This window comes from Alnus glutinosa, chromosome 4, assembly GCF_958979055.1.
Source record: "Alnus glutinosa chromosome 4, dhAlnGlut1.1, whole genome shotgun sequence".
Lineage (NCBI taxonomy): Eukaryota > Viridiplantae > Streptophyta > Magnoliopsida > Fagales > Betulaceae > Alnus > Alnus glutinosa.
The window spans coordinates 2,029,273-2,100,484 of record NC_084889.1 but is presented as its reverse complement, the minus strand read 5'-3'; the positions used below and the strand labels follow the sequence as shown (position 1 = coordinate 2,100,484).

General features: G+C 36.0%; 6 protein-coding genes across 10 annotated transcripts in view; 4 read left to right on the top strand and 2 right to left on the bottom strand.

Moving 5' to 3' along the window:
* LOC133865612 (pentatricopeptide repeat-containing protein At1g08070, chloroplastic) overlaps positions 1-3,084 on the bottom strand; it is a gene marked incomplete at its 5' end in the record, with an annotated part of 3,736 nt that extends 652 nt beyond the window's left edge. The window contains 2 exons of the mRNA XM_062302029.1: positions 1-304; positions 487-3,084. The exon at positions 1-304 is cut by the window's left edge and continues 652 nt beyond it. Of these exons, the coding sequence (XP_062158013.1) occupies positions 1,210-3,084 (1,875 nt within the window). The remainder of the gene's footprint in view (positions 305-486) is intronic.
* A 584-nt stretch (positions 3,085-3,668) lies between these two features.
* Positions 3,669-8,382, top strand: LOC133867130 (caffeoylshikimate esterase). Its single transcript, XM_062303821.1, has 8 exons — positions 3,669-4,147; positions 4,288-4,317; positions 4,559-4,688; positions 4,826-4,972; positions 5,097-5,227; positions 6,762-6,899; positions 7,689-7,787; positions 7,902-8,382. The coding sequence occupies exons 1-8, from the start codon at positions 3,833-3,835 to the stop codon at positions 8,118-8,120; spliced, it is 1,209 nt and encodes a 402-aa protein (XP_062159805.1). The 5' UTR covers positions 3,669-3,832; the 3' UTR covers positions 8,121-8,382.
* Positions 8,383-9,824: 1,442 nt separating this feature from the next.
* LOC133867204 (uncharacterized) lies at positions 9,825-17,014 on the top strand. Of its 2 annotated transcripts, none has more exons than XM_062303914.1 (6): positions 9,825-10,073; positions 10,659-10,791; positions 10,891-10,994; positions 14,364-14,535; positions 14,643-14,783; positions 16,418-17,014. In XM_062303914.1, exons 1-6 carry the CDS (start codon positions 10,024-10,026, stop codon positions 16,811-16,813), a joined length of 996 nt encoding a protein of 331 aa, XP_062159898.1. In that variant the 5' UTR covers positions 9,825-10,023; the 3' UTR covers positions 16,814-17,014. The 2 variants fall into 2 exon arrangements, with proteins under 2 accessions (XP_062159898.1, XP_062159899.1); XM_062303915.1 differs by having other exon boundaries at positions 10,646-10,791.
* Positions 17,015-34,096: 17,082 nt separating this feature from the next.
* Positions 34,097-36,401, bottom strand: LOC133867483 (zinc finger protein JAGGED-like). The gene is made up of 5 exons (XM_062304261.1): positions 36,217-36,401; positions 36,011-36,102; positions 35,625-35,756; positions 35,317-35,401; positions 34,097-35,052 (listed from the first exon to the last, which is right to left on the bottom strand). Coding segments are annotated over exons 1-5 (831 nt in total). The 5' UTR covers positions 36,219-36,401; the 3' UTR covers positions 34,097-34,532.
* Positions 36,402-53,186: 16,785 nt separating this feature from the next.
* Positions 53,187-58,183, top strand: LOC133867494 (large ribosomal subunit protein uL15c). Of its 4 annotated transcripts, none has more exons than XM_062304292.1 (5): positions 53,187-53,325; positions 53,414-53,765; positions 54,794-54,945; positions 56,891-57,128; positions 58,046-58,183. In XM_062304292.1, exons 1-4 carry the CDS (start codon positions 53,275-53,277, stop codon positions 57,119-57,121), a joined length of 786 nt encoding a protein of 261 aa, XP_062160276.1. In that variant the 5' UTR covers positions 53,187-53,274; the 3' UTR covers positions 57,122-57,128; positions 58,046-58,183. The 4 variants fall into 4 exon arrangements, with proteins under 4 accessions (XP_062160276.1, XP_062160277.1, XP_062160275.1 ...); XM_062304293.1 differs by lacking the exon at positions 58,046-58,183 and adding an exon at positions 57,439-57,604; XM_062304291.1 differs by lacking the exon at positions 58,046-58,183 and adding an exon at positions 57,363-57,604.
* A 5,650-nt stretch (positions 58,184-63,833) lies between these two features.
* Positions 63,834-66,197, top strand: LOC133866937 (uncharacterized). Its single transcript, XM_062303603.1, has 4 exons — positions 63,834-64,036; positions 64,586-64,749; positions 64,836-64,899; positions 65,366-66,197. Exons 2-4 carry the CDS (start codon positions 64,601-64,603, stop codon positions 65,675-65,677), a joined length of 525 nt encoding a protein of 174 aa, XP_062159587.1. The 5' UTR covers positions 63,834-64,036; positions 64,586-64,600; the 3' UTR covers positions 65,678-66,197.
* Positions 66,198-71,212: the final 5,015 nt, after the last annotated feature.

Here is a 71,212-nt window from a genome sequence, read left to right as displayed (position 1 = left end):
ATTCATGGGAGTGGGAGCCAAGGACACGGCCGGTACTGCAGGAGGCTTTCTTCGGATCTCTTTCTCATAGCGATCCACAGGTTCAGGAACTGCGGGCCGATTCTGAACTGGAGGGGGTACTGGGTCTACAAGTCTAGCATCTGCTACTCTTGGTTGGCTTTGTGGTTGTGGATCTGTGTCCCCTAAGCAGGGGTGGTAGATGGATGGAGGGTTTGTTCCTTGAGCAGCAGGTGCAGCCAGGGTATTTCCGATGGCTACCTGCGAGGTCAATTGTGCTAGCATCCGGGCAATCTCAGCTAGAAAACTGAAGACGTTGAAAGTGAATAATTGGTAAAGGTAGAAAACTGAATGTAATAAGCTTCAGTCATCCCAGGAGGGCATAGAAAACTAACGCACACAAATCAATAAATTGGTATTCATATCAAAGAAAATACAACTAGTGACAAGAACATCTGGTCCTATACTACTGAGGCATGGAAGTATTACCTGGTGCAACTATCTCCTACCATGGGCTTTAAGTCACAAGAACATTGTAGCCTCCAACAATACCCAGCTAGAAACTTTTAACATATTGCTGTGCAAATCACACAGAAGCAACCATGACCACAATATAGAAATTGTTTAACTATCAATGTTAATTATAATCCTTGAACAACAAGCTCCAAAGATAAAATAAACAGAATTTTTGCTAATACCTGCCTCACCCTAGGCTAGTACCCAGAACCCCAATTCAGGTTCCACATCCCAATTTTTCCCATCCATATCCATTCCAAAGAAAGAACAGAATGGTGAGACGTCGGGGGCAAAAGTGTTACCTCCCGTGGTTTGCTAGTAATGTGCATTGCCTAATTATTCAAAAAAACAGCCCGAATCATCAAATTCAGCTAACTAAACCTACCCAATAAGGCCTTTGAACATAGCTTGAATCTTGTGACTACAGAAGAGATTTGGTGTAATCAATATGCTTTCCAAAACTGAGGAGTCGTTGCTGCAGCTTTCTTTATGAAGCAACCATTGTCCAATCACTATCCCAAAGAGAAAATGTATATCCAGATGAAAATGTTTGAGCGATGCCATTTCAGCTGAGAGGAGGAAGCATATGTTTGGCAAGCAGATTGAAATAATTTTGTGGCAAATCAGTCTATTTGTTTCAAGTTACAGGATGATATAAGATAAGTTCGTAGTGCTTGTCTTATCCCTCCTTTATCTTTAAGTTCCCTGCCCAAGCTCGAACAGGTCTGATACATATCCAGATGACCTTAACAGCTTTGTCAACCCCCTCAAAGCTCCGTATATTTCCTCTCTCTCAGGATGCCTCTCATCTAAGGAATAGAACTCAACAACAGACTCATTGACCTCAATCAAGCTACATCCTGGCAATTTTCTGAACCCAGTATCCCTCATTGAAACTTTTAAACGTGCAACATCTTTCCATCTCCCAAGATCCCCATATATATTTGAAAGCATGACGAAATTTGCAGGGTTCTTCGGTTCAAGTTCGATAAGCCGTTCAAGAGCCAGTTCAGCCAACTCAATGTTTTTGTAAATCCTACATGCCCCAAGTAAGGCAGCCCATATAATGGCATCTGCTTCCATGGGCATCTTCCTCACAAACTCTACAGCCTGGTCTAAAAGACCAGCTCGTGCAAGCAGATCAACCATACAACCATAATGTTCAATTTGAGGCACAATTGAGTAATCATCAACCATTGATTGGAAATAGGAAAAGCCATCTTCAACTAATCCCATGTGCGTACAAGCGCACAAAATTCCTATGAAGGTGATTCCATCTGGTATTTCTCCAGCATTCTTCATCTGGCAAAACAAAGTTAAGGCATCACTCCCACGTCCATGAGTTGCTAAACCATTGATTATGGTGTTCCATGTAATCAAATCCTTTGTACCCATGCTCTTGAACACATCAACTGCATTTTCTACAGTTCCACATTTTGCATACATGTCAATCAAAGCATTCCCAACGTAAAGATTTCCCTTATATCCATTACTTTCAGCGTATAAATGAACCCACTTACCCAAATCAATAGCTCCTAATCTTGCACATGCAGACAACACGGTCACGAGTGTGGCATCACTAGGACGCACATTACCCTCAATTAGCATCCTTTTGAAAGTCTCCATAACTTCAAAAAAATGATCATTACGGGCATACCCTCCAATTAATCCGTTCCAAGAAAAAATGTTCCTCTCAGGCATCTCTTCAAACAGCTTCTCACATGCCTCGACATCCCCATTATTAGCATAACCATTCAACATAGTATTCCAAGACATCACATCCCGGTTCGGCATCTCATCAAAAAGATTGCGTGCAGCTAACATATCACCCAATTCAATATAACCCGAAACCATGGTGTTCCACAACACAACATCTCGCTCGGGAGCCAAATCAAAAAGGCGCCGTGCAGAAACCATCTTGCGACACAAAATATACCCACTAATCATCGAAGTCCATGCAACGACATTCCTCTCAGCCATCTCACCAAACACCTTGTAAGCAGCTCCAATCGCTCCCCCACCGGCATACATATCAATCAACGTAGTTCCCACAAATGGGTTTGCTCTAAAACCACCCTTTATTGCTACACCATGCACTTCTTGGCCTTCTACGCATGCCTTAACTTTCCCACAAGATTTCAAAACAATAGGGAAGGTAAAGCAATTGGGTATTACGTCTGAGCTCTTCATTTGACTAAACAAAACCAAAACTTCCCTATAAGACTCATTTTGAGCATACCCTCTGAACATTGCATTCCATAGCGCAATGCCCCGGTCTGGAATTCGATCGAACAAATGGCGGGCATAAGCTAGTTTCTTCAGCTTCACACATACTGTGATAAATCTTGAGGTAATGTAGTCGTTGTGTTTGAATCCGTGGGTGATTATCTGGGTTTGGATTTGGTGGAGGTGTTTTGGAGTCTTACATGACTGCAAGAGCGAGATGAATTTGTCTTCGAGAAGTCTTTGTGGTGGCTTTTGGGCTAAATTTATTAGGGCAATTTTCTCTATCTTGGCAGTAAGCTCGATATTGTAGTGTGGTAATGGTATGGTCCTAATTGTTGAAAGGTTTTAGGTTGAGCTCAATTTCCACGTGTTTGACAAACTTTCCTTGCCATTCCTTAACACTTCACAAGAAAATGACGCAGAAGACCATCCAGCACTGCAAAATTGTGGACAACCTTATTACGCAAGAGCATTACTAGCAGCTTCCTACAAAGATACAAGGAATCTGTTCCTTAAATTTTAGGAAAAATTTTAAAAAAAGTCAAAAAAACCATCTCACAACAACTTTTCTACAATTATCTGTTTCCTAGGAAGTGAACAGTGCTTCCCAATGCATTGGGAAGCACTGTTCACATCCCATTCAATTGTTTATTCTAAAAATATAATCTCTCTCTTACTTTATTGCTTTCTTTTTTTACTTTTAATTAAAGTAAAAGTAACAAAATAATATTTTAATGATATAAGAAAAAATGTTAGGAAGTTGTTATGGGGTGTTTTTTTGATAGGAAAGCAAAGAGTAATTTTATTCCCTACATTTAAGAAAAATAAAAGAAAAAAGAAGAGAAACAGCTAGGAATAGGTTTTGACTCATGCGATAAAACCCTCTCGTAAGTCATTTCTCGGAGAACACACACATAGGACAATTTCTTTCATTTTTCTTTTTCCATTTCCCAATTTTTCCCACGTGATCCATGTGGACGCTCCAGCTAGTGCTAGCGTGCTACGTTGGAAAAAGGAACAGTGCAACACTGCAACTTGGTGGCGAGGTTTCTGAAAGTTGACTGTTTTTCACGAGTGTCCGTACTCCGTACCCATGGACCTCTCGCTCACCCTGAGATTCCAATCACCGGAGCTCTGTCTTTTGCCCAGGAAATCCATCTCTCCGATCAACTTTCCTGGAAGGCAATACCAACCCATTATTCCCCGTTACAAAACCAACCCAGAGACCGCACTTTCAGCCCCAAAGCTTCCCCTTATAGTCACGGCTAAGAAAAGGTCACCAATCGAAGGCGTGAGCGAGGAGCTGAATGCGATAGCTTCTCAGAACCTGGACAGGGCTTCCGCTCGCAGACGGGTCCGTTTGGCCTTCGTGGAGGTCCAGCAACAGCTTGATCATTGCTTGTTCAAGGTTGGTTTGGTTCCATCATGATCGTGGTTTCTTTGCGTTTGGATTGTAATATTATATCAGTTTCTAATTATTTGGTTTTGTTCTTTTTTTCTTTTTTGGTATTTTCTTGTGAATGTCAATGGGTTTTGATTGGTGGGTAGATGGCTCCTACTGGGATCATAACAGAGGAGGTAAGCTATGCTTCCTGTCTGGAACTGTGACAAAATCTTCTTTTGCGTTAATGCGGACCCAAAAATTAAATTAAAGAAAGATCCACTCAAAATAAGCTGAATACGTGTGGTTCAAATGCTTGCTTTCTGTTTGATTTCTCAATTTTCTTGGCAAATGGCAACTAAGTGGAGGCTAAGTTTAAAGGCTAATGAGGTTCAAAATTGTAATTAGAGAATTTGATGACTATTAATGGTATTATAGTGGTACGAGAGGAACTCGAAGGGATTGGAAATTTTCTGTAAAAGCTGGATGCCACAACCAGGTGTTCGCATCAAAGGTGCTGTGTGTTTCTGCCATGGTTATGGTGATACTTGCACATTCTTTTTTGAAGGTTTGTGATTATATTCGTGTAAGAACGTGGACTAGAACTATATCTTATGTTTCCTTCTTTTTGTTTACTCTACTATGGTATATGCCAGCCGAATTTGAAGGCTTTTTCTTTTATATATGTCGAGTTTGGAATTTCAGGTATTGCCAAGCATATTGCTGCATCTGGATATGCTATTTATGCTTTGGACCATCCTGGTTTTGGCCTTTCTGATGGGTTGCATGGTTACATCCCAAGCTTTGATGAACTGGCTGATAATGTTATAGAAAATTATACAAAAATCAAAGGTGCGACATTCAAAACTACTCTCAGAATCAGCATCACCATCAGTGAAATTGCATCCTTATTAGATTTGGTGAATTCAATTGACAAAACTGTGTTCCTCATTGTGTTTTATGTTTCAATTGGAAGGAAGACCTGAATTGAGAGGGTTGCGCCGGTTTTTATTTGGACAGTCCATGGGTGGAGCCGTTGCTCTTAAAGTTCATCTAAAGGAACCACATGGATGGGATGGAGTCATCCTTGTGGCGCCAATGTGTAAAGTAAGCCCATCCCTACTCCCTACTGTTCATGCCAGTAGTTCAGGAAATCCATGGTACTGGTTTCTGAACTTTTTGACAATCTATGAGCCTTTTGAAAAGTTATAAAAGTGTGAAGGTCTGTATCATTCCTTGGTTTAAATTTCGTTATTTCATTAGAATATGTAGAAATTCTTTATTCTGGAAACGAGCCTGCTAATTTTGTACCTAATTAATCTGTGCAAACCTGGTTGATCTGGGAAAGCGCATTTAAGGTGGCCTGTTCATTCTTGTGTGAATTACCGTGTAAGTTCCTCTTTTGGGTGTCATAACCTTTTAGCGTATTATGGGAAGTTTATGTAATGCCTAGTGACTTCATATAAGCAATTAGGAATGTGCAGAAGCCTACAATATGCAGTCTGCAAGTATGATTCCTGCGGGTTTTCAGGTTGTGGTTGCCAGGTGAGAGCTATCTTTGGAGAAGAAGGACCATAGTTGTCTATTTTGGGTGTGGAGAGACAGGTAGAGGGCATGTCTCAAAAGGCCTCTGTCCTAGCCACCAAGTTAGGACTCCTGAGTCAGTCTGTAGACAGTGGCTGTATCGATTGCACTTGTATTATGGTGCACTGTGTTCATGTAGGTCTCCTTACCTCTGCATGTTAATTTACTGCCTTTTCTCTTAGTGTACCTGGTTTTAGTAGTCTTAGAGACGTGATATCAACGTATTGATATTCCACCTTGGGGGGATGAGCTGCCCCCTGTGGATCAACACTGGCAATGTATACTCATGGTGACTACATGTAGATATTTTATGTAGTTAGATAAATTTTCTACTCAATGGGATGAAATGCCTCTTCTATACTGGTACATACACTGAACATGCCCGTGTTAGCAACTTACTTCACAAAAATGATGTCGACAATTTGTTAAAATTTGTATAGAAGAAATATGACTTGTTTTCTGAATTTTATCACTCATTAGAAGATGCATTCTGATACTGGAAAGATGAAGTAGCCAGAAAATTTTCATCTTTTAAACAAGACTAAGCAATTCAGGGGCGGAGCCGGCTTTTAGACTTTGGGGAGCCAAATTAAAAAAAAAAAAAAAAAATTTGAGGGGTAAAACTTAATTTTTTTTTTTTTGGGAAAAGCTTGGGGCTTGGGGGGGCCATGGACCCCCCAAGCCTTCACCTACCTACACCCCTGCTAAGCATTACATGTCTGCATGCACGCTAACATATGAGAGTATGTATATCTTGGGCAATTACCCAAACTATTACAAAACATTTGATTCAATAAGAAAACATCGTTTCTTTACTCATGGCTGGGGGGCATATTATGTGTTCTTTATTATTCATAGTGAATGATGATTATATAGTGATTTATGCGTGCATTTTCTTTCTTTCTTTTTTGTTTGAGAGGGGAAGGGGGACTATTTCGTGTGCTTATACTGACTTATAGGGATTTTCAGGAAGTTACATGGTCAAATCTTGTACCTGGACTAATATACTCTATCACTCACCTAATGAAAAATCTGCTGACTATAAGTTGCTGCTAAGATTGCAGAGGACGTGAAACCTCCAGCTCCAGTTCTGAAAGTATTAACCCTCATGGCCAATGTCATGCCAAAAGCAAAGCTCTTCCCACAGAAAGATCTAGCTGCGCTAGCCTTCAGAGACCTGAGGAAAAGGAAAATGGTTTGTCCTTTTTTACTCTCGGATATAAATGCATTTGTACAATATGTAATTTGAACAGGCTTTTGTGTTGTACCACACTGTGGTCCAACAACTGATTGAACATTCAGAAGTATACAGGCCTATGCGCCAGATCCCAAAAGACACTGAGCATGTTAGCACTGAAATGTAGATGAATTGAACCTTTTATATGCCGGTAAATACAAGTCTAAAGGATATTGCTAACTATAATAGCATTTAAGCCCGGATGAAGAGGTGGAATTGATATGGAAGATAATCAGCTAGATTGAGGGCCGCTGGAGTGTCCTACATATTTATCAATTTTCAGTAAAGAAACAAGAAGCACTGAATTTCAATGTATTTCTCTTTTTCTTCTTTCTTTTTGGCACATGAACTTGTTATAATTGACAATATGTAGCACGCTGATGAACAGTGCCTGTCTCAGGATGCTAACTTCTCCATACCTGATAAACCCTGGAAAATTCATTTTCACCGTGCTTGTTACATCACTAAAGAAGCCATATTTCCTCTTCCCAAACCTGATATAAATTGATGTCTCCTAACTTTTGATCATTAGAAGAAAAAAAAAATGATTGTTCCTTTAAATCATCTGCCTCATACATAACTGACTTTCTTCCACAATTACCATCAACATTTTATTAACTAGCATTTCAGTCAATTTAAACCATTCTTGTAACTATTTTTCTTGTCTGCTTTTCTAGATTCTAATAGCTTATTTATTGTTACCTGCAAAGATTATTGAATAATAAATTTTGCATTTTTGTATTGTAGGCTGTCTATAATGTGATTTCTTACAATGATCAAACGCGGTTGAAAACTGCTGTGGAACTTTTGAAGGTGACAAATGAAATTGAGAAGCAAGCGGAGAGGGTCAGTTTTTTTTTAGTGTTTTCTTCTTTGTCATCATCTAGAAGAGGATATTATCATCCCATTGTTATTACATGCTATATCTACAACATTTAAACAAATATGGAGGTGTTGCAGGTTTCATCTCCATTGCTGATTCTTCATGGAGCGGCAGATAAGCTGACAGATCCGTTAGTAAGCCAGTTTCTTTATGAGAAGGCCTCTACGAATGACAAAACCATAAAACTTTATGAAGATGGTTATCACTGCATTCTGGAAGGGGAACCTGATGACAGGATATCTGCAGTACTTAATGATATTGTTGCATGGCTTGATTCCCGATGTTCCCTTAACTAGAAGCTCCCTTTGATTTCGCGTTCAATCATTGTTACTTCTTCTGCTGTATGCTGTTATGCGACATAGAAGATCCTCTTGTTGGAAGATGGTGGGCTTACACAAACACACACTCACAAACACCCAGAAAGGAAGACAGAGTGGAGAGGGAAGTAGACTAGAATAACTTTTTGTGGATCAATAACAGAGTTACAGAGACCACATAATTTTTTTTGTCACAATGGCTGTGTACAAACAATTGATATGTGATGTGCCATGACTGAAATTGCTACTGGGTCAACGTCTAAAATTTAAAAGGAAAATTTGTTTAAAAAACCAAAGTTGACAGAATTTGTTAATATATTACTTTAGTATCAATTATAGTGTAACACGACTTATATAAAAATTCAAAAAAATAAAATAAAATTATAGTGTAACACGTGTTATTTGCAAATATATATATATAAAAAGAAAATCTGTATATATATATATATATATATATATATATATATAACGTAGCTGATAATTCAGTCGCCATCTTCGAGTCAAGTGCTGCTTTTTCATTGCAGAAGACGATATTCAAAGTTTCAATAACCTACCATTTTACCTCTAGGTAGCCTCTAAGGATCAAGAGCACAGATGACACATTGAAACTAAGACTTGTGTCCACAACAAAGGAAACAAAATTGATATGGCTAGTTAAGATAAATCGCCACTGCAACTATATCTTTGGCTTACATATAAGAATGTTTGTGATTGAAAAAAAAAACAAGAGAAAAGGCCAAGTTTGAGAAACTATGTTGCAACGCTTGGATTCAAGAGAGAATACTAAAGGGTGGCCGAAGCACCCAATGGCTTTGGATATTGTCATCAATCCAAGGATAGATGACATAGGGGCGATCTAAGGGCAGATAGTTATTACCACATTAATCCAATAAAATAATGGTGGAATAAAAGTATAATATGTAGCATTACTCATAACGTGTGTCTAACACAACCATTACAATTAATAATAAGACTAAACTAGAGCTGTAAAGATGACGCTCTTTGGCTCCACAACAGCTTGAAGTAATGCACCACTGTTTCCATAAATAACTAAATATGGTAGAAACTGCATTTAACTCCTCTAATTACTATCATTTTTGTAACGTCTTAATAATTTTTCAATTTTTGCAAAGTCTCTCCCAATTTACCATTTGGAGTTGCAATGTTTCCATTCTGCAATTTAAAATGACAAAAATACCATCCATAAGTATTTTTTTTTTAATCTTATGGAAAGCATTTTTGTCATTTGAGTCATAAAAGACGGACATTGCAACCCCAATAATATATTTGGGGGACATTACGAAAATGATAGTGGTTAGATATGGCAAATATCGTTAGCCCTTAAATATGAAAAATTTGTAACAAGTTGTCGAGTTAGAGGAAATTCCTCTAACCCAGTCTAATAAATTAGTATTTGTTTTTAGAGCATGTGATATAAATTACATTTTTAATACGATTAACAAAATATGTGACATATGTCCTAAGAGCAGGTGATTAAAATGCATATAAGAATAACATGCTCTAAGGACATGTCAACTTAATATGGTATATTAGAAAAATTTATTTCCACCCAATTAGGAGTTTTTTTTTTTTTGTTAATAAAATTAAAGCCCAATTTGGAGAATTACTTGTGTCCTTTTTTGCCTTATTTTTCAGAACTTGCTCTAGCACTAAAACGAGTTTTGATGAAACAAAAAAACGAAGCCAAACAGCACTTAACCCCCGAGACCATTTTGGTTGGATCGATCTTGTAGAAACAGAGACTCAGAAAAGCACTTTCAGACTTGACCCTTCCCTACGATTGAATCGTAGAGAAAGAGAAAGAGAAATCCTCCTTGGATCATACATTTGGCGGAGGCTTACCTTTGCCGTTTATTCACCCATGTCACTCTTAAACCAGCTCTTCAATAGAGGTGTTTTTGGCACAAAATGGTCAGTTATAGCATTATTCTTTATCTCTAAAACCTCAGATTTGATCAATTTCTGATTTTTATTTATCATCTGTAGTTAATTTATTGATCTCTGTATATTTGTTTGCTAATTGTAGTTTAACTTCTTATTGCTTTTATAATCTGGGTTGGCCAACTTGTACTCTGGCACCTAAGGTTTATGTTATGTGAAATTGTAGATTTAGAGAGGGTTGTGTCTTGCTGCGATTCTCAGTTCTATGAGATACCCAATATCCATTAATGGATTTTGGCATATGGGTTCCGTTCAGTTGAGAGTTTTAGTTAGCAATATATATAAGAAAAAAAGTTTTAATTAGAAGTACTTGAACAGTTTTCTTTTTCCTTTTTTATATTAATTAAGGGAGCTTGTTGCTTCTGGAAAGTGAGCTGTTTCTAGGAAAAGTCTTGATCCAAAGTTCATTGATTTCGTTGCCCCTTCCAAGTGTGATTTTAGAAATTCCCATTAAAGTTGACTTTTATGCTTTACAATTGAATGACTGCATTCTTTTCTTTCTTTTTAAATTTTTATGGGTTGCACATATCTAATGTTGTTAGGGTGGTTTTGTAGCAAAACATGCGTGAGCTTGGCAATCTCACGCATCAAATTGCTGCAAAACAAGAGGGATATGCAGCTCAAACATATGCGTAAGGAGATAGCCCAGTTTTTGCAGGCTGGCCAGGAAGCGATAGCTCGAATTCGGGTACCACTTCAAACATATGATTAGTGGCTGCTGATTAATTTGAATTTGTTCTTTATAAAACTGGCTATAGATTTAATTTGTGCTCTTTAATTTGGTTAGGTGGAGCATGTTATAAGGGAACAGAACATATGGGCTGCATATGAGATATTAGAGCTGTTCTGTGAATTTGTTCTTGCACGGGTTCCTATAATTGAAAGCCAGAGGTAAATCCATTAATCACTACCATATATGTCCTATATACTTGCACATTTTTTTTCCAAGACAGCATTAAAACCACGTGTCCTTTCTTGTAACTTAAAATGGCAAAGCACTAGAGCACTATGTTATATGAAACTCTTCCACAGACGGTTGCCTAATCAGACTTTACAAACATGAGTAGCGCCAGATGTCTCCTCAATGTTCCTGATAAGATGATGAAATACTTAAGAGGAATCTTTAAAGATAAACAAAGATCACCAATGATCTTGGGGTTTTTTTTCTTCTTTTTCATTCCATTCAGAAGACCTTGAAAACCCCCCTGCAATTTTTGTTACTAATTATTTGATATAGAATGATAGAGTTGAAGTTCTGAAGAGTCTTGGAATACCATGAAACTAGATTATGCTCATATTTGTTCGTTTGAGATTCTCAGATTCACATTTGACGCATTTAGACTTCCATACATTTGTGATTAACTAGTCAGTTAACTTTCTTACAAGCATTGATTGCCATATGATAATCAATACATAAGCTATATTTTGTTGTTCTGTTCAATTAAACACCCTCCACATCAGTCTCCTGGCTGTGCAACTTCTGACCTATTAATCTGGGGTACACCTTTTTTGAAGATTTGTGGAACCTTTTTCTAATGGTTTGTTGTCTGTCATCTCGCTGCCAGAGATTTCAACAAAGTATTTATGGGGATAATTTAAGACTTGCAAGGATCAACAAACAGATGAAATGCAAAATATTCTTGGGCTAGTAGGAGCATAACTTTCTGACCAACTAATCATGATTGAGGTCTGATGCAGATGATATTGACTGAAATCACATGAGAGAGTAACTGGAAGACCATGATACATGATTAACAATTTAAACAGTTTCATACTCAACAACAACAACAAAAAATCCGCTTTTTCGCGCTTGTGTATTAATCTTTAACTCCATTGACTCTTTTGTCCATTGGTTGAGTTATACCCTATCTTTATCATTTAAATATTAAAAACTTTACTATTCAATATCTTCTTCTTTCGAATAGAAGGTTTATTAAGAATAGGACTTCTTGGGTTAATGTAATTATTTTCCACTCTTTAAACTAGTTCGTGGATGATTAATAAATAAATAATATATATATATATATATATATATATATATATATATATATATATATATATATATATAAACAAACTCGTTCTTACATGTATAATGACTATATAGGTCTTGAGTTAGCCGGTAAATAGTAATTTAGTTTTGAAAGATTTCTAAATCTTTAGTTTGTGTCAGAAAAAATATTTTCCTTCTAATCGGGAGTTAAGAGTTGTGGTTCAATGATTTAGTCTAACAAAATTTTTAATTGGTTTAAGCACTCAAGCTTGATTGTGGAGTGTGATTTACTATTTGTCTAATTGGTTGGCTTCTCTATCTATGTTTTTTCTTTTTTTTTAAAGTTATGTTTCTTTCTTGATTCTTTGAATCTGTCCAAACACTTGAGTATATGTCCACAAATCAGAGGATTTAAGATGCCAGGCTAAGCTATAAGGCAAACTAATGTCTATCTGGTAAGTCTGTTTTAAACATTCTAGCATATACCTCAAAACATTAATTTTTAGTTCGTAGATACTCGGTTCTAGGTCCATGTTGTTTAGTGATTATGTGGTTAAACGTAACCCTCCAGTATCTGCACGGGATTGATGAAGTAGAGAGGTGCTTGTAAATTGTTATATAGTTGCTGAACTCATTGAAGGGAAGCAGATGAGACTGCTACAAGGCTTCCCATATAAGGTAAAGAAACAGTATCTATGTAAAATGAGTATGACTGAACTGAGAATGTTAATGGTTGTGGCAATGTAATGAAAGATAAAGCGTTGTAACCTTGGGATTGCACTAATTGTGCTGAAGTTGATGAATAGTTACATGAGTTGGTTTGGCAATGTACAGTGAAGGCTAATGACTGCAAGAGTGTGGACTAAATTGGTAGAAGTTGGAGACTACATAAAGACTAGAGGAAAGCTAGAGCCTTGAAGAAAAACAAAGTTTTCCTCTATTAAACTGACGTGTTATTTCTCTGCTTGCTTATAAAAAAAAAATGATTCCAAAATGCATGTTGAGAAATAAAAATGCATGTGAACATTTTGGACACATTTCAGTTTAATAGACTGCATTGGAGAAAAATTGTCTATCAAAGAATGTGGGTGAAGTTGAGAAGCAAAGACAAAAGACAGCATCACCTGATATATATCTGAATGGTTGAGTTTATTAATTAATAATATATTCACGTGCCCTTCAAATTTATTGTTGAACTAATGATCTACCAAAAGAGATTAATTGAAGAAGAGGAAAAAAATAGAAAGATCTACTGAAGGGGCCCATCAAATAGGGGCCATGTTCTCTTTTCCTATGTTGAGTCGGCTATTTGTGTTGTATTATGACTTAAAATTGAGTGGTACAGCCATTGTGTCTATCCCATATTTTTTCTTCTTCACTTGTTTTTTGAAACTTCTTTGCTTGTTTTTTGAAAAATAATGATTGTTTCAACATGGAAATTTTTTATTTCCTTGAAGTGAGACAAGGATTAATTGTCTACCATAGTCAATATCTCTCATGATAGAATCATTGTTGACATCGCTAACTTCTATAGACAAGGTAATAGTAATGGGAGTATAGACTAACGTATAAATAATCTTAAAGGTTATGTTACTTCTGCGGTACATGATTATTAAGTGTTCTTCATTTGGGGTTCTAGATAATTTTTTTTCTTTATAAGTAATCGAAATTTCACTAAAAAGCAAAAAAGACGCAACTCAAGTACACTGGAAGTATACAAGAGAAACATCTAACTAGAAAAGGAAAAAAGATCAAGAAGAAAAGCATGAAAATCAAACACATTAGGAAAGTGTAAAGCAATTGTCCAGAGGTAAAGAGTATTGAAGAAGAAAGACTTTAGTTCCACCATTATCTTCTCGCTGTCTTCAAAACTTCTATCATTTCTTTCCCTCCAAAGACACCACATAAGGCAATCAATTGCCGCTTCTAAGAGAATCAATTTGTTTGACAAATTTTAATATCCTAATTTAGTGCTGTCCATTGGTGGAAGCAAACATGGGCACATAGAAATGCTTTTGTAGTACTTTCTGGAGTGTTAAAACAATGTGGGGGTATAATTGCATTTTTCCTGCTGAAATGTTCTATTTCCTCATCAATACCCTAGGTAGGCCCAGCTGTTCTTCTAGCTTAACCAATATTAAGGGACTTCGGTATTTGAAGCACTTTTGTTTGCTTTAAGTAGGAGATTTATTGATATCTGTGAAACAAGTACACTTAAACAATTTCTGTATGTGAGCCAATTTTGTAACCAATCCTTTTTTGTATGGCAGGGAATGTCCACCAGAATTGCGAGAAGCTATCTCGAGTATAATATTTGCAGCTCCCAGATGTTCAGATGTGCCAGATTTGCTACAGATCAAGAATTTATTTACTACAAAATATGGCAAGGAATTTGTCATGGCTGTGTCAGAACTTCGTCCTGACTCTAGTGTCAACCGTACAGTTTAGTGGCTAGCACATTTTGCAAGTGTGATATTTCTGCAGGAGCAGCCATTTGTGACTTGAATATATTGATATACCCTTTTTGTTTTGAATTTTTTTTTTTTTAGATAATTGAAAAGCTTTCAATTAGTGCTCCTGCTGCAGAGGTAAAGCTCAAGATATTGAACGACATTGCAAAAGAGTACAATCTGGAATGGAATTCTTCAAACACAGAAGCAGAATTCAGTAAGAAACATGAAGATCTGCTGGTACTTATACCAATTTGTGCTTCAGTTTCTCTTCATATATAGCTAGGCATAACTTTATCTTTTGATGCTAGTAATCGGTTCCTGACAAGATATCTTGATGTCATAGTTTTGTATCATTACGGAGAAACTACTTGATTTCTATGATCTTGCATATTAGTGGATCCTGCTTCCTGTGTTTCCTGCACTAAGATTTTATGGGAAATGGCTTCGAAATTTTAGGGAACTAGCTTCCCGAAGCAATACTTCCTTCATAGAGAACTGTAAATTATGTGTTCCCCAAATCTCCAATTTATTTTGGCATAGTTTTTTTTACGATGTTCCCATAACACTGAAGTGAAATTTCAAGATATCTAATACAATTTTCGAGATTTGGTGCATTTTCAAATAGTTGTCTATATAGGAATTCTGAATGGCTCTCAATTAATTAGCATTTTGTCTCCCTCATTCCCACGATTTTGCATACCTTGACATTTCCTGTGTCAATTCCTTCCTGCTCCTTAATGTTGTAATTATTGGTTCTTGTTTACAGTTGCCCCTACCATAAAATTTATAGGTCTAGCTCAGATATTCTTCTCAGTTTCACTCAAGAAAGCCTTATACATTGGCTTCGTGAAACCCTTTCCATCATGGAGCCTTGTCTAAATCCCCATTTGCTTAGGGTATTGTCAACCAAAATTATCACCATCAAGGATGTATCAGTTGGTCTGATTTTTAACTTCCTCTGACATTCCAAATAAACTTTCCATTATCTGTAATAAAAGGTGTGGATTCAGAGTTTCTCTTGGTAAATTTTTTGCCATGGCATAAGTAAATAGATATTTAATCAGTTATTTAATCCTCATAACTACTGAGGGAAAATGATTTATGTTGTTAGCATGCACATTATTAAGATTGGTTCATCAAGAATGCACATTATGAAGATTGAACATCAAAACTTCTGCAATAGGACTCCGAGATATACCAAGATACTAGGCTCGATTCAGTTAGGGAAGAGATTGTTAAAGGTATTAATGAAATAGATTAGCCAAGCTCAATCTTATCTTAGAGCCCTCTGATTCTTCAAGCATGCTCAAGCAAATTATTACTTGGCTTGCTAGGTTTGTTAGTAGTTAAAATATTCAAGCAATTTGAGCTTGGGTGCTTTGAGCCTTGTTCGAGATTGTTTGCATGAGGCTCAATCTTGATTTGGAGATTATAGACTTTCAAGGTAATCTTGAACGGCCAACTCCATGACTCCTCATGGCTTGGCCCTCCTTGCAAGACTCCCTCATCAATTAAATGAGATGAATTAGTAATACATTCTTCTGTAAATGTTATTGATTACTTTGAGATTGATGAAGTAGTTTCATGTTTTTTTTTTGCTGTCTGTCATTGACAGAATTTCTCTGTGCGCGCGCGCACGCATGATTGCACGTAAACTGTGAACTTCTTGGTTGCCATTTAGCCTGTAACCAATTGTACCCCCCTTTCATTACTTAGCATGGATTTATTGACTTAGATGTGAATTACTTTGTGCATTTGAATTAAATGATTGTGAACTAACTTTAAACCAACCAACTCTCTTGTAATCTATTTGTAGCCTTTTGATGTTATTTATTGTACAGTTCAATTAATTCTGGCCTCTTGACCTTTAGGGTGGATCAAAGCAAGCATGTGCTGGAGTTGGACTCCCCCAGGCTCCCAACAAACGAGACTCTTTTAAATCTTCTCCTTCTAATGGGGCACAATCTATTATACCTACGAATACTAAACAAGAATCTCATCAGCCTCAAGCTCCTAGTGCTTCAAGCAATGCTCCTTTTTTGGGTACTAATGAAATAGAACCATCAATAAAAAATTATGATGCAGGACTAGTTAGCGATGTCAAAAGGGAGACAAGACCCCAATCGACTGAGATCCTGGAGAAAGCTCGAGCTGCCATTGCCTCTGCAGAGCGTGCATCTGCTGCTGCTCGTGCCGCTGCCGAGTTGGTAAATGTTAAGTTTGGGTCCTTCAAGCTGGAAGAAAGCAAGTCTTCTTCACAGCTGTGATGAAATGGATATGTGAGCTTTGTGTGCATTCTTGTGAATCTATGGCAGCAGGCTTTTCCAAGATCCATGGAAGAAAAGTGGCTGAAAAAAAACAAAAACAAAAACAAGAGGAGGAGAACGTGTATATTAAAAATAATGCACTTCTTGTTAAGGAATATTACAAACCGAGTCAGTGAATATAACTGCATGTCCGTTGTATTACAGAGATGGCTGAAAATTGATTTGTGTATCCACATAGTCACATAGAACTTGGGAAGGCACATGCAGTAGCTTTCCAAGTTCTGTATATTTGCTATGAGACACCAAAAGATATGCATGGCCCAAAAGATTTATTTATATTTTTCCTTGAGCGACACCAAGGAAAAATCACGTCTGTAGGGAAAAATTATGTGAAAGAAGAAGAATCATTAACGAAAATTGGCTTTGAGGTGGGTTACGTTGAATCGCTTCTTTAAAACAATTTTTGACCCCACTCGATCAGAGTTTGCTACTAGCTCACTGGCAACTCGATCGTCTCCAAATACAATAAAGCCCATGAATTCTACCGAATTTTACTTCTGAACTCCAATTAAAATTGAGAGGAAAGAGTTAAGTGAGAAATTTATAGGAACACAATTTTTTATTTATAGATTTTGAAACGACCATTATGAAAGGTCACAGCTTTTCAAGTTTAATTTAATTAAAAGAGTCGTTGTCTGAAAAGTTTTTACTTTTCATAAATTAATATATTTTCAGTGATGAGACACCATAAACAATGGTAGAGCCACATGGAGACCAGCGAGGGCCATGACCTCCACAAAAGGTTTTAAAAAAATAAAACGTTAAATGCATTCTTGTCTCCTATGGTTTGCAAACTTTATTTTTTGTCCTTTAAATTTTACTTTTTTATCATAGGTGTACCTGTGCTATGAGAAAAGATGCAAATAATATCTTCATCTATTTTTCCATTCAAAACTAACAGAAATCGACGTCAGCGCCACGTGGTACTGTTCAAAATACAACACGTGGCCATAATTTTTTTTTTTAATTTTTTTTTTTTAAAAAAATAATAATAATAATAATTTTTAGGGTAGCCGAACCACCCCTTTTGGGCCACATGGGGGTGGCCGACCACCCCCATTTGGCTTGGGGGTGGTTCGGCCACCCTCAAGGGCAAAACGGGAAGCCAAAAAATGTGAGGGTTTTGCCTTGGGGTGGCCAAACCACCCTCGTGGCCCATGGGGGTGGTTGGGCCACCCCAAGGGCAAAACAGGAAGCAAAAAAATGTGAGGGTTTTGCCTTGGGGGTGGCCACCCCCTTGTGGCCCAAAAAAGCCACCCCTACAATTTTTAAAATTTTTTTTTTAAAAAAAAAGAAAGCATCAAATTTTTTTTTTTTTTTTTGGCCATGTGTCGCATTTTGAATGGTGTCACGTGGCACTGACGTGACTTTCTGTTAGTTTTAGATGAAAAAATAGACGGATGTACCATTTGCAAAAAAAAAAAAAAAAAAAAAAAAAAAAACGGTCAGTCTTAAAGCAATGGGTTAATGGCACTCCCTCTCGGATTGGGATCCCAAGCTCTTTTTTTTTTTTTTTTTCTTTTTTTTCTTTTTTTTCTTTCTGTGAGACAGTCTTTTAATTTTATGTAGAACAAAAGCTAGAGGACACAATCTTGCTTTCAAGTCTTTTTAACTTATATATACGAAGGGTGATTGTATTAGCAGTTTATAAGGTAGTATAAGCGATAACGTATGCTTGCTTTCAAGTCTTATTTTGGTAGGTACAACTGTACAATGTTACAGCTAGTAGGTAGAGAGCTCACATTTTCGAACCAAAAAAAAAAAAGCTCATAGCACAAGTTTGCTTTGTTTATATTTTTTTTTTTTAAAAAAAAAAGAAGAAAAAAAAAATCTAGCAAACTTTGTTTATTCTTATACTACGTACTCTAATTTCTTTTTACGCACTGCAATCACAAAATTGAAAGTTTAAAACGCTAAATCACTCTAATTTCTTGTTTGAACCGGAGTTCGATCATCTCCACACCACATAAAATTAATTAGTAAAGTTTTTTTTTCTTCTTATTTTCTTTTTTTTTTTTATCATCAGTGTCTTTCTCTACAAACTCTTTATTTCTTTTTATTTCCTAGCCTCTTTGTTTCTAAAGCCGTTTGAATCACTCCAATTTCTTGTTTGGCTGTTCATCTCCACACCACACATGAAATTAGTGAAGGTATGAACTTAATTTTTACTTTTTTGCTACTCTTGATTGTATTAGAAATAATAATATAACTTTTTGTTGAAGAGGTACACAGTATTAAAAAGTAACAACTTTAATTTTCTCTGAAGGGACACCTATTTGTTAATAACTATAATTAATTTAAACAGAAACCTCTTATATCATACGACCTACACTCTTACAGCATTATTATATATGTATAGAGAATGTGATTCTCACGTGAACATTATTTGAAAATGGACAAATGAGAGTTTAATAAACTAAAAATTAAAAGATGCTACTGTGACTACACCAAAAATCGCGCTAGTAACACAGGGCTGTGTAACTTGAAGTGGCAAACAATGATTGATTATAAGGCATGAGTATGGATTAGCAGTGAAGCCAGAACCACAAAGTTTCAAATCAGGACAGAACGACCAAAACATTCTTGTTTGTATTAACAGACACCTCGACCTACATACACTCTAGATCTCCACTGAGGAAAGGCTGAGCCCCTCCCAAGTAGGGTTCCATTTAAGAGCTCTAGTGCCTAGCTAGGTTAAGTACTATTTTATTGAATGGAAACCCTTTGCGCAGGCAGAGACAAGTTTGTATTACCTGAATGAATGCATATATTTATAATATATAATCACACTTCTCAACGACATCCCTCTCTCATGCAACACAAAGCCCACGTCTCTGTTTCACAAAAGACACAGCACAGTCAGCCCTACGTACCTATGGTCGTGCTTGAAACTTCAGCAAACAGTTCTGTAAGGCACACTAGCCGTACAAATATATATATCTCATATATATATGTTCATTCACACAGAGAGAGAGAGAGAGAGAGAAAGAGATGTCTGTTGGGTGTGTGTGAGTGACAAAGATGTAACGTAGGGTTAGCTGGAACAAGACCGATAAACAAAATCTGGTTTTAAAATGATAGCATCCCAAAAGAGAGGCTCAAGCGCGTGATCTAGACCGAGGGCCCGCGTTGATTTTGATGAAATGAGGAGTCGTTTTCGTCCTGATCGAATTTCGTTTTGACATGGAGATGCTTTCATTAATTGGTCGGTTTAACATCTGCTCCTTTACTTATTTTAGTTTGTGTTTTTCACTAAACCATCCAAATAATTAAGCTTTCCCCTTTTTTTCATTTTGCCTTGATGTTTTTGGTTAAACATTTTTTTCTTTTATTTCAATCAACCAAATATATACGAGTACAAAAGTACATATGGTGATCAAAATTGGCAAAAACATACAGACGACAGATAAAATCTAGGAGAAATGCTAGAATTATAACAAGTGCATTACGAATGCACAACTCTAAAGTACATTAAGGTTGTATTCACACATATGAGTCTCCCCAATATGTTTTAGAGTTGTGCACTTGTAATCCATACATCACTACCCTAAATCCAGTAACGATTGGAGTCTAGTTCAATATATCAAAAGGAATTAAGTAAATTATAAAAAAGAGCACGTAACATATGCTACAGATTACTTTCTCATCCCAACTTCATCCCAACTTCATCCCTTTAACAAAGGCGGATGAGCATTGTGTCATCGATCAGTCTAAAAGCTTTTTGCCTCTATTGTGCCTAGTTGCATGTCCATCCATTTAGGTGGACGGTATAGATCCTCATCCTATACTGTTCCACCTGGCCTATAAGAACTCAAAAACAATGACTTTGACACATTTTTAAGGACTTTTTCAATATATGCTTTGTCTTTACCGCCTGAAACACCCAAAAAAATTAATAAAAATAAAAATCACCTTTTTATGGCACCCATAATGTCGTTGCATCACCACAAGATATAAACCGATAGTTTATCAGGCAAGAATCTGCTTTTAAAAGTCATCACCTAATTAATTGCTGAAAATGACATTTTTATAGTTAAATCAAACTGATACTAAGCATAAGAATTATGGGAGCAGTTGCTCCAACTATTTCAATAATATGGAAATTAGATAAAATTCTACTACAATTAGATTAAAAAAAAAAAAAAAACTCAAGCTGTGCCACAAAAAGCAAAATGGTAGTTGAGATGTACTAGACAAGTCAAATACGTACGTAGTAAGGAAAATATCTACTTATTGCGATATTAGATAAGTATAGAAACAAATCTTATGCATGGATTCTAATTAACATAAAATAGAAGTGTATGATTGTTGTTGGGGGCAATGGGAATACATGAGAAATTGACCATAGGGGCAATTTTGTCATTTCATGACCACTTGATGAGATTTTTCTCTTTAGGACTGCCTATGCATTGTGTGAGTTTTGCCTCACATAAGTCCCGCAACCCGTGCCTTGAACTTTGCACCACCATTTGTGACTAAACTCGGTACTCGATATGGGTTACCCTGTTGAGACCTACCTTGCTCAGGGTGTTGGAACTTGTTAAGGTACTAGACTTGGTTAGAATCACACGCAAATAGTAATTGATTGGTGTGTCTGATTGTAAAAGGATTAGGGGTATTCAAACGGGACGATTATAACTATTTTATGATCGCGAAATGGTTTATAACCAATAATCACGTAGGCGGAGGCGGTTAGCGGTTATAGAAGTTGCGGAAAGTGGTTAATAGCCGTTAACCAAATATATATATATATATATAAAGTACCAAAAGAGATCGTGAGCACTATGACGGGTAGGAGGGGGTGGAAGATAGACATTATTGTTGACTATTTTCTTTCTCAGAATACTCCAGCGCTGCTGAATCCAGCACAGACTGCACCAAATGAAGATCATCTTCCCAACAACATAACAAGACAACATGCTCTATTGGCCTGAGCAAACTCTGCATCGCAGAATGTAATCTTGGTAACATCAAAAAGCCAAGCTACTGATTATTAGTAACGTTTTCGCATGCATTGTGTGCTCAAACTGGAAGTAATTAAAAATCTTTTTGGCATCCGTTGAAGAAATACAAACCCATCACCAAAAATGACTCCGAAAACTCGAGTGAAAGATGATGGTAACATCGGTTTACAATTTCAACTGCAGGAAGAACTTAAATTAAGAAAGAAAAAAAAATTAAATAAATGAAATTAAAAATTTTATTAATTTAATTCTCAAAGTAATACAATCAAATTGAACAAAACCAATCCAAAACTGGTCAAAAGTCCAAATTAAAAAGCGGTTTTAAAACCACCGGTTATAAACATGATAAACGCTAACCGGCGGTTAGCGGTTTTAGCTAATAACTACTAGTTGCAACCGTTTATACACCCCTAAAAAGGACAATGACATATACAACATGGAAGTGGACGTGCATAAAGAAAGAATAGCCATTTAGGGCGGAACGTGGAGGCCAGCTGGCTAGGTGCGTGCGTGATCGTAAAATCTCTAGATTGCCGTCAAACTACTAATCGAGTCTCAAAGAGGTGGACGGTATGCTACATGAGCAGGAAAAACCGCCAAAGAATGCTCTGATTGAGAGATGCAAGTACGGGCAATGAGGAGGAGATTGCTAGAAGCCACAGAATCATGGCTCTTCTACCATTTTGAAATATAAATTAAAATAAAATAAAATATAAGAGAGAGCAGAATGCAGAAGTATATTTTGTGAAGAGAAGAAAGAGAGAGAGATAAGAAATTGAAGAGATAAGGGTAGGTGAAGTATGTTAAAAAAATTGAAGAGATCGATCCTGAGAATTCTGATATTTAATACAGACAAGTGAGTAATTCTACAAGGCGATCAGAAGTCCATCACTCGTCCATCGTGGCTGACATGGCACCACCCCACGTCAGCCTCATTTACAAAAATAAAAAATAAAAATAAAAATAAAAAAAATTGAAAAACCAGCTATGAAATGGAGTGAACCGAGCCATTTTCTTCCCCAAAATCATTCCCCCCCCCCCCCCCCCCCAAAATCTTTTCCTCCCTCTCTCCATCTCCTCCCCTCAACCCCATCGTCGACCACCCACGAGCACGAGCCCGCCACCGGTACGTCCAGCTCCATCGCCGAATCTTTGGCCAAAGGAGGAGGATCCTTAATTTCAACGAGAAGACGACGTTCTAATAAGGGTCGAAGCCGCCGCGCTGAACCGAGCCGATACCTTTCGGCGGAAAGGCTCGCACCCACCTCCTCTTGAGGGTGCGAGCCCCTACCTGGGCATCGAGTGCTCCGGGACCATCCTAGCCGTCAGATAAAGCGTTTCCCGCTGGAAAATCGGCGACCAGGTTGCTTTGGTTTCTTTTGGTTTTGTTGTTTGGTACTGTCTTGGTTCGCTTTCTTAAAGTTCAAGACTTTTTTCTAGTGTATTTGGCTGTAGAAAAATAGAAATCTCACTTGGATTCTGGGTTTATATAGTTATTTTAGTGATTTTCATTACATTGTAACGAGAGGCTATGGTTCAACCCCATTTTATCATTCTCGTTGTTGTTTTTTGGGTCTTATTTTTAGCATGGGTTTGAACTGGTATAGAGTTTTGCTTATTGTTCTCCTTTCTCTGTTTTTCTCATCCTAGCGTCAAGAAACTTGAGTGTGGGTGGCAGGCTACCTTTGTGATGAAAAACTAGAAACATGGCCAAAGTTATTTGTCCGACTTTGGTCTTTATTTTTTGCCCCTTTTTTTCTTTTTCTTCAATATAGATTGTAGTGGTGGAGAAGAGATTGGAGATTGGAGATTGGATATCTTTTTTAGCAGCCGACCATTTCTCCTTAGATTGGACTTGGTGGATGGTTGATTTAAACTGAAATTTTGGGTATATTAGTAATTGTAAGCAATTCCAGAGAGTGTAATCTTGTTGGGAGATCATTAAAATTTTGCAAAAATGTTTGTGTAGAATATGAGTCATTAGTTTTGCCTCATTAAATGCATGATGTCTTGTGCTTAAATCATGTGCCCAGATTTTCTGTATTGGATATTGTCTATCTAATGGTATGCGTTTGCTTTTACATTGAAAGAATGAGGAATAATATGCAGAAGAAATATTTGATGCTTGGATACATGTACATGTAATTATTTATAGTTTTTTTGGGTAAAAAGTAAAATTTATACATTGAAGTCTTCACATATGAGATTGATGATTAGGGGTTTATGTGAACATTGATATATAGGGTATACATTTTATAAAATTAAGCAAAGTGACATGGTGTTTTGTTGATGTAAAAAGTGTTGATTATGTTGTTTCAGTAGAGAAATTGCAGTGTTAACTGTATATGTATATTTCATGTGAAATGCAGAGTGTGGTATGCTTTGAAACGGGAAGTCAAAGTGTTGGCACTTCAATTACTTTTTTTTCTTTTTCTTTTTCATCTTAATGGTGCTGACTTTGTGGTAGTTTATATTTTACCATGACTTGAATTTTTTTGGTTATATTGTGTTATTTATTTTAGAAATCAAGAACACTAACAATGCTACTAAATTACCAAATCAATGTGGGAAATCAATCAAATATCAGTCATAATAATACCATCTATACCTTCTTATAAAAAAAAAAAATATATTTATCTTATCAAAAAAATACCATCTATACCTTGGAAGAAAGTTGTGGCTATCACGGTAAAACAAACTTATTTCTTTGTCCATATCAAATGGATGTATTTTACTTATCAAATGGGAGTAGCATCATGGCTGAGATTCACTTTTTATTTTTGGATTTGGTTTTTTGAGTTGTTTTTGGATCTAGAACAATCTAGTTGGGTCTGAATCTCATAATTTTAAGGTTTGTATAGAAACTTTAGATTGTTTACTTCGGTGAAATGGTTTGAAAGTGAGACCTCAAAACGATGGATTATGTGGTTAGTGTTTGAATGGCAAAATGGCTTTTGAAAGTTTTGGAAGTTTGTCAAATTTTATAATCCTTGTCTAGTGAAAATATTGTAATAAATAAGATGCAAATTTGCTACTTCCACAGAACATGCACTTAAGAGTTTTGTGTAAAGAAATGCTAAAGATGAAGGGAAGATGGTGGGAACTTAAATCTCCTGAATGAAAGTTGATGCTGGTTTTGTAATCGTTAATTTTGAGTTATAAGTTTCTCTAACATATTTCTACTCTTGCAGTTGTGCTCATTTAACCACTCTTTGGAGGGATTCGATCAATTGGTTAGTGCCCTCATCTTGCCTTTTTATTTATTTTGATTATCACTAGTTTTTTGTTCAGTCAGAATTTGTGTTCTTTGAACTTATGCATAAAATATGAATTTGCGTGATGAGCCAAGATAAAAATGTTGTTTTCCTGTTGCAGTTATCCTCTGTTTGGAAATACAATACGAGGCAAAAAGAGCAAAGACCTTGTCCAAATTCAAGAATATTTTGCATGGTACATAGAGAAGCAAAAGAACCACTGCGAACAGTTGATAGAGCTCTCTAGAGGGTCCAAAAATTGTAAAATTGTTTTGGAATGAACTGTTTTTGAGCTTTTACTCTAGGAAAAAGCCATTAGATTCATGTATTTTGGAAGATGTAAAAGCATGGCTAACTTGCCTTCTACCTTACCTAGGAACTTGCTGTTATGTGATGTTTTTGTGCACGAATTTGGTTTGTTCTATTTTACATATTTAATTAATCCAGAAAGGAAGTACAGGAAACTTGTATTAATTGAGAAAAGCATGTACAAAAAAATGATTGAATTTTCCATTTTATTTTTTTGACGATGAAGAACACAATGCTTAATATTTAGGAAAGTAAGCAATTCTCAGGAAGCTCTCTATTACAAATTATCAAAAGAACTGGACAAATGGCACACCTTGACATTATATATAATGTTGCATAATTAACCCAAAAATATTTATGCCATCAAAAGGGAAGACATTTTTTCACAATAAAAGGAAGACATTACATGAAAATGATATTTTTTCAATGGCAAAATATGTTACTTTATTGTGTGGCCATCATGCTGCGAAAATGAAGCATGAGTGACATTCCCCTGCAGTGAAAACAACACATCCTTAAATTTCATTGATCTCAAAGCCTCTTCAAACTGCACATAGCTGATAATAGATGACATTTCAATCAAGCAAGAACATAAGTATCTACGCAATAAGAAAAAGAAATGGATTTTTTAATGAAATGAATCACCAAAAGCTTATATCCATGATCAAAATCTGATAACAAGAACATCAAATTATATATATTAAGATGAGCTGGACATCAAAAGCTTACATCCATGCCTCTATGCTTATAAGTAAGATATAAGACATCAAAAGCTTGCATCTATGCAATAAGCTTACATCCATGTGTCTATGCAGCAAATAAAAATTACAATTGTGAACATTTCCAGCTGCAAGATAAGGATAATCTTTATCTTCCTCCTAACAACGATTCAAACATCAAACTTGCTTACAAGCTCACTTGCCTAAAAGCTCAGGCTACACAACAAGCACATAGTTTCAAAAGATGACACAAAGTAAAAAATCTGTCCACATTCACAACACAACACAACAACATATCTTTTCTTCTTTCCCGTGGATTAGCACCTCCAAGTTCAATGTACCAGAGCACCTAAAGCATATAGATTGGCATTAACACGCCCAATACAAGACAAAAAAAAGAATGTCATGAGTATTATTATTCCTAAAAGAGAAAATGAAGGCAAAATAAAATGAATTGAAAATGCATGAGAAATAAAATTAATAGCTTGCATTTCATATGATGAAACAATAAGTTGATGTTATACTACACACGAGCCAGTAGAATCGAAAATGCATGAGAAATATGTACTGAATTATTGACACACACATATACTCAGAACCTATAGTTTGTTGTACATCATTTACGGGCTTCATACTAGAGTTTGATATATATATAACTCTCAATATTTGATTTGATAATTCTCAATCACCAAATTTTCCCAAAATGCAACCTCCGTTGTAAATCTCTTACCAATCTTCTAAATCCCCAACAATCCACATCCTCACATCACTCTAGAAACACAATCAATCTACCAGACGCCAAAAACCCCACTTCAAACCCCTAAAAACAAATAATTCCACAATAATCAGAAATCCCTAAATGACTCCTAGAACAAAACCAATTTATAAAACACTCGAAAACCAACTGAACTCACCAAATTCATAACCAAACCTCCATATTTTTTTAAAAAAAAAAAAAAAAAAAAATCTGACTTCCAAAATACTCCTAACACACAAAGCACAGAATACCCATTTCAAATAACCATATTCCAAATCAACCCATAATCAAAAGAGAAACCAAAAACCTCCATTTGACTCCTAAAACACAATCAATCCTCAAAACACACAAAACCCATTTCATTTCACTAAATTAACATTGAACCCATATCAGAAATGAAACCAAAAGGCTCCAAATCACCCCTCAAACAAAACCGGTCTACAGAGCACACATAACCCTTTTCATTACACTAAAACCAACAAAATCAGACACACGTACCTCTTTTTTCATATCGGCCTTCATGGGCATCACAGCAGCGGAGAGCAGCCTCGGCACGCGATTGAACTCGGAGGACTCGATTCTAGGGGGCTAGACCTTGGGGTTCTTGTAGTAAAGGAAGACGTGGCGCTGGTAGAACTCGACGGTCCCGGCGAGTTGGCTCCTCCAAAAGTCAGGGCAAGAGAAGCCGAACTCGGCTTCACTGGCTGTGGTGTCGGTGGATAGCAAGCCCTCATTCTGGAAGCTCCCGGAGGCGACGACGATGGGTTTGAGACTGACATAGTAATTTTATTGAACAATAAGGTCAATGCAACTACTAGAGAAATAGCGAAGGAAATGGAGTACGCACAGTACCTTTTGGCCGGAGATGGAGCTGGACGTCCAGTGGCGGTGGTAGCTGGTGGACGACGGTGGCCGACTCGTGGGTGGCGGTCGGTGGGGTTGAGGGAGGAGATGGAGAGAGGGAGGGAAAGATTGGGGGGAAAACTTTTGGGGAAAAGAAAATGGATGCGTACTGTTAAGGATGGATTTTGAATTTTTATTTTTTATTTTTTTTTTTTAAAAAAAAAAACATATGCCACGTCAGCAGAGATGGACTTTTGATAGACATTTGATTGCCGTATAGAATTACTCCAGATAAGTACGCATGATAAGAAAATCCTCTAAATTTTAACATAGAATTTGATGCTTAATAAGTTGCAAAAACAAGTCATGGTAGAAATTTAGATGTTTAATCTAGTTGGTTAATTTGCGTATTCCCATGAGCGAGACAAAGCATAGCTAGAGGCTGCTCTTTTGGCATTTATGAAGCCCTTTAGGTGCACGGTGAAGACTGAATAATGAGACAGTGCGCACTAAAATATTTTGGGTTTTAGTACAAAAGGGCAAGGTTCTTGTTTCTTTCTCATCAGATAGAGATTACCAAAATAAATGAAAAAGTACGAGCTTGCAAGATTCACACAATGACTGCGGACGAGAGTTAGTGGCAGAAAACCTACTGTTAAAGCTGCAAAAAGATAGAGCTATTAAATTGTGAATTAAGGGAAACATGTGATTTTTTTTTATTTTTTTTATTTTTTAACATGTAAAATAAAGATATATTAAAAGATTATAATCAAGTATAAAGCTATGCAGCAGCTTTAAACATTCCCTCATTCGTGATTGCACGAATAAGCTTAGTCTATAGGCGTCTGCTTTTCCTGCGGCTATTATTGTATTTGTTTTTGCTTCGTCTCTCTCTTTCTCTGAATTCAGTCTTGACAGTTGAGATACAACTTTTTTAGTGTAGTTCTGACCCTCTATATCACAGAGATCCATACCCTCACTGCGCGTACTGCCCTCTCTCTCTCTCTCTCTCTCTCTCTCTCTCTCTCTCTCTATAGTGCAATCTTCGTCAACCTACAGTCTCGTACATTTCTTGAATATGTCTCGGGATCGCACCGGGGGGAGAAAGAGAGGGAGAGAACACAACAGTCACTAAACGACTGTTACAGTCTTACTGCGCTATGGTTCTCTTTGCTGTTAAACAGTATACAACTTTGTTCACTGATTTATGGAAACTAAACTGAGGTTCATAAATAGCTACGTTGAAACCATATTCCAAACCTAAACTTGTTGAGATACCATTACTTACAACGTAGTTCCTTTTAACAGGGCTTTTAATTAATGCCGCCTACAACAATTCTTTTATAACTCGTTGATATGTAATTGCGTGTTATTAGAGCACGTCAGTTATTAAATTTCTTTTTAACATTACCCCTTAATCACATGCTTAGTAAGCTGTAAAAGAATTGTTCGTTTGGCATTATTCTACCCGAAATGTTGTGTCAAATTGAAGATCTTCCTTGAGATTTTTTTTTTTTTTTTTTTTTTAAATGAAAAGAAGATTGGTCCTGCTTTTGTTTGCCATATTTATTGATCGGACTATAATTGGTAAAATTATGTCCATTAAGTATTATGAAAATGTCTGGTTTTAGGGTACAAACCAGACATTTTGTACCATGCTTGTGAGCTTTACCACCAAAGCACTTTTTAGTCCTTTCCAACATCACAACACATGCTTTAAACTTGTTTAAAGCAGAATTGTTCTGTTGGTAAACCCTTGCTCAATTATTTTATTTTAATTAAAAGATTATATATAGGTCCAGCTAGGTTTAAGCAGCCGGCCAATAAAATCTGGTGAAGCAATAGCAGTACTATGGGGAAGAGATATATGTAGCTCCATTAGTTGACAGACTGATACTAAATTGCAACCATTGGTGGATATGTTGCAGTGTAGCTTAACCTACACGTCCCAAAAGTCAGTACCCTGTTAGGGCTAGGGTTAGGGTTAGGGTTACTTTCATAAATGCCAGATCTCATGAGCAAATCTATCTCTTCCGTAGCTCCTATATATATATATATATATATATATATATATATATATATATATATATATATATATATATATATATATAGTCTCCCTATTCCATCTCCCTTCAATCACTTCAATTCTTGCACTTTTAAGCACCTGAAGACCTAAACTGCTTCAGCAAACATGTCCAACATTTGGCCAAAAGTTGAGTTGGTCTAGTAAAGCTCCTCTGGGCAGGCAGCTATATAGCATTAGAATGTCAAAAGATTCTTAGGGTTAATTTCGTTAACTGGCTCTAGAACCCGAAAGTATGAATAGTTTAGATATATAATAGAAAATATATACATCCAAAATTTGGATTCGAGTGTAGATTCTCTTATTTCGTCTGGTTCAGAATTCCTAGTCCAATGATCGATCCATAATGAACTTGGAAAGTCAGAAGCAAAATTAATATGCAACTGAAACTGCCTCTGCCTAATCTAGAGGATGGTTTTATACATATTTCATTTGTTGAGGAGCATATTCACTTTAGAGCATCCACAATGATTTATGCATTTTAGATTTCTATGCAAAATGTCTAACCAAACCCCTAAAAATATCTTTACCGATTCTCTAAATCAAATGCATTTTGCATTTCATATACAATGCTTACCCAAATATAAGGAAACATTGTAGCTATATGGATAAGTTCTTAATTACTATTTCTCTACCTTCCTCCCTATCTTTCTTTTATTCATTTCTTTCTCACATTCTCGTCCTCGATCTCCCCCCTTTTCTATAAGCAGAATAGAAAATTATTAAATATATTATTTTAATAGAATGGAGAAAGAATTTAGACAACGGATATATGATTTTTTTTTTTTTTTTTTGTTTTAAGTGACTAGTTAAAATTGAAAAAATAACTTTTGATTAGCTATTTTGAATAGAAATTTAGATAAGCCATTGAGGATGCTCTTAAGGAAGCCATTAATGCAGGCTAGCAGTTGGTTAATGCAAGAAGAAAGAGAGTAGAGGTATGGTTACTTAAGAAATTCTGTTTCTACTATTTCGACTTCAATGTGCAGGATTTTGGTTTATATGGGATAAGATTAAAAGAAAGGTTGAAAAAAATGGATTTAAAAATATTAAAGAGTATAACTAATGAAATAAATAAAATAATTCAATATTATAATTATCATATTTTATTACTACATTATCATATTTTATGTTCTTTGTCGTTAATTATGTTTTACACATTGAACAATGTATTGCCAATTTAATTTTCTTGCATATTTAAAGTACTTTCTCACTCATCTTAGAACATTTATAATGAGCTATAATATGAGAATTCTCTTGTATAATGTTATATTTTCGAAATAAAATTGAAAATTAAAATACAAATAACAAAACTATTATTTTTTATTTTTTTTTTAAAAAAAAGAAAGATCTGTTTGAGGAAAATTAAGATGTATTTTTATTTATTGTTTTAATCTCTCTTGTTATTGAAAATGGAACCAAACATAACCTTAATCATATAAAAGTTGAAATTTCTATTTCTGAAATTCTTGAAGGCGAGAGCAATATTAGCCGAAGTAAAGGAAGACTTATATTAAAAGATATCAAAAGATAGATCGAAGAAGAAAGACTACCCTAGCTTCTTTGCTTTACAATAGCATAGAATGTATTGATTAGCTAGACTAAACTTTTGTAAAACATTTTTATAATTGACATTCACTGAACGATGCAATCAATAGGAAAAGGGGTATATATAGCATGTGATTTTTTCCTTAATTAATGGCGGGTCATTTGGGAATGTACCTTTTAAACTAATTATTGTCCTCCGGAGAGGAAAAGCTTCTTCCCAAAGCTGGTGATTTGGTGTAAACCCATTATATATAAATGTAGAATTTGTGAGGATATTAGTTATACTGTTGGTTGCCAAAAGAAATGGAATAACTTCAGCTATCTAGCTCTTCTGGTTTGAGCCTTAGATATCTTTCATGACACTAAAATTCAAAAGTTCAATCGTTCTTAATTTCTAAGCTATACATGTTAGAGGTTTTTCTTTCTCATTCTATTTTTTCTGTAGGCTTTAAAATTTCGTTTGGTAATTTCCTTCTCTTCCTATATCATTCTCTTTTCTTGAGATGACATCTATTTCCAATAGGTTTTAGGATGGAACATGATTTTGTGCAATAGGACAGTCTATGTGAGAGTCTATCCAAGCCCCCACTAGAGATGTAATTTCAGATCTGTTATAACCAGTCAAAAAACAGGCTCCAGGTAACCGGAAAACCAATTTGGTATAACCGGGTACTCGAAACCGAAGCCGGCTATTTATTTTCTAGGCACCCGGTTATAATCGGATAACCGGTTCCAGGTGTATAATATATTAAAAATAATAATAAATTACCCCCTACCCTTTACCCTAATGTTACACCCGTAACACCCCTTAACCCTTTCCTATTTCCATTTTCTGCATTTTCTTCTCTTATCATTGCATGTTTCTTCTTCTTCTTCATAAAGACACAGCGAACTGAAAGTCTGAAAGATTGAAAGAAGACTTTTTCTTAGTTTTTCTTCACACTATCACGCTCCCCATTGTCACGCTCTTCGGCCTTACACAGTTGTAATGAACAACTTATTTTCTGAGATAAGGGTAGTTTGATTCGAGCCCAACCTAACCTCGAAAAGAAAGAAAACAAAACAAAACAACAAATTGATCCAAGTAATTTCCGTACTGAATACATAGGACTACTTTGGCTTATAAAGCCTTGCAGCAAGAGCTAACTACCTAACTTCTAAACTAACTTTGCAACTGAATACAAACTACTGTCTTCAGTCCACGTGCATGCTTAGTTTTTGCTCCTTTTTGTATTGATTGCTCTTCCTTAATGACCATTACAATTATATCCATTACAACAGTATACACCCCTTCAGTTTTTCTTCTCCTTCGCCCGAATCAACCTTTGTCTTTGATCTTTCGATTTTTTCTCACCCTAGCTTACTGACTTCGTCTTTCTCTATTTCTCTACAGGTCTAGTGATTTCTGAAGCAGACGAAGCAAAAGAAGCAAACAGTTAGGTTAGATTTGGTTCATTTTTTTTAGATCTAGCTAGTTCATTTTTGTTCTTTAAATCTAGTTCATTTTTAGATCTGTTCTTTAAATCTTTTTGTTTTGGTGCTTGAGTGTGTTATTGCTTTATAATTTTTGCATTAAATGATGATAATTGAATACTTTCTCACATATAAACTTTACATAATTTCAAATTCATTTTGCTATCATGATCTAGTTCACATAAACCAATCCGGATAATCGGTTTCACCCAGGTAACTGGGTAATTCCTGGTTAACTGGTGTACTCGGTTTCGGAGCAAGTACGTTATTGAAATTCAATAACCGGAAACTTTGGAGACGGCTCCAAATTTACACCCCTAAGCCCCACCTCTTCGGGTTGCTTAAACACTCATACAAATAGGTGGAACCCGAACAAACTCTCAAATAAAACTGCCCTATTTCACACATGCCGATCCTCGTCCCTTTAGAACCCCTTGTCAGTACACACAAACACATATTTTGGAGGCACATCTACCAGATTGGCTGCCACGTACATGATACATCATTAGTGAAATTAATAGAAGCTTAATTATTGGCTTTGTGGAATATTTTCAACCAAGCTCGGGCCCTAAATTTTTTTTTAATTGGCTCAACTATCGGCAATATTTTATCAATACCTGGATACCTTGTGTTAGCAACAATTTATTGTGTTTGTACAAAAAATTTTAGAAAATCGAAATCATCGATCAATTAATTGAAAGGTGAAGTACAAATCCATTGATTTTTAGATCTCTTGCCATTAATTATTCCTCTTGAAAATTATCGTGGTCCTATTTCAACCTCAAAGCAAATAGAAGTGAAAATCTATGAGTGGTATTAGCCTACAGAAAGTACGTACGTAGTAAAGGGCAAAGTTATAGATATTGCTACACAGATCGATCACTTTCATTTACCAAATAATAAGGAGAGAGAAAATTAAATTATCCCTGACTATGTACTAGCATGCATCGATCGTTGCTTTCAGTTACATGTAAATTATAGTGAATATTGAAAAAAGACAGGGTTTTATGGAAGAATTGAACAGCTGATCTTACAGACTTTCTGGACAGATCGATTTGATGTTTCTGGTCAGGAAACTTTTAGCAAAAGTGCCGAATGGAATTGCAACTTCTAAATAGGTCGTTGCCCCTATTGTGCAAGCATCTTAATTATGACACTGTAACTATAAATGTTTCGAGAAACCATATAGAATGCCCCAATTTTCCACGTTGTGGAAAGGTAGATCGAAAGAAACAAATCGACCCCCTCGTAAAAAATGTAGAAAGCACAAAATATTAAACACGTACAAAAAAGAAAAATGGCAATTGATCGACAAATTAAGAATAATAATAAAAAAAAGAAAAGAAAGAGAAAACAGTGGCATGCAAAACGAACTCGGTTGGGAAGTTTCAGTTCAAATCTAACTTGTTGTCCCAGCAGGCCTAGTTGCACCTTTTTCAACAGTGGGGTTTCACACACCAATGCAAAATCCCCTTCAATACACCCATAGAGCTCCATGCCAAAGTAGCTGAGCATATACATGAGCTCAAAAGCTGTCCTAATCCCTGAAGAAAATCCAAATACCTCTCTCTCCTTCCTTTCACGACCCCATCTGTCAGCTTGTTAAGTCTCTCTCTTTCTCTCTCTCTCTCTCTATGTTTGTCTTTGTGGGTGGCGTGTCAATGTAGATTAATAGTAGTACTTCAAACTATCACTCAAAAAATCTCTCTTTAGAACCCATCTTGAAACCGATTGATCGGTGGTGGAGGATCCAATCGTTGCTGTGTCGTCCCTGAAAAGCTCCGGCCCCAATTCAATCCCTCCTCCAGATTCTGCAGTGACCCGTCTCTACCAGAACCTCCCTCTCCTCCTCCTCCTCCTCCTCCCACTGCCGATCCTTGCAAGTCCGCGCCCGGCCGGCTGCCACCCGGCGGAAACCCTTGTCCGACAGGTGCACCAATGCAAGTGTAACTAGAGTCTGCTCCGCCATAGTTTATGTTTGGGAGGCTGCATTGTTGGTTACTGCTGAGAACATGGCCGACATAGTAATCGTTCATTGGATGTTGAGGATAAGGCGTAGGAAAGGACATGGGGCGCGACGGAGAGGAGTATAAATATGTTTGAGGTGGTTGTGGTGCTAACTGGGTGGATGGAGAACCGGTGAAGAATCTCGGGAACCTGAGAGCCATTGTTGGGTCTCCGATGTTGCCTGCTGGATGGTAGCCTCCTGGTGTGACTGGTTGGCAGCAGCTAAGATCACAATATCAGGAGGGCATCCTTAATTAATTACTTTACTTGAAGTGGCTAGAATAACAAGAAAAGATTAATTTTTCATTGGCCAAATTAAAACTTTCTTCCTGTTTGATCAAATCAAGTGAGTAACTCAAAATAGCATATGGGTCATTTGATTTGTCTATTCTTTTCGCCTTAAAAATTCTTATAAACAAGAAGAAAACGATAGAAAAGAGGTAGTGAAGAAAGAAAGCGATGGGGCATTATAAAATATGTACATACCTCAGGTGAGGAGCCCCTTGGGCGACCAGGGTATCGGTACTGAAGACCAGCTGACGAGCCCGGTTCAGTGTCTCTGTCTCCCTCTCTGACCATCCAACACACAAATCAAATCAAATCAAATCAAATCAAATTCAACAGCCTCACACCAAGAATTTCAGCAAACTTTCCCGACTTTGTTTTCCTAAAGATTGACATGACCACGCTTCATGGGCAAATCATCGTCTCAAAAATATATATAATAAAAACACTAGCTAGTAGCTAGCTAGGAACTTTGCTCAACGGAAAGGAACTGAACTGAAAGGACTTGCCTTGGCGGTGACGGTTCATGTGTCCCCCGAGAGCCTGGGATTTGCAGAACTTGAGGGAACAAAACCTACACTCATAGACCTTCCCACACTCGTCTTTTCCATCCTTTCCGCCGCTCTTCTTTTTCCTGTAGCCTGCAACCAAAACGACCAGTTAAAGTAACTTGGAAGAGACCCCCCTTAGCCCTAAAGCCCAACCCTAATTACCCAAGTCGCCAATGATACCAACAAGTGTAATGTTGAACCAATGGTCTTTAGCTCCTATTTCAAAATAGAGAAGAAAAAGAAAAAGAGGAAACTTTCCTTGATTTTATGTTTATTATGTTGCTAAAATTAAAGAAAATGGGTATTAATTAGTTTGAGGGAGAAAAAAAGAAAGAAAGTAGTACCGGATGAGGAGCTGTCGTCGAAGGCCTGTTTACCATGATCTCTAAAATCATCAGGCAAGTTGTTTAGGTCCAAGGGGTTCCCCTCGGGTCTCCTGCAAAACAACAAAGAGCAAAAGCCACAAAAAGAGAGAGTTAAGAGAACATTGGGTAGTAGTAGAGGAGAAGATAATTAGTAGTTTGAAGCTCATGTTGTGGGGAAGACCTACATGGTACCGACAGAGAAAGACAGAAAAATATGAGGTTAACAATCTTTCAGATGGGAAGATAACACTAAAGCTTTTAGAAAAATTATAGGACTTTCAGTTTGAGACTGCAATATAGAGGCTAGTTGAGTGATGGTGGTAGAAAAAGAGCTTTGAAAGTTCTCTATCAGTTCCTCTGCTCTGCTCTCTGTCTCTCTCTCAGAAAATTGAAAGAACAAATTAAAGGGACAGTGGGTCTCGTGACTTTAAAAAGAGGCAAGTGTGGGGGCGGAGAGAGGGCTTAGATATTTGGTATATATGTGTCATTTGGTTTGGTTGAGACGGGAGGGAATGAGAGGGACGTTGCTTTAATTAGTTTTGCCTTTACTCGAGGGGGGCTAGGTCTATTGCTCTACAAACTACTAGTATCTTGTCCAATGATATCCCCAAATGCATATATTAGTTATCAGATCGCCATAAAACAATTTCACCAGAAGATGGATCGCAATCAAATATTGCTCATGTCCTTTTTGTACATCGATCTGATCTAGCATTAAAGCAAACTCCCCCAGCAAATGAAAGATGACATTTATTATATACCTTAAGGGCCGATGAAGACAAACCTTGCCTTGCAGACATATGCTGCTGTAGTTCTTTTCATGCTTGAGAAGAGCATATTGCAATGCTAAAAGATCGATTGTGGTCCACATGCATGATACCCTGAGATTGCCATGGATCATGGAAGTGTTACTATCAAATTCTAATTACTAGGGTTTTTCTCATCTTAGCCACAATGGACTCACTCGATATCCCTCGAATCTGGTTGTTTTTTTCTTTGGAAGCTTTCCCAGTTGCTTCATCAAGGACATAGTCGTTTTCAATCAATTTGAACATCAAGTGGTTTTATTTTCATTTCTTTTCTTTTCTATTGCTATTTAATTTGTCTCTTCTACCAATTAATAGCTGTAGTTTAAATTGAACATCACGTGTATTCCCAGAGTATCCAAGTATATGATTCTTACAATGGAGATTGTGCACAAGCCCGCAACAAATCTCCTTCAATTCATTCTGAGCTGAACCAAGCATATATAATATATGACAAACTATATACTTATTAATTAAGTAGCCTATCGAGTGAAGTATCCGGATGCAGCGCAGCTTGTTCTGATACCAACTGATCATGCAATTTTGCATAATAAGAAGCATAATCTGCCAACATAATAATTAACTCATAAATTTTTATAATTTTTTTTTTTTCAAAAAAAAAAAAAAATCTAAGAATTATATGGAATAGGGGAAAAAAAATCTTTTAATAATGTCTCATATTGATAAAACTGAAAAATAACATCAACTAAAATTAAAACTGGTCGGTCAACCTGCCCTTATTAATTATGCTTAGATAAGTAGTTTAGAGTTAATTCAACCCTAAAAGTAAAATTACAAAAATAGCCTTTATTTAAAAGTAAAATTACAAAAATAACCTTTATTTAAAACTGTCTCAAATTTGCTCGAGCGAAGTTTATGTCTTGCGATTAGACGCAATCTCGCTCAAGTGAATGTCAAGCAAACTTCCTGAACCAAATTTTTGTACTTTTGCTAACGGCCAATTTTGACCTAGTGAACATTGGAATTGGAATTTTTTGTCAAATACAAAATTGTAGCCATTTCGGTAAGCTTTCTAATGGCATCAAGCTTGCCTTCATATAATATCGGAATCAACATATATGGCCATTTTATTGTGCCTAGTTTGCTTGTTTTCATGCTTATCGATCAATTTGCTATAGTTGCATGAAGTCACGTGCAATCTGATATGCATCATTATTCCCAAGTTGAAGAGAACTTAGCTTTGAATTCGAATAATCTTTCCCTCGATTTTCAGATGCCCAATCGATACCTTCCATCTTGTTCTTCTGATCAATAACAAAAGATGAACCACCACACCAATCATCTTTCCTTTCGTCCATAATAAAAATGGTGTGGAGCAAACTCAAATGCACAATCTATGTGGCTCTGATTGATATCAGAGGAGAAAAACTTACAATTGACCATAACATGACTCTGATGAAATTCTTCACACCAACTTGAAATAAATTAATTTTCACATGTTCTATATTTATTTTCATCGACTCGCTCTCCATAAAAATTTCCCAAAAATAATCAATTATTTCTTGACCCCACGACAAATCAAATTTTCCTCTAATATGTCAAAGCTAACATCAAGATTTTAGTTTGAAAAACTTGATAGAAAATTTTCAACCTCAAAAAAATTGACAAAATTAATTTTTCAAGAGCCTATTATGGTACTTTACTCTTTGGACTTTAATTTCATCAAACATATGATATGTATCCCATTTTTCGTCAGCTTATTGATCGATTATATGACAAAGAACTTATCTTCGCAAAATTTTCACCATTGAAATCAGTATCATAGATTAGTAGGTAATTCCAATTCATTGAACATTGAAAAGGATCTTCAAATTCCTTCACGTTGAAACTCCCCATCGACAATATCCTCGCCATCCTCCTTCGCGAAAACCGGATTTGGTTGATGGCGATGCCCATTAACAACGGCTAAGGTGACAATTAATCTGATCAGCCAATTCATTGAATCGTTTGCCAAACAATTCAAATCGATCACAAAACAAACCAAGTCACTCCTTCATTCGCTACTAACATGCCTCTGGTTGCTCGTATCAACATCTCACACAACCAGTTACATGCAACATGTCCACTGCAGAATGTCGTAGCAAGAAGCACACAGATCAACAATGTGATATCCAGGCTGTCACCTAGAGAGCACATGCTCTATTGTTTTTCATCACATGTTGTATTAGCTGTAGTTAATTAGATGTTGTATTAACTATAGTTAGTTAGATGTTAATCAGTGTGGTTTATTACAACGTAGCTTAGTCTTCAAGTTTCTGCAAGTTGTATAAAAGATATACTTGATAATTATTCAATACAAGTTACAGATTTCATTCCCATTCTCTGTTTTCTCTGTTTTCACCTAAACCGTTCGGTTATTGATATGGTATCAGAGCTCTTCTGAAATTCCTTCCATAGCGACTGTTTCACAAGATTCTTCTTCTTCTTCCCTTATTGACAATTTCTCTAATCCTTTTTTTCTGCACAATGGCGATAGTCCTGGTGCAATTCTAGTTTCTCAACCACTGATTGGTGAGAACTATAATACCTGGAGTAGGTCTATGACCATGGCATTGCGAGCCAAAAATAAACTCAAGTTTGTTGATGGAACTTTGATCAAGCCGTCTGATCCAGATGGAGCAGAAGCTTGGACTCGATGTAATGATATGATTTTGTCGTGGATTTTGAATTCTCTTTCAAAGGAAATAGCTGCAAGTGTTATATACATTAACACATGTTCTGAAATGTGGATGGATTTGAAGGAGAGATTTTCCAAGAAGAATGGACCTAGATTGTTCCAATTGCAGAAATCCATTTCTGCTCTTGCTCAAGATAATCTCTCGGTAAGTGCTTATTTCACCCGTCTGAAGTCACTTTGGGATGAATTGAGTAATTACAGGCCAATTCCGACCTGTACATGCTCTCCGTCGTGTTCTTGTGGAGCCTTGAGTTCTGTTGTTGCAAATTATAATCAAGAATACATATTTCAGTTCTTGATGGGTCTCAATGACTCTTTCTCTAATATCAGAGGTCAAATTCTCTTAATTGATCCTCTACCTTCAATCAACAAGGTGTTTTCCTTGGTTGTTCAAGAAGAAAGCCAAAGAGAAGTGTTTCTCGGAACTTTAACCCATGATACGGCAGCCTTGATGAGTAAGGCTATACCAGTGCAGCAGAATAAGTTTACCAAGTCTTATAATCAAAAAGAGAGACCGATTTGTTCTCATTGCGGTATTGCTGGACATACCGTGGATAAGTGCTATAAATTGCACGGCTATCCCCCTGGATTCAAGTTCACAAAGCGGCCATCCTCTACTGGTTTTGCTGATAAACCAAGTGCTTATTCGGTGCTGCATTCTCAAGAAGAAATTGCTGATAATTCCTCACAACCATTGCCACAACTGCCATTCACTGCAGAACAATACCATCAGCTTTTAGCTCTTATCAAGCCTCAAGCTGAATCTTCTCATGCTTCCGCCAATCAAGTAGGTATGATACCTACAAATCAAGATCATCTCTTTTCCAAAATGACAGGTATTTTTGCTTTCACTTCTGTTATTCATTCCAAATATTCTGTTTTTCATTCTCAATTTATCAAAACCAATCAGTTTCATAATCCAAAGGATTCTCCTTGGATTATTGACACTGGTGCTACTGACCATATGGTCAATAGCATCTCCTTTTTTACCACCATCACAGCCACTGTTTCCACCTCTGTCACTTTGCCAAATGGTGAACTTGTTAGTGTCACTCATATAGGTACCATCAAAATTTCAGAACACTTAATCCTAACCAATGTACTTTGTGTCCCCTCCTTTTCTTTCAATCTCATATCTGCAAGCAAGTTGATTAAATATCTTGCATGCTGTCTCATTTTCATTGCTAATCACTGTTTCATACAGAATTTGGTCACATGGAAAACGATTGGAGTGGGTGAAGAAAGAGGAGGCCTATTTTACTTGTTGCAAGCACCAAGAGCAAATGTTCATTCTCGGGTTCTTGCTGTTTCTCTTAAGAATCCCTCCTCTGATCTATGGCATTATAGATTAGGTCATCTGTCTACTTCTCGGCAGAATATGTTGCATGCTTTAATTCCTTCTATTTTTGTTGACTCTAATAAGGTCTGTAATGTTTGTCCTATGGCCAAACAACGACACTTACCTTTTCCTGTTAGTACCACTGTTTCTAAAAATCCTTTTGATCTTGTACATGTTGACATTTGGGGTCCTTTTTCAGTTCAATCAATAAATGGCTCTCGTTCCTTTTTGACCATTGTTGATGATTTTAGTAGATACACTTGGATATATCTTATGCACAATAAATCTCAATCTCGATCAATTGTTCAATCTTTCTTTACTATGGTTAACACTCAATTTAACCTCAAAATTAAATCTTTGAGATCTGATAATGGGGTTGAATTTCAAATGAATGATTTTTTTTCTCATCAAGGAACTCTACATCAACTAAGTTGTGTAGAGACTCCTCAACAAAACTCAGTTGTTGAAAGAAAGCATCAACACCTATTGAATGTAGCTCGAGCTTTGAGATTCCAAGCTCATCTTCCTTTGAGTTTTTGGGGTGATTGTGTATTGACTGCCACTCATATTATCAACCGCATTCCCTCTCCCCTTCTGTCAAACAGATCTCCCTTTGAGCTTCTATTTTCTATTCCTCCTAACTACTCCCATCTTCGAGTTTTTGGTTGTCTAGCCTTCGCTTCTACCCTTACTCGTGACAGAACCAAATTTGATTCTCGGTCAATTCCTTCCATATTCATTGGCTATCCCCATGGAACTAAAGGTTACAAGCTTTTTAGCTTAATCACCAAATCAGTTTTTGTCTCACGCAATGTGATTTTTCATGAACACATATTTCCATATGCTTCAAGAATGATACACACTGATTCTCAGGGAGTTATTCTTCCTTCATCTCCTTCCTTCCAAGATTCTCCATCTACTTCTTTTCCTTCTTTTATTCCTGATTGTACTCCTACTCCTATTTCTTTACCTCCACTTGATGATAACCATACATCCTGTTCAGATGTTCCTGTCTCTTCTTATGATGTTCCCATTTCTTCTCCTGACATCTCTTCTCAACCTCCACCTACTTCTTTACCTCTTAGGCATTCTACTCGGCCTAAGAATGCTCCTAAGTACTTGCAGCAATACCATTGTCATTTAGCTTCTCTTCCAAACTCACTGAAGTCGTTTCCAACGACCAAAGCTGGCAATGATACAGGTAATCCTTATAGCTTATCCTCTGTTCTTTCATATGATCGTTTATCCCCTTCTCATAAACATTTTAGTTTGTCTATTTCTTCTCATTATGAACCAAAGTTTTTTCATCAAGCTGTCAAATTTCCACATTGGCGTGAGGCCATGAATGCAGAAATTTCTGCTTTACAGCAGAACAACACTTGGTTTTTGACCTCTCTTCCACCGGGTAAACGGGCCATTGGGTGTAAATGGGTATATAAAGTGAAGCTCAAGGCTGATGGAAGTGTAGAGCGTTACAAAGCACGTCTTGTAGCTAAAGGATACACTCAGTCCGAAGGGTTGGACTACCATGAAACTTTCTCACCCGTGGCTAAGCTTACTACTGTTCGGTGTCTATTAGCTCTTGCTGCAGCTAAAAATTGGACTCTTCACCAATTAGATGTTAATAATGCTTTTTTGCATGGGGAATTGGATGAAGAGGTCTATATGACTCCACCTCCGGGTTTTGCTGCCAAGGGGGAGTCTCAAGTATGTAAGCTTATTAAATCTCTCTATGGATTGAAGCAGGCTTCTAGACAATGGTTCTCTAAATTTTCTACTACTCTGCTCAATCACGGTTTTACTCAGTCTAAAGCTGACTATTCTCTCTTTACTCGCATTCAAGGATCTTCTTTTATTGCTCTTCTAGTTTATGTTGATGACATAATACTAGCCAGTAATGATCCTGCAGCAATTTCTGATTTGACAATATTCCTTGATCAGAAATTCAAACTCAAGGACTTGGGTTCTCTCAAATATTTTTTGGGGTTAGAAGTGGCTCGGTCTGCTCAAGGTATTTCTATTTGTCAACGCAAATATGCTCTAGAAATACTTGAAGATGCTGGACTATTGGCTTGTAAACCTGCCAAGTTCCCTATGGAACAGAATCTTAAACTTTCCAGCAAGGATGGTGTTCTTTTGGAAGATCCTTCTAGCTATAGACGCCTTGTAGGAAGGTTGATCTATCTTACTATTACCCGTCCTGATTTAACATTTGTTGTCCAACATCTCAGCCAGTTTATGCAGGAACCTCGGCAACCACATTTAGATGCTGCTCATAGATTACTGAGATATATCAAGCACTCTCCAGGACAAGGACTTTTATTTCCTTCTAATTCTGATCTTCATCTCAAAGCATTTTGTGATGCTAATTAGGCAGGGTGTCCAGATACTCGTCGATCAGTAACCGGTTATTGTGTTTTTCTTGGAGAGTCCTTAATCTCTTGGAAGTCCAAGAAGCAGCAGACAGTCTCCCGGTCCTCTGCTGAATCTGAGTATAGGGCCATGGCTTCTACCTGTTGTGAGTTAATATGGCTGTCACTACAAGAAATTTGGTCTTTAGCAACGACAATTTGTCGTTGCTAATAGTATACAAGTCGTTGCTAATTACTTTTAGCGACGACATATCGTTGCCGATAAGTCATTGCAAAAAGATGGTCTTTGTTGCTCATCAGCAACGACTTTTTGTCGTTGCTGATAAGCTTGGTGTCGTCGCAATCAGTGTCGTTGCTGATATTGTCTGATATTGTACACTTATCAGCAACAACATTTGAGTCGTTGCTGATAGTGTGAATTATCAGCAACGACACACTGATGTCGTTGCTGATAGTGGGTTATCAACAACGACACTAATGTGGTTGCTGACAATCCACATTTATTACAACTTATTAACAACAGTCTCAGGTCGTTGCTAATAATATTTATTTATTTATTTTTGTTAAATTTTTATTTTATTTATATGATTATCAATGTTAAATTTGCCATTAAATTCCTACACCATACAAAATATTTCACTCTCTTTGAATAAAATATGATTTACATTTAATTAAAAATATGAATTACAAGAAGTATATATATGTTCAAGCCTAGCAACTAAAGTTCACATTGAACATAAATTACACTCAATGATTACACTTTATTCTACATTGTTTGATACACAGTTGCTTCTTCTTCTTCTTCTTCTTGGATCCATGTACTTGCTTTTTTGTCGTTAAAAGTTTTCTGTAAAGTTGAAAAAAGCACACTATATATAAGTAGAGTATAGATTGTCAAACATATAACAAATTATTATGATACCAAAAAAAAAAAAGGCATTTGATATAAATCACGAAATGGTGACCTATTCTAAATATGTCAAAAAAACATTAATTAGTATGTGCAAAACTAAATAGAAACTGAAAGAGGTGTGCATTAAGTAGATAGCCTTACATACCTTTCTAGAGAGAACCGTAAGAATATCCAACCACTCATGCGAGGATGGAAAATCAAAGAAATCACAAAAAAAAAAAAAAAAAAAAAAAAACACTAACCTCAACTCAGCTATTACATAACCATTATGTAACCATGATTTCAAGAATATGCCATGCTTTGTACTGTAGAGAAGGATTTCAAAAAAATACCGTTTCAGTTAGTTCATCAGAATATTTCTTCACTGTCTCCTCAAACTCCAAGCTATCATTCTCTAGAAAGAACTGCAAAACATTATCCACCTGCCAAAAAAAAGGCATAAAAACTTAATAAAACATGAAACCAATTCATCAAGTTGCTGAACCTAAGACTACCACATCAACTTTCAAAAATAGAAAAGGTAATGGAACATAATGCCCTCAATATATGCATGGCAGGAAGACACAAATAAAGATAATATATATATATATATATATATATATATATATATAACTGAGAAAATAAATTCAATATGAAAGACAAAAAAAAAAAAAAAATTAATTAATTCTTGTGCCTCTTTTTTTTTTTTTTTTTTTTTGGTCTAGAGTACAGGTAACCCTCAATTCAACTAAGCCAACTAGCAGTATTGGATTTTTCCTCCTCCTTTCTTCTTAATTTTTTTTTAAAAATAATTCAAAGACAAAGATTCACAACTTTGATTGCTTTAAATTTCTTGTGTTTTCTCAGTAATCAAACAGAGCGTAAACTAGCCAGAAATTGCATTAAATGTGAAGGAAAATAAGGCCTCTGTCACTTAATATCTGAAGCTACATAAGTAGACAACATCATCAAAACTGCGACCATTCTCTTAACTGTTGAGAAAACGACAGCAATGTACTTCCAATCCTCTCAGGTCCCAAAATAGTGATGATGATAATGAATCATAATTTCAAAACATGGAATTCTTTCTTCCTATTTTCCTGCATTTAAAGCAACTCGCTACTCTACACCACATGCAAGCAAGAAAGTGAGAGATCTTTTACAGTCGACAAATCCAACAAAAAGAATCGCCATTTCTTCTTTCGAAAATTGGCATTCTTCACATTCAGTTATCAATGTGATTATCTTGTAGCTGAGTAGCTCAAAGAGAGCTTTACCAAAAAAGAAAAGCACAGAAAAGAAAAAGCTTACACGGATCGCTGCAGGCTTTGAAGCTAGACATCACGATCTGAGCCAGAGGTTCTGGAATGCTCTTAAATGTTTTGCTTTGAGCTTATACAAGAGAGAGAGAGAGAGAGTTGCTCTGAGCTTATAGTAAGACTTTTGGAGAGAGAGAGAGAGATAAGAAAGTTACGATTTTTTCAAAAAAATCCCTGATAAGAAAGTTGAAGAGAGAAAGAGTGAAATTTTTTTTTCAAAAAAACAGGGGTGCGCGCGGGACACGAAATTTTTCGTGTCCCGCGCGCCAACACCCCCCCCCCCCCCCCCCCCAAAAGCTCCAATTAATATAAAAATTAAATTAAAAAAATAAAAGATTTAAAATTTTAAAATTATTTTTTCTTTTGATATATGACGAAAATTCTGTTAATAATTTTTTTAAAAAAAAAAAACAAAAAAACAAAAAAAGAAAAGAGAGATTTTCTAAAATAATTACTTTTTTAAAATGAGTTCATATTTTTATTTCAAAAAGTAAAATAAAATTTTAATCAAATGAGATTATTCTCAATTTAAAAAATAAAATTTAAGTTTTTTTTTTAAATAAAAATAAGTTTTTTAGTTTTTTTATTTTTAAATTTAAATTTTTATTTTTTTTTTATTTTTTTTAGTTTATATATAACGATTGATCGGACTAATTAATGCACTATGATTGATTAGAAAGTCAATCAATCATATTAATCTATCATGATCGATCAGTCTACTACATTGGGATTGATCGGACGTTTAATTGAACCTTCACTGTGTCAAGTCCAGTCGATCAAACTCTATCACGATCAATAGATCATCCAATCAATCATGATAGATCAATATGATCGATAGATCATCCGATCAATCATGGTAGATCATCTGATCGATCACAATAGATCATCTGATCAATCCTAATAGATCAATAGGATCGATAGATCATCCGATCAATCATGATAGATCATCTGATTGGTCGTGATAGATCATCCGATCATTCATGATAGATCCATAGGATCGATAGATCATTCAATCAATCATGGTAGATCATCCGATTAATCATGATAGATCTATAGGATCAATAGATCATCCGATCAATCATAATAGATCAATATGATCATTAGATCATCCGATCAATCATGGTAGATTATCTGATCGATCACAATAGATCATCTGATTAATCCCGATAGATCAATAGGATCGATAAATCATCCGATCAATCATGGTAGATCATCTAATCGGTCATGATATATCATCCGATTGATCATGGTAGATCAATAGGATTGATAGATCATCCGGTCAATCATGATAGATCATATGGTCGATCATTATAAATCATACGGTCGATCATGATAGATCATCCGATCAATCATGAAATATCAATAGAATCAATAGATTATCCGATCAATCATGGTAGATCATCCGATTAATCATGGTAGATCATCCAATCAATCATGATAGATCCATAGGAACGATAGATCATCCGATCAATCGTGATAGATCAATAGGATCGATAAATCATCAGATCAATCATGAAAGATCAATAGGATCAATAGACCATCCGATCAATCATGGTAGATCATCCGATCAATCACAATAGATCATTTGATCAATCCTGATAGATCAATAGGATCGATAGATCATCCGATCAATCATAGTAGATCATCTGATCGGTCATGATAGATCATCTGATCGATCATGATAGATCAATATGATCGTTAGATCATCGGATCAATCATGGTAGATCATCTGATCGATCATAATAGATCATCTGATCAATCCCGATAGATCAATAGGATCGATAAATCATCCGATCAATCATAGTAGATCATCTGATCGGTCATGATATATTATCTGATCGATCATGGTAGATCAATAGGATTGATAGATCATCCGGTCGATCATGATAGATCAATAGGATTGATAGATCATCCGGTCGATCATGATAGATCATCCGATCAATCATGGTAGATCATCCTATCGATCATGATAGATCAATAGGATCGATAAATCATTCGCTCAATCATGAAAGATCAATAGGATCGATAGATCATCCGATCAATCATGATAGGTCAATAAGATCGATAGATCATCCGATCAATCATGGTAGATCATCTGATCGATCATGATAGATCATATCATTATTATTTAGTGCGGTGTTAAATTTGATACGACATTAATAATTTAAATTTTTAAATTATTTTTGTTGAAAAAAAAAAATCATACCAACTTAGTAACGTGCAAGAATTTTGCATGCTACTATTCTAGTAATGTACAACAAATGATCGTCTAAAATTAATTGTTCAACAACCAATTAATTTAGATTTAAAATATTGATTTTTTGCATTATAAAAAAAAAAAGGAAAAAAAAATTGCTAAAAATTGAATAGAATGGTGCATATATAATAATAATAATAATAATAATAAAAACTTACAAAAAATACATTACAAGAAACTCTCTCTCTCTCTCTCTCTCTCTTTTTTTTTTTTTTTTTTTTTTTATATATAAATGTGGGTTTTAATTTTAATTTCAATTTTAAGATGTAACAGGTTATCAGCAACGAACCTTAAAATCGTTGCTTATAACGGTTATCAGCAACGACTTTTATGGTCGTTACTAATGACTAGGTATCAGCGACAACAATCAGTCGTTGCTTATGTGCTTTTATTTTTATTAATTTTAATAATCTGAAGACCAATAGCAACGACTATATAGTTGTTGCTAATAATTAATTATTAGCAACGACTTTAACAGTCGTTGGTAATGACACGGTATCAGCAACGACAATATGTCGTTGCTGATATGTTTTTTTTTTTTTTTTAGTTTTAATAATATGCAGAGTAATAGCAACGACCTTATAGTCGTTGCTAATAATAAATTAATAGCAACAACTTTAACAATCGTTGGTAATGACTTGGTATCAGCGACGACAATAAGTCGTTGCTGATATGTTTTTATTTTTTTTAGTTTTAATAATATGCAGAGAAATAGCAACGACCTTATAGTCGTTGCTGATAATCAATTATTAGCAACGACTTTGGTAGTCGTTGCTAATAATAGGGTATCAGCCACGATAATTAGTTGTCGCTGATGTACTTTTATTTTTATTAATTTTAATAATCTGCAAAGCAATAGCAACGACATTGTAGTCGTTGCTGATTAGTCACACATTAGCAACTACTCTAAAATGTCGTTGCTAATGAGTGACTAATCAGCAACGACATTTATATCGTCGCTGGTGATCTACATATCAACGACGATAATTGTCGTTGCTGATTTTAATTACTATTAGCAACAATTACTGTCGTTGCAAATGGTATATTATCGTTGTTGATACTTTCCCGCCACGCAACTCGCGCGAGGAGAAAATTACCACAAAGGTATTTGTGACGACTTATTAGCGACGACATGTTTATCGTTGCTGATATAATATTTTTTTTACATTAGCAACGATTTTCAGCAACAACATAGAAGTCGTTGCTACAAATCGCTTATCAGCAACAACTTTGAAAAGTCGTTGCTGATAAGTGATATTTAGCAACGACTTTTAGGTCGTTGCTAAAAATGTCGTTGCTATAGGACAAATTTCTTGTAGTGTGTTCTCCCTTCTCAAGGATTTTCACATTTCACATCCACAATCTGCTCTCCTTTTCTGTGACAGTACAGCGGCTTTACATATTGCTGCTAACCCGGTTTTTCACGAGAGAACCAAGCAAATTGAGCTTGACTGCCATTTTGTTCAGGAAAAGATTCAACTTGGTCTTATTCGAACTCTTCATGTTAAATCTCACTTACAATTGGCAGACATCTTCACTAAACCTCTCGGTTGTGCTTTGTTTCATAATCTATTGTCCAAGATGAATATCTTAGATATTTTTCATCTTGAGGGGGAGTATCAACATCTCACACAACCAGTTACATGCAACATGTCCACTGCAGAATGTCGTAGCAAGAAGCACACAGATCAACAATGTGATATCCAGGCTGTCACCTAGAGAGCACATGCTCTATTGTTTTTCATCACATGTTGTATTAGCTGTAGTTAATTAGATGTTGTATTAACTATAGTTAGTTAGATGTTAATCAGTGTGGTTTATTACAACGTAGCTTAGTCTTCAAGTTTCTGCAAGTTGTATAAAAGATATACTTGATAATTATTCAATACAAGTTACAGATTTCATTCCCATTCTCTGTTTTCACCTAAACCGTTCGGTTATTGATAGCTCGATCATCACATGTTGTCTCATTGTGTTAATACACATCACCAATTGTTGCATGTCTTCCCCAACATGATCCTCTGCGTGCATGCAGCCATGATAGGAAAGTAGTTATATATATATATGCTCCAATACCAATTTATATATGCTCCAATACCAATTGATGTATCTACGTAGTGAGAAGCAAAATCTGCAGACATAATAACTCACAACTTCTATAAAAATCCTAGAAAAGTCTAAGATCTATATGAATTAGCTAGGGGAAAACTCTCTCAATAGTGTTTTTTATTAATAAAACTGAGCAATAACATCAACTAAATAAAGCTGGTCAACCAAGCCACCCTAATTATGCTTAAATAAGTTTAGGTTTCCAACCCCGTACGTAAGTAAATTACAAAAATAACATTTTTTTTATAATTGTCACAAGCTTGCTCAAGTGAACGACGTCGCACGAGTGTTAATCGAAGTTTCAAGAATGATGTTCTTTCAAGAAAATTAAAGATACGGTTGTTTCAATACTTCCAATTTTTTGACGAAGAAAAATTATCATTAACTTTTTTTAGAGGCTTATAATTAAGAAATGCATCAAATACATTAAAACTCATTCCAGCTCAGGGGTAAAAAAATTACAAACTCTATATATATATATATATATATTGTAATACTTTATGTATCCATTCATTTATGGATTTTAGTTCTTTGTTAATTAATAGATAAATGTTGAGCATTGAGTGACTTAAAGAAGTATAAACTTTCAGTTAGACTTCAAAATTAAGGACTTGAATTAATGCATGTTTAAATTATAATTAAATTAGCCTGGGCCGGGGTTTCTTTATATATATATTAAACAAATAACTAATTCCACTTGGATTGAGGGACCATTTTAGATAGATAATACTGTACGTGATTGAAGCAATTCCTTAGGATCATCCAATTTCCAAAAGATATACGTTCAAAAAAACAAAAGGTTGAGGACTTTTGGGGAGGGCCATTGCCCCCCAGCTCTCAACGTGGCTCGATCGGCTAATCAACAGTCTCAATAATTAATGGGCCAACCTTTAGTACTTCGGACTTCTTGTAGTTTGAACTCTTTTTTTCTTTTTTTTCTTTTTTTTTTACTTTTCCAATAAAGAGCTGGACCACGAGCAACTCTACTTACCAAAGACAGAACCGTCATAGAATCATCAGCCATGCCATTATAATCAGCTGATTCATGGACCACTCTACTTCTGTTTAGCATGATACTTAGGTTGTCCTTACCACATTTCAAGTAGTAAAACTTCATGCCTAGAAAAGAACAACAAAAGGTTGTAAAACTTCATATTAATTATAAATTACAAAGCATGCTTAAAAAAAAAAAAAAAAAAACCGTATTAGTTTAATTGTAAGGGTGGAAATTGTTTGATCCATCACACCTAGTAAAACATCCACCTTAATTAGATTATTGTGGGATTGAATTTTAGGTTAGGAATAGAGCTAATTAATTCCTTGCGTGGGATTAGGTTGATTCAAAAAGTAATTAATTAACTCTAGTCCTTACTTAGGTAAGGCCGATTGGTACCGTCAAATTAGCATGCAAAGAGGGCTAGTGGTGGATAAAAATGTGGCTTTTACAATTACTCTTGAAAATTTGTCTAATTACTTTGATTAATATTAGAAACCTTACTTTTATCCGGTCACTATCTCACACGGCTAACGTTGCAATTTCAATTATTCTTTTTTTCCTTTTTTTTTTCTTTTCTTTGTTTTTTTTTTTTTTTTTAAAAAAAAAAAAAGCTTATTGACATAGCTATATTAGCACTTAACGGTGTGTGATAATAGTGGGATAAAAGCGTAGTTTTTAGCATTAATCCTTTATATATGTGCACATAAAATACTGTACAATACACTTTTATTTCAAAATGCTAACGTGACAATTATAACAAACTCTTGAATATATATATAATTGACTAAAGGTTTGTTAAAACTACTGTATTAGCATTTTAAGATAAATATAAAATAAAAATGTAGTTTATAACATTACTCATACATGCCACATAGCAAATCTAAATGGGCTGCAACTCTCTTTCGTCAAACGCTCAAAGCTGCCTTACACAAATGTCTTTATGCTTTGGATCTGGGTAGCCACCCAGCTTCTGTTTCAAGCCATGCTTATTATCCATTTTCAATCAATTTTTCTTCTCTCTTTTTACAACCCCCCATGCTTCCAAGGTCCTCTCACTCCAATGGTAAGATGATCGATGTCTAGTAAATTGGAGGATTTTGGACCTCCTAGACTCTTCATTGAATGTAGGCCCAATAAACCTTGAGGCTTCCAATTTAAATTTAAGAGATTTTTTTTTTTTTTTTTTTCCTAATTAGATTTAAGAGATCGAGAGATTGTTCCCAAAATTCACTAGTTTTTGATTATTTGATAGATAAAGACCTGGTTTTATAACTTTGACAATTAAAATTTTGAGTTTTGCTCGAAGAAAAATAAGTCCATTAATTGTCAGATTTTCCATTGAGTTTCGCTCGATTATTGTACATACACACAAAGTTGTGACGTACGTGAACAAAACGCCAACGTTCTTTTATTTTTGTTTACTCCCTCTCGCTAGCTGCATTCTTTTTGTAATGTTTTAATATTTACAATGTCCCTCGAATGTATTGTTGGAGTTATAATGTCTTCCTTCTGCAATCAAAGTTAACAAAAATACAGTCCATACGTTAAAAAAATTGCTTACCTTTTCCTGAATTTTTTAACTTACGAAAACGATTTGTGATCATATTTTAGGTCACGAAATAGGGATATTGCAATCTCAAATTTTAATGGTAAATTGAGAACGACTTCCAAAAATTGAAGCATTAGAAGGAAACTGAAAAAATGATGGTAGATAGAGGTATAAATATATAATTATATAGGTCAACTCTTATCCAACTCATTTAATTAAATAAATCAAATCCATCAACCATGACTTGACCCGCATAGTCCGCTTAATAAACAAATTATAGTGAGTTAATCCGAGCACGACCTTTTTCAAGCTGTTTCGATCGATATTTAATTATTTAGAATCATAAATAATAAAAATAACATAACTTTTCAGCATAATATCTAGTCATAATATTACAGTCTAACAAAGCTAATTCACATAAACAAAAAGTAGTCAAAAACATAGCAATAAATAAGATAATATTACATTCTAACAAATAACATGATAATTGATAAAGTCTCCTCGCTAAGCATCAATATTAATTAATAGAATGAGAAGTAGATAGAGTTGAAATATAATTTAAATTTACAAGGGTTATGAGGGTTAATTGTAGGTTGAGTAGGTTAATTGGAGATTGACTCATTTATTAATTTTGTCTAATCGATTTGACTCGATTTAACCCAAATTTTATTATACTAAATTTTAATCTACTAATTTTATGTCGGCTTTGAGACTTGTGTAAAAAATAAGTCAGCCTTAGTTAAGGGTGTAAATGTAATTTCACATTCTATTTTTAATTGTCGACATGGCTCGACTTGATTCGTTAGTACCATGAACACAGGCGAAAACGACCGTAGAGGATCCATATCATCTACCGCTATCCGTTGGACACTGGGCAACGCAGGCACAACCCACACCAATCGTCCATGGCAACTCTTCTCTCCCTCTCAACAACACTCCCTCCCTCCCCATTCAAGGTCCTCTCTCTCTCTCTCTCTCTCTCTTCCAAGCTCTTTGTCATTGCTTAATGGTTACCATAATCATCATCTTTTTCTTGTATTGCAGGGAAATGTGACGAATTTGAAGCCAAGCCCATGTCAGTTTCAACCACTCAAGCTCCACCTCGGAAGGGGCAGCGAAAGAAGGCCCTTAATCGTGCTCAATGCTGCCATGTCACCTGTCGTTGGGGCTGAACCGTCCGGCGTCCGGTTCCGGCTGGACAATCTGGGTCCGCAGCCGGGGTCGAGGAAGAAGGCGAAGAGAAAAGGGAGGGGCATAGCTGCGGGACAAGGGAACAGCTGCGGGTTCGGTATGAGGGGCCAGAAGTCGAGGTCCGGGCCCGGGGTGAGGAGGGGGTTTGAGGGCGGCCAAATGCCGCTTTATCGGAGAATACCCAAGTTGAAAGGGATTGCGGGAGGTAAAAATAGCTGTTACTTTTGGGTTTTAATGATTGGGTTTGTGTGTTTGATTGGAGGGCTATGTTGGGTTCTTGTTAGAATTTTAAATTTGGTTGCTTTGTGTTGGTGAATTTGGTAGATTTATATTGTATAGTAAGTGTTTGAGAAAATGCTTTGTTGGGTATCGTAATATGGGACTTCCGGGTTACAGCAAACTCAATGCTCGTTGGTGTGGCTGGGAAGTTGTTGGAAATTTGGCTTCTTGATCATACGGACTGATTCGTAACTGTAGACCACTTCTTTATGAATGGTGGACTTTACTTTGGTTCTTGGAGAGAAAGAGAATAAGGGAAGAAGCCTTTTCTTGCGGTCCTTTTCTTCCCATATTTCTTTTAAGAACCAATTAGCTTTGTTAGGAGTGTACCAGAAGTGTCTAGATTATATATTGTGTGTCGTCGTCCTGCTTTGGTGGGCAATTCTCATCAACTACAAATGTTTTAGGGTTGAACTTTGTCTTTCAAAGAGAGCAAGGCAGCCATGATAGTTGGGGTAAGAAAAAATGGGGATTGCTAAGTAGGAAGAATCATGCGCTGTCTTTCTGTCCTTCACATTGTAAGGAGCCTCAAAGATGGGTGGGTATAGGTTGAGCTCTAATCCAGTTATGTTGATAGGAAGTGGCAAAATAGTCTCCCATGTTTTTCCAAATGTCAGTTCACAAGTACCCCCTCTATGACTGTTTGAACCTTAAAGCTTGGATTTGAAATTAGTGATGTTCATAGCAGTATTACCAATCATTATTAAACAATGTTTGTGATTCCACCCTGTTATGTAGATTTTCTCTTGATTAGCTTCCCCACTGGACATGCACCTTGACTTCTTTAGTAAGCCCACCCGAAGAATCTAAAGCAATGCAGTAATCGTGATATGACACATTGTCAGTAACTTTTTTTTATTTTTAACACGAAGCACAGCTGTGTGTTTGTGTGTGTCAGTGTGCAGAAATATGTACATTTCATTGACGTATTTCTTTTTTATCTGTTTTGACAAGGTATGCATGCTGGTTTACCTAAATATGTCCCGGTTAACTTGAAGGACATAGAAGCTGCTGGATTTCAAGCAGGTGAAGAGGTGTCTCTTGAGACATTGAAGAAGAAGGGTTTGATTAACCCATCGGGAAGAGAAAGGAGACTCCCTCTAAAGGTACAAATGATACTTGTATTTTCTATTGCACTTTCCATATAGAAATAAACTTCTACCCTCTTTTCTTCAGAGCGCCTTCCTAAACTTTGTAGAAATTATGGGGGTTGCTCCATGGTTGTATAATTTTGAAAAACATAAACAAAGGAGTAGATTTTCCTAGGCAATGACCACTATTAACCATGGTTCACAACAGGCCCCTGTCTCACCATCAGCCAGGCTGACTTTGATGAAGCACTGACATAGGTTGAGCTATTTGTTAAAACAATATTACGCATTCATAGATCATGCTGCAATTCATAAAGTACACCCAATTGGCTGGGACCATGCTTTGCTGATTCAGACAAGGGGGAGTCAAGCATCTCCTGTATTGGCGCGTGTCAAAGTTGCCGTCCACTAAGTGGAATTTCTCTTTCGAGATCTAGGTTAATTGATGAGAACGTGCTTTTGGGTCAGCACACAGTTTCAAATGCATTGACCTTACAAAACTTGATCTTCATGGGTTGTTGGACAATAATTTACAACGTGTTGCATTAAGATCCGGAGATGAGGTTTAGTCCATTAATTGATGCCACTGAGCAATCAATAATACCGGACACTTGAAAGCACTATTTCTTCATTTATTAATATGAAAAGGAATTTACTAACATCCACGAGAGTAAGGATTATGTCCTAGATTTGGGGCCTCCTATACCGGGTACCATTCCCTTTCTCTCTAGACAAGCTCAAGTTCCATAATTCATCTGTTCTTTGTATCCTACATTTTGCCTTTCCAGGTGATAGTCTGGTTCCCTCATGAAATTGGCCTTTGACCCCAAAAAAGGAAACTCACTTTTTGGTAGAATTTTCCTTATCGATGGACTATCTAATTTTAAACGCCTTTTTCAGCATTTGATGATTATGCTTCTGCTACCCTTGAGATTAAAATTTGAAATGAAAATAACTTTTTTTCTGACTCTAGATTTACCCATTTTGGTTTAAAATTTGACCTTTTTTTTAGCTGATATGACTGGATTCTTTTTCCTGCTCAAAACAAGTATTCTGCCCAAATCAAGCGTATGAGAATCTCTTTATCCGGTCCTGATCGTTACGTGGGCTTTTATTGTGATTTGTCAAACTGGTGTGAGGATGGATGCAGATTGGCACTTCAATTTGCAGTTTTTGACTGTTACACACTTAAGCTCCCTGATTAGGTGATATACAGAGGTAGTTTCCAATGCAAAATATTTAGCAGATTGGGACTTTTGAATCAACCTTCAAATTTTAATCATATGGTCACACCATGTCACATGAATACCCTTAAGCTCCTTGCTTAGGTATATGAAGAGTTAGGATTTGAAGCTTTGATAATGTAACCTCAAGGGGTTTGTCTAAGTGGCTCCTTGACTTCGGTTTAGGATGCCTTATGAAGCTTTGACCCAAAAATCCAAATCCAATCCTACCACATCCCCTTTGGTGGCCATCCTCAAGGGTTTTATTTTGGTAATTACCTGGAAGGTGTGAATGGGAAGTAGATGTGCTGGAGATTGGGTACTCAAAGAGCTTTGACCCCCTCATCAGCTAGAAATTATAATAACAATAATAAAACTATGATTAAGTTTAATTAGAAAGGACTATAACATCATTTCAGTAGTTACATTTCTAAAAGAATTCCATAATGTTGGCTTCTTAACTTGCATATAACCAACTCTCTATGCAAGGTTCATTCACCAAATACATTCAGTCTCTTTCATGCCTCTTGCCAGTTTGGCCTAAAAAGTGTTGATTATTTCAGTTATACAATTTCAAGAATCACTGCCCCCTGCTGAAAGACAACAACATAATCCTTATTGTGTTATCTATTGTAACAAAGAAACTAGAAATCATGCTTATTCTGATATCAGAATCGCTATAGTAATATTTGAGGATTTATATGTGTATTCTACTTTTTTTTTTCTTTTGGTTTCAGGTTCTAGGTGATGGGGAACTAAAAGTGAAGCTGAACATAAAGGCTCGTGCCTTTTCAGCATCAGCAAAGGAGAAACTTGAGGCTGCTGGCTGTTCCCTCACTGTACTTCCTGGCCGAAAGAAGTGGGTAAAGCCATCAGTTGCAAAGAATATTGCACGTGCCGATGAATACTTTGCCAAGAAAAGAGCTGCTGCTGCTGCTGCAGCATCATCTGAACCAGCTTCTGCTTGAACCACCGGTGAGTGACTGCATTCAAAATTGTTCCTTCAAGAACAGTGTAAAATATGACATGGCAACATCTTACAGGGTGTTCGAATCCCCACCCTCCCCCTTTTTTTTTCTTCTTTTTTTTTTTTCCCTTTTTGAGTTTTTATCCTCAAGTTCTTAGACAGTATTTTCGTGTAGGGGTCTTATTGTCAATTTCTTGTGAATGGTGGAAGTGCGCTAATTTTGGTATTTCTTGCTTGTTTAGATGGCCTGAAACATGTAATGGTAAGTTGTGAGAGCACCATTTGTTTTTAATGGCTTGTGACTCCACCTTCTTACAGGAAGAGGAGTAAGTATTTGAGGCAAAACTCATGACGTGAGATTAAGCACACATTCTTTGTAATAAGGTGCAAGGGTTCTAATTGCTATTTTGCAACAATCATAAAGTAGACGTTGAATATTTTATGGAACAAAAAGAAGCATTCAATAATATTTTATCCTTTGTTTTCTTCTTGTAGCTATTAGTGCATAAATTATAATAGGGAACAGAATCCTTGCACCTTAATTTGGTAAGATCCAAATTGTTGGTATCCCAAATCAGGAATCTCGTATAGGATACAATCCAATTGTGCAATTTAGATCGTTGTCGCATAATAATTGCTCATTCCACCCTGTTATTGATTCTATCACACCGTGGACACAAGTCCTTTGCAGAATAAAGATTCTGTTCATTTTAAATGAAATGGAGAGGGGATATTTCATCGCCAAGATTTCATGTCATTGTATTTAACGGTATAGATGATGTAAGTGATAAATATGTTGGCACATTATTCAAAATATATTGCAAATGACGCAAAAAAAATACCATAAAATCATTGACATGGCTTTTTTTATTGACGTGTCATCTCCCTTAGCATGCATTTTATCATAGTGAAGTTGGTTGTGCAGTGTACACACCCTGTGTTGGCAAAATTATTGGATATGACGTGGGATTTCGTCAGAAAAGTTAACGGAAGTGGAATTTAGGGAGTGTTTTGATAATGGATTAATCCTTAATTATTGATTTGATCTGTTTTGAACTTTCGGGAATGATTTGATAAAAGGTCAATGATGGCTTATGTGTCATGCCTGAATTCGGTTGTGTATATGATGATGATGATGATGATAAAAAGAAGGGGGGCATGGGGGGTGGACTTCTTTCCCAGTTAGCCTAACGAGTTTAGATTATTCCTCCAAAAAGGCGTAGGCATAAAGATGGTCACACCAACCAAAATTGAGGGAATCACGAAGGGTGTGGTTAGCATTTTCTGCTTAGACAAAGGCATGTGGCAACATGATTGTCACACCAACCATAGATTCGGCTTTTCACATGATTGCAAGGCCTAACGTCTTATCGAGGAAAATTAGGGCAAATTGATAGGCCACGACATCAACAACATCAACCATCTAATATTTGAATCTTTCTTTTGGTCATCCTCCTACGGACTCTTTGTGCGGACTGTGTTTCATTGACTATATTCAAATGGACTTTATTACCTGCCCTTTTGCACATTAGCCAACCTTTCTCCCTTGGCCGAAGCTATTCTTTGGCTTCACAGAGGAAGCATTTTAACTTCAAGTTTGTTGTTTGAGTGCAGTATGTTTTGTGGTGTTTCAGATTTTGGGCTATTTGGGTCCCTTTTGATTGTATTTTACTATTTTGAGCAGAGTTTTTTGGAGTTTTGTTTATGGGAGATTTTGGTGGGTTTGGGTTAAGGAGAGAAACTGAGAAGAGATGCCAAGGAGGAAGAACAAGAATAATAATAGCTTTAAGAATCAACATCATTAACGAAAATTAAAGTTTAAGAATCAAATAGACCGTAAACTTCCAAGAAATTTTTCTCAGTTTTGGCTTTTTGATGTACCAAAACTTCATTTACGAAAAATGCAATGAAGTGGCCGAGGAGACTCGGATTCAGATCCCTAACAATTTGCAGTAATTCGGATAATAAAGGTAAAAAGTTCTTATGAAGTTCATTTGTCCAAACAATAAGACAGGCTGCTCCTGTCCAGACAGATAGAGACCTACTTATCAGGACAGGTTACTGGATACCTGTCTGGACATATGAGTTTCATAAAATCTCTTACATATTTATTATATAAATTGCTAACGATACAAACAGTTAAATTAGTGAAAAATATCTATCTATTAAACTCAAGCCGTTTAGGCCATGTGTACGTATCAAGACCCATGAATGATGAATGGAGGGTAACCAAAGTGGTAGGTAATTGACAGGGATCCGGCTTCCATGTGGTAGTTTAAAACTACTGTATGGTGCTGTAGTGGAAAACGGTACCGTTTTTTCACAAAACTGTACTATTTTCCACTTAAAAAAATTTGCAAAATTTTTAATAAATTTATAAATTATAAAAATAATAATAATTAAAAACCAAAAATATTAAAAAAAACAAAAAAAACAAAAAAAACTTAAGGAGTGGTCAGCATTGCCCAAGGGGGTGGCCGGACCACCCCCTTGGCCGATCTGGGGTGGACAAACCACCCCAGTCGACTTTGGGGGTGGTCCGGCCACCCCCAAAAGACCAAAAAAGAAGAAAAATAAAAATAAAAATAAAAAAAGTTGGGGGTTTGGGGTGGTCGAACCACCCCCAAAGGCCTTGGGGGTGCCTAGAAACCAAAAACAAAAATAAAAAAAGGTTTGGGTTTTAGGGGTGGCTCGGCCACCCCTAAAAGGCCTAGAAACCAAAAAAAAAAAAAAAAAAAAAAAAAAGGGTTTTGGGGGTGGCCGAATCACCTCCAAAGGCCTTGAGTCACCCCCAGATCGGTCGTATAGGGTGGTTAAAACCACCCCTAGGCCCTTGGGGGTGGTCCGGCTACCCTCCAAACTCCTAACTTTTTTTTTGTTTTGTTTTTTGGTCTTTTGGGGTGACCGGCCACCCCTTAAGCTTTTTTTGATTTTAATATTTTTTGTTTTTAATTATTATTATTTTTATAATTTTTAAATTTATTAAAAATTTTGCAAATTTTTTTAAGTGAAAAGCAATACCATTTTTCACCCATACTATAATTTTAAACTACCGCATGAAACAGGATCCAATTGACAGGTACATAGACGAGAGAATCAGATAAAAGGTACATATATATAATACATTCGTGGACGGAAGATATGGCCAATGTCTTTCGCAGTAGGAACCTTGACAGCTAAAAAGCGTTTCCTTGTTTTCCACGTGAAAATAAAAGAAATAAATGCATGCCACCCACAACTAAGCATCTTGAATAGGGAATTCAATATTTATAGTAAATGATCAAATTAATTAAAATAAATGAATTCACAATTATATCGCAGAAACGAAGAAGTATCCTACTCATCTTCGCCATCCCACGACTTATCATTTATCAACATTTTGTCTTTTTTTTTTTCTTTTTCTTTTTTTTTCTTTTTTCTTTTTGTGAGAAGTGGGTAAACTCCATCCTTTATGTTTTTAAATTAAGTACTAAGAATAGACTCAAGAATGAAATAACTTTTTTCATGAATAGACCCAGCTTGTCGCTAGTCACTACCCAGCCTCGTGATATTTTTCAAGTTGAAGCATTACACGGAATCTTTTCGACCCAATCGTGATACTTTGTCTTCCTTACGCCACCTCGGACGCCTAAGTTGGGTTGCCCGTTGCTTTTGACGCGGTGAGAGATAGGTAACCGCCTTCGGTCCGTGTTGAGCAACCGATTGCTCGATGGCACGATGGGGCGCATGGCATTGCTCTGGTCGTCTGCCCAGTTGAATATGGGACTCGGGGTATATGACTAGCAGCTGCCTATTGAGACAAAGTTTGAGATACTTGGCCTTACTCTGACCGATTGCCCAATATAATAACATGGGTACATGATTTTGTTTTGGCCAATTGTCCGATAGAATATAATGCGGGGTAAATGATCATGTTATTGGGACCCCTCAGCATTGGCATATCGGCTGGGCCTCGAGTCTCTAGCTCATGTGTTCAGCGAGATTGCGGTCGTTTAGCAGCAATCTCTCTGGAATTAGGTAATTGAGTGGGTTGAACATCAACCCTATTCGATGTGGCCCTTTCGTACACGATCAAGTCCATACACGTCATATCATGCTGAATTTAATGCCTAGTTACTCATTCTGGTAATAGGAGATTGGAGATTTCCGATCCCTTCTTTTATATATATACATATATATATATATGGGTTTGAGAAAGAAAAAAAAAAATGGATCTTTTTGAAAAGTCCCTTCATTTCCTCAAGAAATAACTATTTCCATTGAAATATTTCATAGAAATAAACAAAATAATAACTATTATATAGAAATAGGTATTCTATAATAAAGGTCTATTCAGAATACCAAAGAGTTAGTTAGCCCTTGGTTTCATCTTTGTACTACCATAAGATATCATAGCTAATAAATATTGGATTGATGGAATAAGTTTAGTTGTGGTGATTTAAATCTTTCTTTTTATGGCCTTATAATAACTAAACAAAAAATAAAAAATTATAATTAAGAGAATTCACATCCAACTCAGCAATTTTTTTTTTTTTTTTTTTTTTTCAATTTTATCTAAAAAAAATTGTTTTTTCTTTCAATTATTTTAGGTATCAACTTTTTCTAAAACTCATGTATCTCACTCTCTAATTTAGTTATCAATTTTTTTTTTGTTTTATTTAAATATTATTTATTTTTCAAAGTACTTGCATTCCAAAGTCATGTGCATGTTTATTAAGAGCCCCCTTTTCTTTTCTTTTCTTTCTTTTTTTTTTTTTTTTTTAGTTTTTATACAAAAGACATTTGGTGAGCTGCTGTGCTACGGTGAGCACGTAACAACTCATTAATTTTTGAGTTTAAGTGATTTGATGATGGCATCTTTCCAATAAAAAAGGAAGAAAATGAAAGACATTACATTTGATTTTAGAGATATGATGCATTGTCATCTCAAGACACAACTCTTAATCACTTTTATTCACTTGGTAATTTTTACTTTATTTTATTATTATTATTTAAAAAAAGAACCCTAAAATTAGTTGGGAGATCACTTTGCCACATAGACAAGATGGTCAAAAATTGTGTCTTGAAATAACAAAAGATTATACCCCTTGATTTTATTGGATGGGTGGCTTTATGCAACAAAGAAAAATTGTGGGTTACTATCTCCATTTATAAAACAAATATTTATATGAAAGAAGATGTACGGTGTGCAATTAAATCCGTACAATCTACACTTTTATTAGTCCTTTTCATTTTTACAAAAAATAAAAAAGCTCCTATTACATGAACAAATGGACATCAATAATTTTGACATAATTTTGAGTGTCATTCACAATTAATAAATAAAATCAAAATTTAAAAATATTACGATGATTACAAATTGTTTGCTTCATGACAATTCTCTTGGAAAAATTCTCCTCTATGAATGGTGATGACTGATGGGTGACAAGAAAAATGCTAATTTCTTTTCTTTTTTTATTTTTCTAAACAACATTTAAATTTAATAAGCCCAATTCCGTTACCGTCTCATGTTCTCATCTGGCCCTGTGGGTACAAAGATTTTGAAAATAAAAAATGAAAAATAACAAATGCGTGCGCCATAAATAGCAATGGCGACCACGACCCCAAACCTTTCACACGGTTGCGAGATTGGAGCTGAAAACTTAGCGACACGTGTCGCCCGGCCTTTGACGCAAACGACTTCAGCTGGGCAGATCCGTTGATCTTTAAGATATTTTCAATAAAAAATTAGTAATAAATTTATCTTTCCCTTCAGGTTGGTAAGGGTGTGAGTACCGATGAGATTTCTCGCGGGGGGCACCGCCCGCGTGAGACCAATAAAAAAAACTTTTCTCACATTATTCATATCGAGATTCTTTTATTATATCTCCTTGATTCTTAACCTATTTTATTATAGGAAAATATATTGTAAAGATTCTTAAGTTTAATTTTTTTTTAATCAAATTACTCTAATTAAATAAATTTTTAAGATATGCTATGTTATTAAATTGATTTTCTAGTATATTTACTGTTAAAATTTTTAACAAAAATTATGATACATAAGCATAATATAATGTCAGACTCAAAAAAAATAACTCTACGTGTGCATATGTGTTACTTCACCTTGATTATATCATTTTTTTTATTTTTAATTATTTTTTAAAATTAAATAATAAAAAAATTAGTATATGAGTATTTTTTGCAAATTTGTTAGTTGATGTTTAAATTATTACTTGTTAGACTTACATGATATTTGTCATAAAGGAATAAATCATTGACTTGATATATATATTTTAAGAAACAAATACTTGATACTTACCTTTACGTTAATATGATATATTGTTTATTTAATTAAATATATGATAATTTATTTTCATTTAAAAAAAAAAAAAAAGACTTTCAAGTTTCAACCTAGTTAGAATTGGAGGAACTTTCTGTAGAGTGATGTGCTTAAATTGATTTTTTTTTATTCTTTTATTTTTTTAATTTTATAGATATGTGCTTAAATTGATTATTTATGTAAATGTGCTCGATTCTAATAAAAAATATAAAAAAATTGAAGGAATTATAGTTCGAAATTCTAGAAATCTAGCCAAATAAATAGCTCAAGCCCAATCAGACAATAAGAGTGCAAGGCGAGCTTCTCTGCCTAGCTGTGCTGTTACGGTGTTACCCATTTCCCAAACCGCTTTTTCTTTTTCGTTTTTTTTTTTTTTTTGGGGGGGGTTATTGTGTGTGGCTGTGTTGAATATAAAGTCATGCGGAACCTCTTCCTAGCTAATCCTTCTTTGGGTTCTTTCGTCTCTCTCTGTATCTCCGGCCCAACCCTTGCCTAATTCTCGACCTTAATTATTATTATTTTTTTGTGTGTGAATAGTGATTTATACTTTTCGGCAAGAATCATCCTTCGGAGGAGCGCTGTACAGCTGAGCTTAAGGTATCTCTCTCTCTCTCTCTCTCTCTATGTGGAGCTTTGGTTTGTTGAATTTTGCTACTGTTGCGTCTAAATCCTTTTGAGCTCTTTCTGGAAATGGTTTTAGCTTTCCAGATCTACCGAAATAGGTTTCATAAGTTTTATTAGATCCATTCGTGTAGAATCAGAAATCTCTAATTTTCCTTTTACTTTTTTTTTTTTAATTTTTTTTTTTTATGCGTTTGATGAAATTTCAAACACAAGGAGGTCTTCGTGATCGTAAGCCTTGCTAGTTTTTCTTTTGTTTTCCGCGTAGACGGTGTCAGCTATGTGGCTGGCGATTGCGTTAGCTTAATCTGTTTTTATTTGATTTATTTATTCATATATATATATTTGACCAGATCTTGATCTATAGCCGTCCATAAATGTTATCCACGTTCCTAGATCTGCAAAAAACCTGTTCAAACTTTGCAATCTCTCTCTCTCTCTCTCTCTCTCTCTCTCTCTCTCTCTCTCTCTCTCTCTCTCTCTCTCTCTCTCTGGTTCTAATCAATTTACAACAAATTGCGCCAGAAATTGAAGCAAAAGATGAACCACTGTGCGATCCAACAGAACGCCTTCGCAGGCCGTGAAGAGATGCGAAGAGAACACGTGATTTGTCCCAAACCTCGCCGTCTCGGTCTCTTGAATGCCACCGTAAACGAGCACCCTATCAGATCCCTTAGATGGCACCTCAGGTAATTTTCTCCTAACACACCTGCTCTCGATTTTTATTTTTTTTTTGTCAATTTTTATTTTACTAAGCGTTTATTTGATTTTGCAGCCACCAGGCGGAGCTATGTGATTCAAAAGCTGGGATTGATCTTTTGGATATCATCCTCACAAAGGTATGCTTTTCTTTTTCCGAAAAAAAAAAGTTTATGTTTTATTTTTTTTATCATATATTTATTCTAGGCCTGACGTGCTTGATCTATAATAAATTAAGTTTGGGTTCGAGTTCCTTTAAATGTTTAAAACGGTATCATGTTTTTGGAACTTTTCAATTTTTTTCCCACCTCAAATGAACATAATCTGAAAGTAGTAGGACTATGACCAAATTGAAAAGTGGAGGATTATTTTGTAGTTTAGCAGACTAATTGTTTATCAAAATGTAAACAAATTCAACTGGGTACCAAGTACCATAATCAATAGCGACATTTCAACAGAAAACACCAGCATATTTGTGGAATATTTTGTGATACAAGGTCGGTGCCATTCTGTTTTTATCTAGAAACAATTTGACATACACGTAGTTTAAGAGTGATTTCTGTCTTTGTTTCTTTCTTTTCTTAATTAATGTGAGTTTTGTTACAGGGTGGTGGTTGTGGCGTGGAACAAGCTCCGCCACAGGTAGCCTCGTCGCCCCCATTTTTTTGCGGGTCACCGCCGAGCAGAGTAGCTAACCCATTAATTCAAGACGCTCGATTCGGGGATGAGAAGCTCATCCCACAGTCGCCGTTGTCCCCAATTCCGCTACAATCTGGCTCATCATCATCTCCGTCCTCATCCGCGAGGAAAGGAAGCTGTGTTCGGGCCAGTTTTGGGAACAAACCATCGGTGAGGATCGAGGGGTTCGATTGCCTTGACAGGGATAGGCGAAGTTGCAGCATCCCTGCGCTTGCTTAGAACCCAAGTTAAACCAACAAGAAGAGTGAGTACATAGTAATGAAGCAGTAAAACAAAAGTTACACAAAAGTTAATTGCATGAGATGAATTTTCAAATTCTCATAGAGGGAAGAGGTAAATCCTTTTGCGTTGGTGTAAATATGTTTAAAAGGGTCTTGTGTAAATTTTAGTGCAAGTGTCTTTGTAAGTAGATGAAATGTTAACCAAATAATGGAAGAGGGGTTCTTCGGTGTTGGAGGGTTGGTTTGGGTTGGGCAAACAATCCGTGACCACCCTCTTTTCTTGTAAGTAAAAGAGTCGGATTTTCCATTTTCATTTTGCCTTTTTTTTTTTTTGGTGGGGGGTCTTTGAAATTGAAGTTTCATTGAGCGGCTTTCTTGTGAGGGAAAACCTGTACAAAGTGAAGTTCCTATTAGTAGAATTTGGTGACTTTTTGTTATTCTGCTTTCTTGTCGTTTGGCTGTTTCCGCGTTTTACTGTTTACTTTCGAATTCGAATCTCAGAAAGTGATTTTTTGTGACGTGTTATTGTTGCCTATTTATCACGCCAACAAGAGGGGGGGGGGGGGGGGGTGCCCTTTTTTCAAAGTGTATGAATTAGTCAGTTTTAATTGAGTTTGGAGTTCTACCAATATTCACATGCACCTTTCTATGGCATGCTCAAAAGTAATCATTCTCTCACCCGTTTTTCTCCATTTATTGTCTTTTGGGCCTATATTCGTTAAAATGATAATGATGTTTTCTGAGTCTCCTGGCGTGTGTTTGTGTGACTACAACTTGGTCCGCAAGGTGGTTGAAAGCAGGCCAATCAAATCAAGGGTGATTGTAGTTAAAAACTCTCCGTTCTCTCTCCTCCATCCTGTTCTCCCTGATTTTTTTCCTGTGTAAGCTGTGCTTCCCTCCCCACCACCCATCTCCGTTTTCCTCTCTTCTTCTTCCACCCCAACATCCGACCACCCTTACTTCTCACTTTCCATCATCTATCTCTTCAACCTTCTACTGTCTTTTCAGTTTTTCAAGCCTTTGGAGTTAAGGCATAAGCTCCATCTACCCACCTATCTTACATGCTTTTTACTGGTTTTTGTGTCTCTACAACGTCTGTTCAGGCTATTTTCCTCCGCCTTCCATCGAGTTTTTTGTAATTTTTGGCAAGGGGTTTTGTTTCAATTTTTCAGATTTAGATCTACACTCCTCCGCAAACAATTACAAGACACGCGCCTCACCACCGAGTTCCCCGGCGTCTCCGGTTTCCACCGATAGTCGTTTTTTCCTCAGCCGGCTTCTGCTCCCCCGCGCGTGGCACACACGCTCCAGCGAGCTCTTTGCTCTCCTCCGCGCGTGTATGCCACGTTTGCGCTCCCCACTTCCCCCCTTGACCGTGTCCGGTGTTTCTGGGCCACGCTGGCGAATCCGGCTGATGAGAGGCCTCTCCTCGGCGGCGTGTGTTCCCCACGCGCCGTCATGGACGGCTCCCACCCCGCCTTCCTTTGGACTGCTACTGTTTATTTTATTGTTTTTGTATTACTGTTTTTTTGGGCTTACTTGTTGTACCCCTCTCCCCCTGTTTACCCCTGATTTAGTGTTTGGGTCCTTGTGACTCAATACACTTGTGAAATCACCTTTAATGGTGACCCCGACTTTGTGGCATCCGTGCCTCGAGTCAAAAGGCCCGCATCTTCGGAAGCATTGTCCCCGCGTACTTACGTTCTTAGTTTAATATTTGGGTTGTCCATATCCTGTTGTATTTGTGTTATTTATTTTTCCTTGTAATCGGTTACTGATGTACTTAAAAAAAAAAAAAAAAAAAAAAAAAAAAAAAAAAAAAAAAAAAAAAAAAAAAAAATTCAAGGGTGATTGGTGTCAAAGGATGAGGACCGGTGCTATGAATATGAGGCTGCTCATTACATTGTGACTTAGGGCAGCCGGCTGACAATTTTCTACATTATTAGAAAACTCGATTTAAAACCTATTCCAAATTAGAAATTTAAGGGGGAAGACTTTTGCTCGTTTAATTAAATTGCTTGTGTTAGAACATTTAAGGCTGCCAATTTTTAATGCGAACTTGACATGAAACTAGCGAATTAGGTTTAGAAACTAGTAAGTTGAATTAGGATTGTCCTCTATATATATATGTATATGAGTAATGCTACACATCATCTTTTTGTCTACATTTTATCCTCCCAAAATTGATGTGGCTCTTAAAATCATCATTAGATCAAAATTCAATAATGATCTATCATAAATTCAATGGTGATTTTAAGAGCCATATCAAATTTGGGAGAACAAAAAGAGAACAAGAGGATGATGTGCAGCATTACTCATATGTATATATATATAAAAGGAACATTTTTAAAACCTCTGCCCTTAGTTCTGTCTATCTGATTATATTCATCTCTTGTAAATAAGTAGTAGATGGGTGAGGTGGAAAGTTCATGTTTTCACTAGAATGAGTAAATAAAAATTAAAAATTAAAATAATAATAATAATAATAATAATAAAAAGGTGTTACCGAAATTAAAGCTCTTACTAATAGAATCAGTAAGGCGAGATACAGAGGCATGTATCATATCTTATTCACTAGAGACATTTGATTCTTTAGGATGTGATTAGATAGGAACGTTTTAGGTTTGAATTTTAGATTTTGAATTGTTTCCTAATTAATATTTTGTTGCACTCTATATAAATTATACATGAGTTCATCGTAATCATCTGATCCTGAATCACATCAATAAGATCCCTATTTTAAAAATCTTAAACAAACTATCGATGCTACTCTATAGTCTATATGGTCTAACTCAACATTGCCGTATTGTATGGCTGAATTGGAATCCGTCTTCAAGACATGTGCTACACTATGTCATCTCAATTTCAAATAAATTCCTCCCCAGATTTGCCGTTCAATTAATGCTCCGTTTGTTTCGGCGTAAAATAATTTTAGAAAAATAATTTTGACATTTTACGGTGTTTGGTAGGGGCGAAAATAATGGTCAACGAAAATCATTTTTGGTTTGACCGTAAAAATTTCTTTAATTTTTGGAAAACGATTTACGATTTTTAAAAACGTAAATCGTTTTCCGAAATTAAACGTTTAGTCCTTGCACGCATGTTTGATATCTGATTGACGAAATTCAGCAATAGTCAGTTGTCGGAATCTAGGCAGAGCCAGAACTCGGCAACATCCGGCGAACGGAACACTAACGGCGCCGGAATCCGGCGACATCCGGCCACCGTCGCCGGATGCCGGCGGACCAAATTCCGGCCGAAACTGTCCGGAATCCGGCCATGTTCAGAAGCCGACTGGAATCTGGCCGGAACTGACCTGGATCTGGCCGGATCTGGCCAAAATGGCAAGAATCAGGCTGGATGTGGACGGATCCGGCCGGAATCGGCCAAACATGTTTGCTGGAATCAGGCAACGACGACCGAACGTCGCCGGATTCCAACAACAGTTGAATTTTCACATTTCGTAATTTTTTCGTGCGCATCAAACACGGAAAAATATTTTCGAGAAAATAATATTTTCGGAAAATGATTTCGTCGAAAATATTTTACAGCGGAAACCATTTTATATCGAAACAAACAGAGCATAATTGACAGCATACCACCACCCTATCCCCGCCTGCCCTTACCGGCCTTAAATAGAGAGACACCCTTCATAAGCCAATTGAGTGGATTTCCTCAGTCAACCCCACTTTTGTATGATCCCTTAAGTGGTACACCACGTCAGCGCTCCTTGCAATTTAGTTTAAAATTGTACTTATTATTTACGAAATCGCAATTCGAAACGCACCCTAAAGAAACTTGAACTTGCCCGGAAGAAAAAAAAATATATAGATAGAACATATATATTACAGGACATACACCTAAGAAATACTAAACTTTGAGATGCACTCCCCAAAAAAATAATGCAAAAGATTTATCTCCACTTAAATACAAAACAAATGGATCAAAATACTGCTTTTATTAACATAAAAAGAGAGATTTTCTTAACAAAATCATAGAAAACGGAAATGGATCTTCGGTTGTCATGTTCATTCAAGTTGTATCCAAAATTGCTCAATATTCTGGTGTGGGTGGAATGGAAGCGACAGAGCCAGTAACCTAGGGGGTCTATTGGCAAGTGGGTTTAGGTAGCCAGCCACCGTACGTTGGGGCAGCCTAACAGAGGCTACAAGCCTACAAGTAAAAGCAACTGAATGGCCGAAAAAAGTGAATGCACAACCAATTATTCCATTGAAAACTAGTAGGGTGTTGGACCAGCTCGATTGATTGCTCGTTGAGGTAACGATAAAGAATTTAAAAAGAAGAGATTGTTGGAGTGAGCCATCGGGAAATACTTTGATATTTAAGTTGCTATGAATTAAAGGGAATAATCTCATAAAAATCAAAGATAGTGCACAAAGAAATGAGATGAAAGTCCCATTTTATCTGATGTATGCAGCACTTTATAGCAAATTCTATTGTAACCGTGTGCCACATGTTACATCTTTATTAGTGTCTTTCATGTTGTAAATATTTCCCACATCTCACTACTTCAATGGTGATTTAAGAGTCACATCAATTTTAGAGGACGAAAGAAAAACAAGAGGATAATATGTAGCATTACTCCAATTAGCGTAATACCATACATTTATTCTCAAATCGATCAACCGAAAATACGAAGTATGGCCAAAAAAGCTATATATTAAGAAAAACCTGGCAAAGAGGTTTTGATGTTAGACCTCTTTGAATAGCCAATTATTTCTGGTTCGAATATTAAATATGAGAAAGCTTTTCTAACCCGACGAGAAACTACTAAAAAGCTAGGCTTGGAGAAGGCTTTTCCAACTTCAAAATGTTCTCTTTCCTCATTCAGATAAGAACTGATAAAGGATTAGTTGGCGGGGTTGGTCCAACTTGGAAATGAATCTAGAAAAATAGTTTTCAGATTTTTTTTTTTTATATATTTTTTTTTTTTAAAAAAAAAAGAATCTTAAAAGGGAGAATCTATATAAAAAGTAGGCTTTAGGAAAAAGAAACACTTTACTTATCGTTATACTCAAGGCCTGGAATCTAATTCATTTTCACCCAGTTTGAAAAGTTCATATAGGTAAGGAGAACTTTATTCTAATGTGTAGCATAACCTTTGGATTTATTCAACTAATAAACTAACTTATTAGGTAGGAAAATATTTGGTACGCTATAATTTTTATTACAACTCCTTAAGCATCCCTATCGAATGCTTTAAAGAGGCGTCTCTTTCAAATTTTAAAGGACTGCACCTTTTTTCTTAATTTTTTTCTTTTTTCTAATTAAAGAATTGCACCTTAAATATACCTTTGATCCGTTTTAATGGAAATGCTACAGTAATATGAATGATCCCGGTGTATTCTTTATATCATATTTCATTGATGAGTAATATTAATACTCACACTCATTTTACGTCACGTTAGCCAATATAAATTGAATATAAAGAGTAGTATTACTCTTTATTAATTTCTCTCCCCTTTAACCTAATAAAAAGTAGAACTTTCTCTCATTTCTCTATGATTTCCCA

Bases quoted from the DNA above. Each gene is read 5' to 3' on its own strand.
- LOC133867483 (XM_062304261.1), bottom strand. The intron at 35,757-36,010 runs GTACTACTTTCT...TTTTGGTTGCAG, and splicing joins CGACGACAGCTCCTCATCCG to GCTACAGGAAAAAGAAGAGC. The intron at 35,402-35,624 runs GCAAGTCCTTTC...TTGGATGGTCAG, and splicing joins CATGAACCGTCACCGCCAAG to AGAGGGAGACAGAGACACTG.
- LOC133867494 (XM_062304292.1), top strand. From the start codon at position 53,275: ATGGCAACTCTTCTCTCCCTCTCAACAACACTCCCTCCCTCCCCATTC. The intron at 53,326-53,413 runs GTCCTCTCTCTC...CTTGTATTGCAG, and splicing joins TCCCTCCCTCCCCATTCAAG to GGAAATGTGACGAATTTGAA. The intron at 54,946-56,890 runs GTACAAATGATA...TTTTGGTTTCAG, and splicing joins AAAGGAGACTCCCTCTAAAG to GTTCTAGGTGATGGGGAACT.
- LOC133867130 (XM_062303821.1), top strand. From the start codon at position 3,833: ATGGACCTCTCGCTCACCCTGAGATTCCAATCACCGGAGCTCTGTCTT. The intron at 6,900-7,688 runs GTTTGTCCTTTT...TTTGTATTGTAG, and splicing joins ACCTGAGGAAAAGGAAAATG to GCTGTCTATAATGTGATTTC. The intron at 7,788-7,901 runs GTCAGTTTTTTT...GAGGTGTTGCAG, and splicing joins TTGAGAAGCAAGCGGAGAGG to GTTTCATCTCCATTGCTGAT.
- LOC133867204 (XM_062303914.1), top strand. From the start codon at position 10,024: ATGTCACTCTTAAACCAGCTCTTCAATAGAGGTGTTTTTGGCACAAAA. The intron at 14,536-14,642 runs GTTTAGTGGCTA...TTTTTTTTTTAG, and splicing joins ACTCTAGTGTCAACCGTACA to ATAATTGAAAAGCTTTCAAT. The intron at 14,784-16,417 runs GTACTTATACCA...CTTGACCTTTAG, and splicing joins AGAAACATGAAGATCTGCTG to GGTGGATCAAAGCAAGCATG.
- LOC133866937 (XM_062303603.1), top strand. From the start codon at position 64,601: ATGAACCACTGTGCGATCCAACAGAACGCCTTCGCAGGCCGTGAAGAG. The intron at 64,750-64,835 runs GTAATTTTCTCC...TTGATTTTGCAG, and splicing joins TCCCTTAGATGGCACCTCAG to CCACCAGGCGGAGCTATGTG. The intron at 64,900-65,365 runs GTATGCTTTTCT...GTTTTGTTACAG, and splicing joins TGGATATCATCCTCACAAAG to GGTGGTGGTTGTGGCGTGGA.